The sequence below is a fragment of the Pan troglodytes genome, chromosome 22 (assembly GCF_028858775.2).
Source record: "Pan troglodytes isolate AG18354 chromosome 22, NHGRI_mPanTro3-v2.0_pri, whole genome shotgun sequence".
In the NCBI taxonomy this organism is placed as follows: Eukaryota; Metazoa; Chordata; class Mammalia; order Primates; family Hominidae; genus Pan; species Pan troglodytes.
This window is the reverse complement of record NC_072420.2, coordinates 28,975,816-29,047,904: the sequence shown is the minus strand read 5'-3', so window position 1 is coordinate 29,047,904 and position 72,089 is coordinate 28,975,816. Positions and strand designations below refer to the sequence as shown.

At 35.9% G+C, this 72,089-nt stretch overlaps 1 long non-coding RNA gene across 1 annotated transcript; it reads left to right on the top strand.

Annotated features, from left to right (window-relative positions):
- Positions 1-32,578: 32,578 nt before the first annotated feature.
- Positions 32,579-43,817, top strand: LOC134809266 (uncharacterized). Its single transcript, XR_010154576.1, has 3 exons — positions 32,579-32,685; positions 35,048-35,155; positions 43,655-43,817. It is a non-coding gene; the product is annotated as an uncharacterized LOC134809266 (long non-coding RNA).
- Positions 43,818-72,089: the final 28,272 nt, after the last annotated feature.

The following is a 72,089-nucleotide window of genomic DNA, read 5'->3' as shown; positions in this document are numbered from 1 at the left end:
ATTGATTCTATAGAAGCCAACATGTGGAAATAAAGTAATTTCATATAGTTAAGATCATGGGTTCAAGAGTTATAGTCTTGAGGCCTAATTCTGTCTTCGTCACTTACCAGCTGTGTGACTTTAGGTACTTTAACTTCCTTGTGTTCCATTGTTTTTCTTCTGTAAAATGATCTATTTCTTAGAGATAGATTTGATGATTAAATGAGATAATACAGGTACCTGGAGTATGACAAACCTCAACTCTATGATATCTGTTATTATTACATCAAAAGCTAACTGAAATTGTTAATATTTTCATTAGGTGAGATACCAAATTTTTAGCTTTGCCAACATAAGCATAATATATTCATGTGGATAGCAATTTATTTAATTTTTATTTAACCTTCATAATAACTCTAAGTCATAACAAATGTTATCCATTAGACTCCTAACATCTTAGTGCATCATACAATGACTTTATGTCAAGAATATTAGAAATTTTAATCACCGACAAGCTGTAGATATTCACTGAGCATTACATATAAGACACCATGTTTTAACAAGTTACTTTAATATTGGCTAGTTATTGAGCACATCCTTTTGTAAAAGCCATTAATAGTACAGAACATGTATTTTTTAAAAAATGTCTCTAAAAGTATTGAAGATTAGATTAGCCAATGAGGAGCAACTGGGACAAAATTGTAGGGGAAGCAGGTGTCCAGATATGTGAGCAGGCACGTAGAAATAAACCCACTTTTGTCCCAAAGGCATTGAACGGTCTAAGTAGATTTGGGCTTCATATTTGTGGCCTTGAAGAATCAAGGTCTTGAACCCATCAAGGTGGGAAATGTAGTAAAGACCCTCCCATCATTAAGCTGGGTCATTAAAGAGTTACATGCTTAGGGCATATATGAGCTTAGGAGACAAAGAAAGGTAGAAAACAGTCCCTGAAGTTTTGCATTCACATCCTGAGATTAGTGTTTTCAGTGTCCTCAAACTATGAACTTGAATTGAAGAATTCTCAGACTCTTAGTGTACCTAGAAACAAAGCCAAATCATTTTGAGGAGGGCAACCTCATCTAGTCCTTAAAGAGTCCCGTAAATATTCTTTTTGTAAAATGGGCATATCCTTCTAAGACAACTGAGTACACAATAAAACAAAATATCATGAGCAAGAAACAGCAGGAAAAAAAAAGAAACAGAAGAAATAGATCTGCATGTATTTCAAATGTAGTGATTACAGATAATAAAAATTCACTATTCTTACTCTTTTAAAGAAATAAAACACTAGCTTTAAAATCTGGAAGAAATGGGAAATATGAAATGAAGCATAGCAGATTTGGGGAAAAAATCAAATTGGGGGCTGGGCACAGTGGTTCACCACTATAATCCCAGCACTTTGGGAGGCCGAGGCAGATGAATCACGAGGTCAGGAGTTTGAGACCAGCCTGGCCAGCATGGTGAAACCCCATCTCTACTAAAAATACAAAAAATTAGCTGGGCATGGTGGCATGTACCTGTAGTCCCAGCTACTTGGGAGGCTGAGGCAGGAGAATTGCTTGAACCTGGCAGGCGGAGGTTGCAGTGAGCTGAGATTGTGCCACTGCACTCTAGCCCAGCCTGGGTGACAGAGCAAGACTCCATCTCAAAAAAGAAATTGAGTTTCTGGAAATAAAAAATCAAATAACTAACAGAAAAATCTCAATGGTTTGGTTGAACATCAGAATACTACAATTAAAGAGATAATTAGTAATCTAGGGCCTATATCCAGAATGGTGCACAAGGGGCCAAAAAAGGTGGAAAACATGAAAAAGTGGTTATGAGACATGGAGGTTCTGAACATGCTTCATTCAACATGTTTAATTGGTCTTTAAGAAGAGTAGAGAGAGGAGAAACAGTGGCAAAATGTGAAGAAGTAATAGTTAAGAATTTTCCAGAAGTGATTAAATATACTTGTTCACAGATTCAAAAAGCCCAGTGAACTCCGAGCAGGAAAAATAATAAGAAATCTACACTTGATACACCATAGTGCACATCAGTACATCAAATACCTGAAGGAAGAGCTTCATAACAGTCAGAGATAAAAGGGAAGGTTTCTTTCAAATGAGTGAGTACTAAGTTGCCGGCTTATTTGTCCACAGTTGATGTGTAACCCAAAGAAAACTTCCGTTCTATAATCTCATACTTTGCAAAATAAATTTCAAGGATAAAGATAAAGTTAAAAGAAGCTGAAGGAAAGAGAGAGAGAGAGATAACAACAACAAAAACTGAGTTTGTTAAGAGTATACCCTTGATTCAGGTAGAGGGACAGTGAGCTCAGACGTAAAGTATGGGAAGCAGGAAAAATGAAATGCAAAGAAAGTGGCAAATATGGCTAAACTGAAACCAGAGTTTCTCAAGATCAGTATGATTGACATTTTGAGCCAGGAACTCTCTGCTGTAGGGAGGTGATATAGTTTGGTTCTGTGTCCCCACCCAAATCTCATCTGGAACTGTAATCCCCATGTACCTAACAAGATACCTCGTGGGAGGTGATTGGATCTTGATGACAGTTTCCCCCATGCTGTTCTTGTGATAGTGAGTTCTCACGAGGGCTGATGGTTTTATAAATGGTAATTTCTCCTGCTCACTCTCTTTCTCTCCTGCTGCTGTGTAAGATATGCCTGCTTCCTCTTCCACCATGATTGTTAGTTTCCTGAGGCATCCCCATGCATAAGGAACTGTGAGTCAGTTAAACCTCTTTTCTTTATAAATTACGCAGTCTCCAGCAGTTCTTTTTAGCAGTGTGAAAACAGACTAATACAGGAGCTGTCCTGTTTATTGCAAGTCATTTAGCAGTATTCTTTTCCTCTCCCACTAGATTCCAGTATCACCTTTTACCCTTAGCTCCCAATTGTGGCAATCAATAATGTCACTGTGCTTTGCCAAATGTTCCTTGGGGTCAGTTTTGAGAATTCCTTATCTAAATTGAAGAATCACTAATCAAAACAGATATTCATTTATAAAACAATAATAAAATGTCATATAGTTAAAAAAGATTGAATTAAAATTTACAACAGTAATATAGAAATCAGGAGCAGGAAAGAGATCCAGTAGAAGAGGATAAAAAATAAAATAAAAATTACCCAAGGGAAAGGAAAAAAGGAGAGAAAGATAAACAGGACCAGCCGAAGATAGAGAAGTCAACAATTAGGGGCAGGGACTCAGGCCTAAATAAAGGAATATTAACATTAAAGGAAAACTTAATAAATGCTCCTGTTAAAGACAAAGATTTGCAGATTCGGCCAGCAAATTGAATAAAACTGTAACTTTGTCCTGCTAATGACAAACAAATCTAAAACCAAAGGAAGTAGATAGTTTGAAGGTAAAGAAAGAAAGAAAAGATACATCTTGAAAAAAAGGAAGCGAAGAAGGCTGGTGTAAATATTATTATCAGACAAAATAGTTTTGAAGCATCGTGGATTAATCAACATTTGTCTTCATTGTTTCAAATCTGTGATGCAATGGAAAGAGTTGGCCTTTTGTTGTCCTTTCCTGACGTGTTTGTACAGTCTGTTTTGTGCATGTAAAGCCAGGAAAGAAGCACAGCAGAGGAAGAACAGGATTTTACTTTAGCCAGGAGCAAAACTGATAACATTGATGGCCACAACACTTCCAGCAAGTCCAACACCAAAATGGACTGGCTTTCCTCTTAATGACAGAAATAAAAACATTTTGGAAAATATACATCAAAACTTATTGAATGAGAAAGCAGGACCCCTGCTTTGTATTGAAAACATTTCTTAATTAAAAAGTCACTTATAAAACTGTGTTAAGTAACTTTTAATGACTCTATAATTATGGTCTGTCTTTCTAACTCTCTCTCTTAGCTTTGCCTTTCTCTCTCTCACACACAATAATAAACAGGAACCAGCATATGGAGACATTTATTTCATACTCCATTCAGAAGAAATCTGAACCTGTTTAAAAAATTGTTTAGCATAACCCCACAGAATCATCTTAATTTTATTTATTTTGGCAAAGATGCTGTCACAGATGTTCATTATTAAAAAAAGAAAACACGTTAGTAGAAGAAGGCTCAAAGTGGAGTAGAGGAGCGACACGTGAAGCGAAGAATCCACATAAATTTTATAAGCAAGTTTATTTGTGACCTGGTCATGGGTTAGCAAGTGTATTTTAGCAACTTGTAGGAGTCTGGTTTCCTTTTAGAAGGCTGAGGTAAATTCACTTATCCCTAGTAGAAGCTGTTGAGATAATTGAGTAATCTTTAATGGAAGGGGGACAAAATTGCACCTAGGTAAAAAGGCCTTCAAAGAGATGTTCCAGAGGATCTGGGGAAGATAAAAAGCCCAGCCTGCTCTGTTATCACTTTCTCATACCAGTGTACCTCCAACACAGCCTAGGGAATTTGGACCTTGAGGTTACAGTCTCTCTTCACACGAAAATTCTGCATGACCTTGTCAACTCAGAGCAGTATGATAAACAGCCCAGAACTCCTAGGAATGACCATGTTTTAAAAATACTATAAATAGACTCTGGTTAATTATTAAGCTCTCAAGGCTGTCTAGTTAGTGAGCAATGAAACTAATAACCTGAAAACTCATTCCTATGCAGTTCCAAAGCCTCTGAAATTTGGATCAACTTCCTCCCTCATACTCATTATTAACAGTGCTTCTCGGTTTCCATCCTGTATTACTGAAAGTGCATGTTTCTTTACATGTCTTCATACTCTTTGCATTGCTAATAAGAGCTCTGTGTATACGGGCAGCTTCGAATTTGATGAAAGCATCAAAATTACTTCCTCACATATAAATATAATTTTAGTAAGGACCTACATTAAACATTTCATATAGACCCTTATGGTTTTAAAAATTTGTTTAGGATTGCTAAAATGTGCAGTTTCAGTTTTATATTATATTATATTATATTATATCTTTATTATTCTAGTTTTACCACCAAATATCTTTTTTGTTACAAACATTAGACTTTTAGTCCCTAAAGGAAGTTATTTCCACTGTTATGAGTGCCTTAGACCTTCATTCTCTTCAAACCTCAACTCCCCAAATCTCAACTCAATATTTTTTAAAAGCCTGTTTAAGAATAGCTTATATTATATTCAGATACACCAATCCAAGAATGATAATATGAAACAATGTCTTTGTTTTAGAGACCTGTTCCTCCATAGCAGGACTGGTGAATGCATTTGTTAGGCAGAACTTTTCACCGAATAATGTTCACAGTAACTGGATCAGGCAACCACTCTTACCATAGGCTACTTTCCAGGACATATTACACTTGTTATATGGAACCAGCCATGACAATGGTTTTTGTTTAGATGAATTCTGCTTTTGGGTCCAAAAATATGTTTAGGCTCACAAAAATATCCACTCTCTTCCTGATATGAATAGGTTCTGCACAAAGTTACCACACTTGTTTTATCTTTTCTCTAGTCAATATCCATATTTATCCTAGCTCTAAAATGATGTCCTCTCTCATAAAAGATGGTGAATTTTTCACTTATTTGTTCTGAGTTATCTTTCCAGGAATGGTGATTATTACTAAGCTAATTCTGCTGTTATCACATTATGTGAAAGGTCTGCTTATATCTTACATTAAAGAAACAATCTAAGTGTCATGTTAGGTGTTAAGCAGCCCTGATACCTTGCCTCTATTTGTCTCACCTTGACACATGCATTTCGTGTTGTCTAATATTCTTGCAGAATGAAACTACTTTTGTGTGTGTGTGTGTGTGTGTATATGTATATATTCAAGAATAAGGGGTAATCAGAAATATGACGATAGTATTTCAGAGTGGTAATCAGAAATATGAGAATAGTATTTCAGAGTGTTTGGCAGAGGCATTTTAGTGATCAACTTTTTATAGGTATGATGTATAAGACCCAGACAGAATAGAGATTTGTATTTGCATTACATTCTTTCTTGATATTCAGATTAATTCAACAAGTGTACATAGAGTCCTTCCTTTGTTTTATACCCTATTCTTGGAGGTAGAGGAAAAAAATCATCTTCCAAAGGTTGACTTTCTAGTGGGGAAGTTAACTGTGTTCCTTTGGTTTGATTTCACATATGTGGCTTTTAGACCTGAAGCTTTATGAAAATAGAAATTCCTGTCTTTATTTGCTTATGCATCTTGAATATCTACAAATGGCCCTTGAACATAGTATATATAGTTGTTCTTTGGTATTCATGGGGGATTGATCCAGCACCCCACAGATACCAAAATCTGTGAATGCTCAAGTCCTTTATATAAAATGGCATAGTATGGGTGTGGTGGTGCACACCTATAATCCCAACTACTCAGGAGGGTGAGGCGGGAGAATCACTTGAACCCAGGAGGCAGATGTTGGGGTGAACTGAGACCATGCCACTGCACTCCAGCCTGGGCAACAGAGCAAGACTCTGTCTCAAAAAATAAACAAACCAACAAATAAATAAATAATTTAAAAAGGCATAGTGTATTTACATATAACCTATGTATATTTTCTCATATGCTTTAAATCATCCCTAGATTACTTGTAATAACTAATACAACGTAAGTGCTATATAAGTAGTTGTTATGGGCCTATGAGTTTAGCCCCATTGAAGGTAGATTTAGCATTTATTTGAATTGCATAGATTTCTAAAGCACTTTAACATTCATTTTGGTTAACACTACTAAGTGATTATATGCTCTGGATGAAATATACCTTAAATGCATAGGTGAAATTATAACTTCATTATTGCTATTTAAAAATCAAAGCTAATAAAACAATGTATTTTTTTTTCACAGTGTAAGACCAAATGTAGACTTGAAAGTTAGTCACGAAATGCCATCAGCGGCACATCTGCATAGCGTGCTGAAAGGAGGAGGCAAAAGAGGCTCAAAACATGCCCTGAAATATGTCAGGGTGTCCACAGCACAATACTCTACTAAGTGAAAACATTCCAGAAAGTGATATTTCTGTCCCATATCCATAATAAGGATGGAACAAACATGCAAGACAAGGGGGATAATTTAAAGTTTTTAATTAAAAAAAAATTTCTTTTCCTTGCTGTCTTCTCCTCTGGGAAAAAAAGTTCAGTCCATTATGGGCAAAGTCAAAATCATAATAAGGAGCCACTATATGGTAAAAATATATGCATAATAAGTGCAGATTATTGTTTCAAGCATTTGAATTGTGTTTTTAATGTAGAGGCAATGGATTGAGAACAGTGTATGCTACAAAAATAAAATTCGAAACAGAAAAATACCTCCTCCTCATATATTTCTATGGGAAGTTTTACATAAAACCTTCAAAGATGCATTAGAAACGCTTATAGATTGGGAAGTAAAAATGACTCTTAATTGCTAAGTGAGCTACAACTCCATTGATAGTATATGAATAATCATTTTCTGGCTGTACACTTGCTTTCAACAATATCTCATGCAGTGGCCGGAATGACTGGAATTACTGCTCATCAATGAGTCATGTTTCAATTAGTTACACTCCAGAATGTTCTGAAATTGTGAAAAATATCTCTATGTACTGAGTATGATGAATTAACTCTATGACAAGTTTATGTGATTAATTTCCACTCCCATCTCTCTTCTTTTTCACACATGGAGTTAACACATTTTCCCCCTTTTTCTCAGTCTGATCTTGAGATGAAAAACATGGTTTATGTCTCTCTAAGACATTTGAAAGGTCATCCATTTGCCACACACTGAGAAGATTTGACAGCAAAAGACAGACACTATGAAACCCGTTGTTTTTTTCTAAACATCTTTAGCTTTACATTAATATTATTTAAAAAAAGGAATGCATTTTAAACATATTTACAGTGCGTGAGAAGGGTGGAACCAGTCACAATACTCCACTGACTAGACTTTCTTCCCCAGAAGACAGAGCCAGTAAATGTTTCACAAGGCTGTCAGTTTCAATGAAGTTTATAGGCACAGCCTGAATACTGACTTGAATAAGGTTACCAGACTTAACAAATAAAAACACAGGACACCTAATTAAATTGGGATTTAAGATTAATAATGAATAACTTTTCAGTAAAAAGTTCCAACTACTGACTGGTGTCCTGAGTATTGCATGAGACATACTGAAAAAGTATTGTTGTTTAACTCATATACAAATTTAACTAGATTTTTTTTTGTATTTTATCTGACAACTCTAGAACTGAAATACACAATGAAATAAGTAAGCTATTTTCAGCAATATTGATCAGAATGACCCTCTGGAAGAGGAAGAAAAATGCCGCATGTGAGAGGCTTCGATGTATGATTGGGCCAGTACTATGGCAAATTAATTGAGATAAAGCTAAGTTTTCCAGAAAAGGCTTACTTAGCTCAGTATGTATCATTTGCTACAGTGAAAGTCTGCATGCAACATTCCCCAATGAGTATATATTGTTTGCTAGTAAAAATTCATTTCATTCAACAAATATTTATTGAGTGTCTACTTTTGCCAAATCTTCTAAAAGCAGTCTGAGTTTCTTATGAAAAAAAGAAAAAAAAATACAAATTTAGAATTGAGATGTGTTCACGTCACCATAAACTGACAATGTGGCGATGTTCACACATATCTCTTCGTAACTAAACACATTGCCTTCTTTCCTCTTTATTTATTTCTGATTTTGATTTGCTCGTTACCCTGTGATTTAGCTTCCATCTGCATGAAAATGGATGACGTGATAATACTTCCCATATTTCACCATGGTTATTTTCACTATCAGAATTTCATTTTTTGTCATATATCTTAGATGATTTTGATCAGATGGTTGTATGTGTAAGGTCTTGCCACACAAATAAATTACAATTTTCTTAATTACTTTAGTAACTTGTGGTATCTGCTTTACTGAATGTAGAATAAACTTTGAGAAAGATTTTAATTTGCTTGAAATTTTACTCAGAAATATTCAGGGTAATTGACAAGTTAGTTAACATCAGCTTTATTTTTAAAAGAGAAAATGTAATCACGGATAGCCAAGAGAGATTTTCCTCATGTTATTACTTTAATTTTTGTATTCAGATGAAATCACACACCTTCCTTATAGTTGGCCTTGTAGACCAGCCTGGAACCTAGAAAGTAGACGAAAATTACATTTCATTCATTAAATAGGAATTGTCATTGATATATAATGATAACTCATTTTGATTGTTTTTAATTTTTATGACTTCAGCAATGACTTAAATGCCCAATGGAAACTTCAATTGTACCAACATGAAGAGTTGTCTAATAACCACAGCCATAACGTACTGCAACTGGAATAAGTAGTGTGGAAGCCTTTCATTCAGATCCCTTGTTGCATTTACAGTTGGCGACTTTCCTATAAAATTGGCAAATGCACATGGACTTCTCTTTTCCATTTGGTTCTTATCACCATACCTTTACTTATTTATTTTGTCATGCTTCTCATAAACTATTGGATTTTCTTTAAAAGGTAGTTCATTTTTTATTCTTTCTTGAAGCCTAATTTCATTATATGCATTGCCCTTTTACCCACATTATTCTTTAATGATAGGATCATCAGTAAACTTAGTGACTTTACATTTAATAAATCATTAATTAATGTCCTTTAAATTATTCTTTTGTGAAAGAGACCAGAGAGTCTCATATGCTGATTAAGACTGAGTAAAATAAAGAGTAACCTGAAACTTGAAACAATTTTGAGGAGCTTTTGACCCCAAACACCAACCCAAAAGGAGATAAATCCTTTGCTGTGGTTTTAAATAGTGTGGTGCCTAAACAACATGATAAATGTACTGACATTTACAGAGGCCCCAATTAGAGCCAAGATATCTTAATGCACTCTTTGGCATCTCAGAGCACACATACTCCATGTGAAGAACTTTTCGTTTTACACTGCGAATGTAGCCTACCATATGGGCCACAGCTCTTTCCTGTTTAGCACTTTCTTCCAGCATCTGTTGAGACATGCTCTTTTGTTTTGATCTCTTCTTTCTTAACTATACGTAGACTACGTATTTTTTTCAACAGTCTTTTATCTATTTTTTTCTCATTCTAATCTTCCAATATCCATCTGAAATAAAGCAGGAAAGGCATTTATGTCCATCTCACTATTTGTAGCAGTAGTTCTTACGTGTAACTAACCTACCTACAATATTTTCCCCCATAGCGCTGAATATATCTACTTACTCTTAAGTTTATTTTCAGGGAGAGTGGACTGGGGATATGAAAAAAAGGAGGTATATTCATTTTTTCTTAATGTTGATCTAGACAACATGTACTGCGGAGTGACTTTCACTTTGGGAAATACCACTTAAAGAAGTATAAAATTGAATCGCATAGTACAAATAACTTTCTGAGAATCACTAATATGTGTGGTGACTGTTTCGTTTCAAAGATATTCTCAAAAACAAAACCCAGAGATTCTTTCTGAATCGAGTGTTTAGAATTTGATGTGACAACCAATCATAGTGCATGGCAATCTTTATCGAACAGTTTAGGTGTTAAAATGCCGTGAATGGTGGCAAGTCAATTAGTTTGATAATGGATGTATTTAAATGTTTTTTGAAAGTTTTAACTGTTCTTAAATTGTTGAAAATCATACTGAATTCGAGTTAATTTTCCTTAAAACTGTCACTGATATGTTGAACTCATGTGGATTGGATATCTCTCTTTTAAATCCAAATGGGCAAGTGTTCATTTAAATTTAATACATTTTGACATGCTCATTGATGTATAAATTTACAAGACTTCTTTCATGATATTTTGTGATTTCTCAAAATTACCTGTGTAGGAATTCTTTTTAGTGTTTATTAAGTTGTAAAACTTATGATGGATTTGGAAGTAAAATGTAAAATCAAATTTGTAAAACAGATGTAATTAGCATTGTATAAATAATTCAGTCATGTTTGGTATATTTAAATTTGTTCTTTTAATTGAGTTGAATTTCATCACATCATATTAATTTCATATCCATTTTACCGTAATTACATACATGTCATATGATACATTTATTTTTGTGATATAAACAAAAATTAGTGCTTTAAAATAAGCATGCTTCCAGAAAAAAATAGGTTTAAGGGAGCTGATTACACACATATAGAATACCAAGTATAAAAAAGTAAGTTTAAGGGAGCTGATTCCACATATAGAATGCCAAGTATTTGAATACAATACTGGTTATTTTAGGTCACATATTTAAAGTATATTTAAAATATGTTATCTTCATTATAGTAATGTTATGTCTATAGAAGACATCGATTGACATTTTTTAAAAGTAGAATAAGAATTTAGGTATATTGCCCAGAAATTTAAACACAGATTTTTTTCTAGGTTTTAATTTTTTCTCTACCTTTTGCACTTGTCTTCTTTCCACACCTAAAATTAAAATCAATTCTTTTAGAAATTCATTTTTATTTTGTTTTATATTTGTTTTCCCAAATTATTTAATCTTTTTTCCATTGAAATGACAAATTTTCACAATTATATTTAATCTGTTCATGTGTAAATTAATGTATATGATTATGATAACAGCTTTGAAGAGAATGACAAATGTAGGAAAAACAATTGACTTGGGAGCTACCACTAAAATGAGGAGGGGAGCAGTCTGCAAGCAAACCAGCACAGGAAGTGTGATGGGGGAATAGAGAGGAGTGAGCAAATGGTTAAACAGAATTCCATTAAGAGAGTTCCTATTCAACTGAAAAAATGTGAAGGGAAAAATAAAAATGTAATTTTTCAAAAATAAATACTGGATACTTTTGATATTCCTTTTCAGATGTATATGGGCTATACTTAGCTGATATTTATTGTGTTTATCCTGTGAAGTGGTGGCGAAATATTTTATCTTATCTAAATCTCAAGAAAACAGAATACAATTCAAGAATGCCTGTTTGAAATCGAATAAAATATTAGCAAAAGTTGTAGTTGAATAATATTTATTCCCTAGAATGAGTACTCAAGTTATAGGTGGCGGCAATGTTTTCAGACCAGAATATTTCTTAATAACCCCCATAACTTCAAAACAAAGTTATTAAACTTAGAGTTACTAGATCGAAGATAAAACCTTTTCATGTATTATTATAATCATATATTGATGTCATAGATTATATCCAAAGTTTATTAGCATTATAAGAAAAAATTGATAATGATTTCAATTAATCTGAGCTAGTTAATAAAACTAAGTATTTTTTTGTAGAAAGTTGAAAACCTATAGAAAAGCATAGAAAACAAAATAGAAGGGGTTACCTATAATCCCACCATCTAGTTATAACAGTGATTACTATTTTGGTCTTAGCCTTTTTTCCTATATGTATATGTATGTATGCATGCATGTGTATATATGGATATATATAACTCTGTTTATGCATGTGTGTGCATCTGAATTTTTTAGTAGAACATACTTCTATGCAGATGGTTTTTTACATCACAGTTACCACTGTTTTGTGTGGCTTGAGAACATATCTCAATAATACATGATATTTTAAAGCTTCAGTTCTGAATTCTGACTGCCTGAGATGGAGTGCTGATTCATCTTTTGCTAGTTGTGTGGCCTTGACAAGGTAAAGGGTCTTTGAACCCTCAGATTCTTATTTGCCAATGTAAGAATAAAAGAAGAAGAAGAAGAATACCTAGCTTATAGATTTCAATGAGATGATGCATAAGAAATATTTGGTTTAGGAAATATTAAATTGCTCTTTTTAATGGCAACTTAGTGAGCCAAGATTATCACATGCTTTAGGTACACAAATACTTGCCTTTTCACATAAAATTCTTTATAAGTTAGAGGGCAAATATATACATGATGATACACTAATTCTCAAAAGACTGATCATTCCATTTTTTTCTAGTCATTTATATAAAGCAACTAAATCATGAAAGAATAAACTTTACAGTAAACAAAAACAAAAATAACAACCAACTCAATTAAGAAATGGTTTCTTTAGAAAATTAAACCATAAATTCTCTATTATTTATGTGGACTTGTATTTTTCTATGTTATATTTACTCTTTTTAAGGAATACCTGTCGCCTATTATGACAAAAGAGACTGTATCTTTAGTATTCATAATCTGAATTTCCAGAATGTGATCATGGTTTTCAACTGGTTGCTAAGCCTATGTTGATAGAGAATTTAACTGACTAACGAAGCATAAAACATTGTTGAAAATTGTAATTCCCAGTCTAACACAGTGGTTAATATTTTACTGACTTAACATGTTTTTCCTGTTCATGCTTACTGAGTCCTTTAAATCCTACAATTCAAAGAAATTAATTGACTGAAAGTGTAACTATTTGCAAGCATGTCACTTCTGGGAATTTTTGTGTCCACAATAAAATCTATGTTATTTTTTACACCAACTAATATTATTGGAAAAGATTGAGTCATGCAATTTCCCTTAATTTTTAAATGCCTCAATAATGTATTACAGAACCAGTAACTTCAGGTATTCCCGAAGACAATGTGGTGAAATCCCCAAGGTGGGTTACCGGCTGAGTTTTCAAATATCACAACAGACAATTATTTTAATTTCTTCTTATATTAGATCATAGCTGAGCATGTAACTTACAAGAACATCTTTCTTTTCCCATCTTCACATTCTTCTGACTTTCTTCAGTCCTGTGAGCCCATTGCCTCTTCTCAGTGTACCTATTCACAAGTGTTATATGGAATAAGAAAGATCTGGAAGTGATATTATAAAGCGTTGAAAACTTCAATAATCTAAACCATAATGATTCATGTTGAAGGATTCAAACTATTTTTTCCTTTGTGTAAAACATCTTTGGGCTGTAGGTATTCTCATGGAATTATCTGGAAGGCTAATGTGGGGATACCATGATCAAAGGCTCAAAAATCTCTAAGGCAGTAATGAGCAGGGATAAGAGCCTAATGATAAAGAAGTTTATTTTAAGCATGCATCTATCTTGGATTAATAACCTACTAATTTATATGCTTCTTGAAGGCTGAGATGTTTTATTTTTCTTTGTGTTATGAATATATTGTCTGGCCCATGATATCAACACAATTAATACTTGTTGAATAATTAAATGAGTAAAAATTAATGTTTGAATCTAACTTTTCCCTTGATAAGGAATGCTTTAAATATCCTGACAAATGGTTATTCAAATTAAATTTAAATTTAGTATCAGAATGGACATAAATCTGGGACCAATAGACACTGTGGACTACTAGAGGGTGTAGGGAGGGGGTGTGGGTTAAGAAATTATCTATCAGGTACTATGCTTACTATCATGGTGATGGATTCCATATTCCAAACTTCAGCATCACACAATGCTCCCATGTAACAAATATGCACATGTGGCCACTGTATCTAAAACAAAAGTTGAAAATGTAGAAAAAAAATTAGTGTTGGGAATCTTAACATTAAACAATGAGCCCATTTTGTCTTTGGGCACTGGACCCTATTCCCTTCACTATTATCTGGAAGGCCTTGGGAAGGAAATTTAAATGTCTAGAGCATCAGTTTCATTGTCTGTACATTTACTATCACATCATAAATATTTACTTCAAGACTACTATGAGAATTAAATTATTTAACATATATAAAACATTCTAGTATTGTTTTGGGCTCACAATTTGTGCTAAGTTCATTCAATGGCAAATGAATTATTTTTTCTTTTTAATTCAGTTGCTCAAAACAGTGTCTTCATATTTCTTTTTAATTTTTAATTTTTGTGGGCACATAATAGGCATATCTATTTATGGGGTATGTTAGAAGTTTTGGTACAGTCATGTAATAAGTAATAATTACATCAGGGTAAATTAGGTCTCTATCACTTCAGGCATTCATCCTTTGTGTTTCAAACAATCCAATTATACTCTTTTAGTTATTTAAAAATGTATAATTACATTATTTTTTACTATAGTCACTCTGTTGTGCTAGCAAATACTAGGCCTTATTCATTTTTCCTATTTTTTGTGTGTGTGCACATTAACCATCTCTGCTTCTCCCTACCCTCCTGCTAACCTTCCCAGCCTCTGGTAACCATCCTTCTACTCCCTATCTCCATGAGTTCAATTGTTTTAATTTTAGCTTCTGTAAATAAGTGAGAACATGTGAAGTTTGTTTTTCTGTGCCTGGCTTATTTCACTTAACATAATGACCTTCAATTCTATCCATGTTGTTGCAAATGATGGGATCTCATTCTCTTTATGGCTGAATAATACTCGACTGTGTATATGTACCACATTTTCTTTAACCATTCATCTGTTGATGGACACTTAGGTTGCTTCCAAATCTTGGCTCTTGTGAATGATGTTGCAATAAACATGAGTGCAGATGTCTCTTGGATATATTGATTTTCTTTCTTTTGGGTACACACCTAGCAGTGGGATAGGTTTTTGGTGGAGTGTTTAGGTTTTTTCAAATATAAGATCGCATCATCTGCAAACAGGGAAAATTTGACTTGTTCCTTTTCTATTTGGATGCCCTTTATTTCTTTCTCTTGTCTGACTACTCTAGCTAGAACTTGCAGTACTATGTTGAGTAACAATAGTGACATTGGGCATCCTTGTCTTGTTCCAGATCTTAGCTAAAGCTTTCAGTTTTTCCCCCATTCTATATGATACGAGTTATGAGTCTGTTGTGTATGGCATTTATTATGTGAGATATATTTCTTCCATACCCACTTTTTTGAGAGTTTATATCATAAAAATATGTAGAATTTTATCAAATACTTTTTCAGCATCAATTGAATGATCATATGGCTTTTGTCCTTCATTCTGTCAGTATGATGTATCACATAGGTTGATTTGTGTATATTCAACCATCTGTGCATCCCAGGGATTTATCCCACTTGGTCATGATGAATGACCTTTTTAATGTGTTGTTGAATTTGCCTTGCTAGTATTTTGTTGAGGATATTTGCATCAATATTCACCAGAGATATTGGCCTTTAATTTTCTTTTTTTGATGTGTCTTTTCTGGTATTGGTATCAGGATAATCCTGGCTTCATATAATGTGTTTGGAAGTATTCCTTCCTCCTCTATTTTTCAGAATAATTTAAGTAACGTTTCTTTATATTTGGACTCTGTCATTCTTGAACAATTGGTTTTTTTACTTGGATCTTTTGTTTGCCTTTATTGTTTAAGAAGTTATATATATGTATCTTTAAATTATCATTAAGAGGTGACTTAATCAAACAATTTAGGGAATGAGACCTATTTTCTTCCTGAAGAATTTTTGGTGCTATATTACCTACTGTACAAATCACCTTGTGATTTCTTTTCACATTACTCTTCACTTGGATCATTCTCTCATTTTCCAACTTCTTGTTTACCTAGATTATATGTATGTGTATGTATGTTTGTGTGTATATATATATATATATATATATATATATATATTCAAAAGATACTTGTGGACACTAGAGCTTTCCAGCCTAAAATATTTTCTTTTTAAATCTTTAAAAATTTAATCTAGAATTATAGATTAAATCTGTTTTTTGTTCTTCCTGACATGCAGTGGTACTAATGAAAAGTCTGATGCCAATCTGATTCTCTTTTCTCTGTGTTTTTTTTCTCTTGCAACATATTTTATTATTTTCTTTTGGTGTTTTGAATTCTGAAACTTCAGAATTATCTCTCTGGCTTTCATTTTTCCCATAATCCATGGTGTCCTTCAATTTAAATATTCTTCTTATAGACTTGTTTTCTATTATTTCTGTAATTATTTATACTCACCAGTTGTCTCTTTTCTTTCTTCTAGTTCTCCAGTAGGTATATGTTATACTTTCTTATCATTGGCATTTAATTTCCTAACATTTTCAATATCTTAGTGTTTTAAATTTTCTATTCTGGAATATTTCCTTGTCTTTATCATCCAAATTATTAATCAAGGACTACCCACTTTATTAAGTTTCCTTTTGATTCTTTTAAAATTAATGTTAGCACTCATACTTTTCATTTCCAATAATTATTTTATGTTCTTTTATTGTTCTTTTATACGTCAGCCTGTTTTTATTTTAGAGATGCAATATGTGCTAAATCTGAGTTTACTACCATGGATTAAACACATTATTCCAATTTTTTCATTATCTCTGTTGACATTTTATAACTGTTGAAGCTAATGTATCACTCATATCTGTGAATTAGCTTCTATGCTGATTGATCCCTTTGCTAGCAGGGTTTGCTTTGCAGTTTTGTAGGTCTGTTGCCCTAAAGGCTCCCCCCTGGGTGATCAGAGGCCTGATTGTGAGCCATTCCAGTTGTCAGGCAAGTTTCCCTTTAGATTATGAGGCTATAGAGCTTGCAGGCTAGAAATACCATAGGGTGGAGGACTTAGTTCAGGGGTGGTGTACTTTGATTAATTTTGTTTCAGGTAGAGCTGCTTTTCCTTTTCTGTCCTCAATAACTAGCTCCATTGAGGAGATTCAGAGCCATCCTCTTCTGTTTTCTCCTCCTCTCACTGACTACAGCTGCCACTGTAAGACATTCAGAAAAATCTTCTGCTCAGATTAAAGGTGAGCTCTTCAGCTGGAGAAGCATCTATGCTCAGCTGCCCTGCACATGCTGAGGAGGGGGTAGAGGCTGAATGACTTAGAAGCTTTGTAAATGAATCTTTACTTAAGTTCTATCACGGTCATCTCAAGCTCTTTCCTGATCTCTGTAACTAAAAACTCCACATTTAAAGCCATTATTTTATTTTATTTTATTTTTATCACTGAGAAAAGTTTCAATCACCTGCAACCCTCATCCATGCATATATTAAGATGTGGTTCCTTTGATCTAGGTTATCCTTTCGTACAACCCTACACCCTTAATATTTTCTAAAGTCAACATTTCTTACCTTCTCATGGCAGAAACTCTTTTCAACTTTTAGCACTTTCATGGATCTATTTACTTTTTTTGGTAATATGCCTTTGTACTCATTTTAATAGTATATTGAAAAATGATTGTTTTGTATGATATATTATAAAAGGAAAAGTAATATTTGATAATTATCATTTAGTTATGGACACAATTTGCAGATGTTGACGTCTGTGTATGAGACAGGTTTTTTTTTTGGCAGAAAGAGATGGTAACTGAAGAAAGTTTAATAAATGGTGATTACTTCCAAACGTTTGGACCAAGTACAGGGAAATCAATGTAAGATAGAGTAATCCCATTGGGCCTGGTAAAAAATGGGGAAGTATTATACCCCAAGGCCTTAAAAGGCATTAAAGTGATAAGAAAAAAGAATGGTTATTAGAAACAAACAGATAATGGATGAAAAGTTTGTCTTGTAGGAGCTGTGGCCTTTGGTAGGTGCATGAAATCAACCCAGAGGAAGGGAAAGGGGAAATAAATATTCATCCCACTCTTTTCCCTTCCTCTGACCTTCTGATGACTCCCATTAACTGAACCCCACTGGGAGTCAAAGGGCAAGATTGCTCACTGATGTCTTTTACACTGGTTATCCTGTAGGAACACAGGGCAGGGTAGAGGAAGATGGAGAGCTGATCAGGAGGGTCAAATGGGAAGTATCAAGCAGAACTCACCTTCTGTACTCACTCTTGTATTTTGTCCAGATGGAGTGTTATGTGCCAAACATACATTCCCAGCAGCTGTGTTGCTAGCAATGCAATGATCTGTTCATCTGAAGCTTAAAACAGAAGGTAGCACCAGTGTTCTCAGATAAGGTCGGAAAGTGAGGAAAAGGGGAAGTGAAAAATAATTACAATAACATTTTCCCACTGTGGTCCTATTTCTGATGCTAGTTATGAGGCCTAAATTTGATAATTATAGCTTCCTTTCTCCACTACTCAGTCTGTGTTATTTTATCTCTGCCAGCAGCTCAGATGAATGGAACTCTTTACTTGCTGGAGTGATCCTGAATGATCTGGGTCCATGGTGGTCCCTATCTTTACTGTATTTCTATAGCTGACCAAGACCCTTAGGCAAGAAGGTACTGAGAAGTACCCCAGTACATCCCCTGGGCTCCATGCATAGGCCTTTTTGTCCCAATTGTGTAGCAGAAACCCAGGTTCATCTTGGGAATTGGAATCAGTCACTTCAGTCAATGAGTAACCTCCTTCTCTTTTTGTGGGTTCAATCATATGGGGAGCCCTGAATAGCCAAGATGAAGTCTCAGCTTGAAAATAAACAGACTATGACCGTGTTCTCTGGTGGAAGTATTTCTTTCTTAAGGACTATGACTCCAAACCCATTTAACCAAAGGTTTTGGGGACTGGAAGTAAATATTTTTTTTAATGAGTTATTTTGGTGATAGTAGAATGGCCCTCAGACTCATATTTTGGTTCCTTTTCCTATAAATTCTGGTAATGGGAGTGATGGCTCCATATAATAAGAGCTAGTTTAAGTCATATAACATCCTGTAGGACAAAATTTCAGCCAGATTGCTCTCCATTTCATGAGTTAATTTAGTTCTTAGTTGGCCATAACATTGTTATATCAAGCCAGAACCTTTTGGGTTTTGGAGCATGTGGTAAGACCAGTAATATTTATGGCTATGAACCCATTGTTGTTTCCTTCACTTTAGAATAAGTCTCCTTTTTGGGGATATTATTTGAGTTGGTGATGGACAAACTTCATAATGGAGACCCTTTTGGGGACAGAGCAGAGCAAAGTAGAGAGTGCGTGTGTAAGGGAAAATGGAACGTATTCTAGCACACAAGGAAACTTTACTGGTTGGAAGGAGAAAGAAAAACAAGGAGGAAGAAGAGGAGGAAGAAATATATTGGATTAAGGTTGATTAGAAAATGCCATTTTGTTAGGGGAAAGAGCAGATAGGTTAGCAGTAAGACAAAATTCTTTTGACTTTTTTTTTAACAATGAGAAAAAAAGACAATATGGGTTCCAGTTAAGAAGCAAATGTTAATGGAAAAAAATAATAATAGATCAACTCTCCTGAACTTCTAAGAAAACATGATAGTAACATGAGAGCAATATGGTCGTTGCCCTAAAAGTAATTCTGTCAAATTGTTGTTATCCAAGATAGTAGTCCAAGAAATTTCCTTCAATTATTGAAAGAACTTCCATTCAGTCAACTGAGTACCTATCATGTGCCATATACTGCCCAATGCTCCTGGTATACAGGAATGAAATGCCCTTGTCCTCAAGGAGCCAACAGTCTGGTAGGTAAACAGACATGCAAACCAACATACATAATACGAAGTGTTTATTCCTTTGTCCAAGTTGTGGTATGACCAAAGAGGGAAAAGTTAGCTCAACATGCTGGGATGGGAAGGGAGAAAGGTCATGTGGTGAGATCAGGACAAGTTGTATATAATATTTGACTATTGGGGAAAAAATGTATTATATAAACAATAAAGGGAGAAAAAAATTACAAACCAAGATAAAAGCAACTGGAGTCAAGGGAGATATGAAATATTTAGGCCAGCAGTTCAGTATGACCAACATAGATAATGAGAGAAAGAAAAAAGTAAGGGGAACAGGCTGTGGAGGAGGGAGGAGGCAGGAGGCTCATATAAATTGTCCTTGTTCTTTCCTTCACCATTATGTACAAATGACTGGGATCTGAATGTTCTTAAAATCATTATCTATGACAATCAGAAAAGCCGGGTATATATCTTCCCTCTCATTACATGTTATAATGAAAATAACATTCTAGATCTTGCAATGGTTATTATCTTTATACTCAGGGACCTGTTGTTGAAAATAATTTGTGTTGTAAGGCCCCTAAAAATTATTCGATGAGTCATTTGATTTGCTAAAAGCTCAATCATATTATATTCTTAAAAACATAAATTTGTCTGTTATATTAATCACTGATAAAAGTTATTCCATTGTTTTTCAAATTGATTACAAATATTTCAAATATATAGCAAATATGAAATTACCTAATATTAGACTGGGTTATTATTTGTTAATAATAGCATCAATCTAAAATAACATGTAGAATACCTAAAAGATTTGAGGCAGAGAAAATCTGGAAGATGGTATGAGAGTTTGAATCTGTTTCTAGATTTCTTTGTCAAAGTCTCTAAGAATGTAAGTATTGCTATGAAATTATGAGGGCATTTATATATTAGGAATGTTTAATGTAATTCATTTTTTACCATGATTTAAAATTTTTATTTCATGTAAGATTTAAAAAAGCAAAGCCAAAATGCTTTTGTGACTAGAATGTTATTGACTATGTGAAAAATAACTAAGCAGTTAATATTAAAAAGGTACTTGAAGTTCTTAGAATTTACATTTATCTCTGGCATATTGAACCTACTCAATATGACTTACATATTTTGAATGTCAGCTTTGATTAATGCATTACTAAGTTTAGTGATGCTTCCTGGCTTCTATTTATAAAATCGCAATATATGGCAAAGATGAACACAACAATTTATACAAAGCACTTTATGAAGTTTCGAAGAATTCCATTATATTGTTTCAAAACTTCCACGAACTACTATCTATCTTCTATGTCAAATACTTTGGATCACTGAAAACAAAACTAAAACGTGTCATTTTTGGAGAGACATGTGAAGACCGTTCATAGTTTTTTCATGTTTTCATTACAAGAGTGTGAGCAGAGTCCCCAGGGCCTGAGGCTGGGACATTTGGCCATGCTTACATTCTCCAAGAGAGCTTGAGAACAAACAGTTCAAGTGCAGACATGACATATTCCTAAACTTTATTTGGCAAGGTTGCAGAAATGTTTTTAGCAACTGCCATATTATTTAGTTTTTATTTTTTTCTAACACCACTGTTGGCAAAATATGCCTACATAACTGTTCCTTTTTTCCTGTTGTAATGTCTTACATGTGAAAATATATTTTGTACAGACACAGAGCATGTTTTAATCTATAAGGAAAAACTGTAAACATGACCCTAGACTAACAGTTGTGGATTGAGTTTTCTTTTCTTCTGCCTGACATTCTAGTGCCTGAATTAACAGAGTTCAAAACATTTTAATATACAGCATTTGTGTATATATTTACACACACATACATACACACACTGTCTCTCTCTCTCACACATACACAGACAAGAATTCACATATTTGCATGCATAGTTAATGCACTTCACTTTGAAATGTCTGCACAAAATCAAAAGAGGGAACAAAGCTTAACTATGAAATTATGAACATCAGGGGTAATTCTCAGGAAATATAATGTTTTTCTAAGCCAGTTGTCCACTCAACACCTTCCAAATTTAGATATTCTATGTAAGCAGTTTATGTTTTCCTTTTCCTTGTAAAGTCTGCTGTTTGCTTCCTTTAGTGATTTTAAAGACAGAGCCAATGTGACATTAGCTTCTTTTTAGGAGGCTCTCTTCAGCCATTCCTTTTCACTTTGTACCATGCATGCCACTTGATCTGGATTTTTTTTTTCTGGAAGAAGTTGAAGTATTTATTCTTTTTAAAAAAGTAAAAATAAGAGTTTTCTCCAAAAATATTTGATCATAAGTTGTACCCTGGGAAAATCACTATATAACCGTTTAGGACATCCTCATCTAGTATATGAGCAACATAATGTTGGTAGAGGATTGATTCTCTATCCGTAAAGTGTTGTCTAAGAATACTTGTATATTCCACTAATACGCAAAATTATAACCTCCCAAATTATATTAAATATTAAATAAAATCTGTGAATTGTATTCTTTTTCTGATTAAAATTTCAAGCTTTAGATCTACTTTTCTACTTAAAAATATTATGACATATTATCAGTTTAATGAAACCTCAAATAACCAACATTAAATAACCATACACATTAGCTGACACAAAAGTGATTTTTAGAAGTACATGTGGGAGAGTTACATATAACAACAAATTAACACGTTTCTATTTAAAATTCTTTTAACATCTGGACACTACAGCAATGTCAAGGTAAAACTTCGATATATTTCAGTATCTTTAACAGTGCTGTAATATAATGGAGTATGAGTAGTTTCAATGCTACTAATAGGAATTTAATATAATGATAGCCATGATTGGTGAAGAAAAGAGACCTAAGAAATGACATTTCAGTATTTCTTCTGGGACCACTAGAGTATTGACTCACAGTTCTGCCCATTTGCTGCCAGTGTGGAATTTGTGAATTCAATATCAGCTTTATAAATGCTTTCAGCAGAGAGACTAGTAGAGATGGGTGTGTGTGTGTGTGTGTGTGTGTGTGTGTGTGATACAACCTCTTTGTAGGTGCTCTACATTAAAGCAAGAGAACACTATAAGGAGAGCTACTCTCTCTGACTCCCATGTTGCTGCCTTCTGGCTGAGTTGGACGGCTGGTGGCAATGAAGAGCATCTGGATGTGCTTCAGTGACTTCTGGAATATTCAGCCTCAGTCCTCTCAGTGTCACAGTTCCAAGAATGAAGCAAGGACTTTGAAGGATGTCTGGCAGGCCTTTGGATAAGTTATGTAATACAATACGGGTTTTTTTTTTTTTTGTCTTTCAAGCAAAAATGTTTAATGAGATTTTTGTCAATTATTTGTTATCTGTGCAAACTTGAGCTTTTGCCCCACTCCTGGCTGCTGGTTTGGTCCTATGAATTGTCCTAATCATGCCATGGTGCATTGAGCGTTCATTTACATTCAGCATCTGGACCTACTCTATAAACCTTTGTCTCTCTCAGGGGCTAGAGAAATCTGTTTGCTCCTACCCCAGCACCTAGGGAAACACTTCACTTAATTGGGTATGTGCTGGAGTCTGGCTCCGTCAGCGATCATCTGGGCATTTATTTTTAAGGGTCAACTTTTAAAACAACCACAAATATTACATAAGTGTGGAATTTATGATAACTGAAAAGTAATACTGCTGTTAAAGAGTGATTGGATAATCATGTATGTCGTGCTCATACATTTTACATATTTCACATACTATAATTAAGAGACTGGACAAAGCCATTTTTTATTCTTTCTTTTTTTTTTTTTTTCTTTTTTGAGACAGGGTTTCATTCTATTGCCCAGGCTGGAGTACAGTGGTGTGATCATAGCTCACTGCAGCCTCAACCTCTTGGGCTGGGGAGGTAGTGATCTGGTAGTGACCTCCTCCTTCCTGGTTACCTGGGACTAAAGGCGCACACCACCACGCCCAGCTAATTTTTACAGAGACGGGGCTTCCCTGTATTGATCAGGCTGGTCTCGAATTCCTGGGATTAAGCCATCTACCCATCTCAGCCTCCCAAAGTGCTGAGATTACAGGCATGAGCCACTATGCCTGGCCCATTTTCTATAGCAATCAATCCAACATTGGAAGAATGCTATTTCTTGCATGAAACCATCCTGATTATCTATATCTATAATCTAGACAGAGAAATTTTTTTCGTATCTTGAAATTTTTGATATTGAAATATTAAATTTTATAAATAATAGTTAATATGTCTAAATATGACTTTAAATGTACAAATAGGAAAAATAATAACTAACAACATATAAAACTTACTATGGTTTATATGTATGTACTACTTACTTAAAAATCTACTAGTTACTATATTTTTTTGAGTCAATTTTACTTATACTAATTTGTTTAATCTTCACAACAACCATATGACAATAGGCATCATTGTTATCTACACTTTACTATTGAATATTTGAGGCACAGAAAGATTATGTCAACTTCTCAAATTGCACAATTAATGAGCTATAGAGCAGCAGTTCCAACCCAGGTTGTTTAGTACCAGTGTTGATGTTTTTAATGACTGTGCTACAATGTCTCACCACAGAGTGAGGGCTAACATAAAACAGAAAATTCAATACTTGTAAAAAATAAATAAAATAGATAAAGTCATTAATATTGGTTCTGTCCAAGTTTGACCTTTGAATAATTTGAGCTATATCACTCTCTCTCTCACACACAGAGATGTAATGTGGTTCTTAATTACGCAAACAACCTTAAGCATTGCTAAATATATAGGAAAATAAATTTAGAAAGTAAGACATACTTTGAAATATAAAGTACTTGATATTTGAAAAAGGTGACTGACAATGTTATAAAAGGTAAAAGTAAATAATATTTTTTTTACTTATTGGTTAATTAATGACTAAAACAATCTAATTCCTACGTGCATACTACTGTAGTTAGTTGAGTATGGTCGTTTTTGACTTTCAAAGTTGTTCAAACATAGTGGCAAGTGTCCAAAATGTTCATAATCTTTTAAACTTGATTCACATGTTGCTTCTTACAGAAGAATACATGTTTCTTAAGAGGTCCGAAGTAAGTTGGTATTCTTTAATGTGTCAAGTTTAATTTTCTGCATCAAACATAGCTTGAAAATTTTAAAAGCACCTCATATTAGAAATTAAGACCTAAACACCAGAAGATATTACATTCAATACTCTGGTGTTTCATTTATTTGTAATAGACACCAGGCCATTTTTACGTCTTCAGAGTATATCATCTTAGCCCAATGTTCCTTTTTAAAGAAGAAACTTCCCCTTTGTTATTGCAAGGATAAGCAGTTTCTGAGATAAGTTCTTGGCTGACACACATCTAGGAATAATAGAGGTACATTTCTGGAAACAAATACAGTATTCAGATTTTATGCTATTTTATGTTCTTCCCTTCAGGGCGGCAAGGTCTCCCAGGCCCTGGGTGGGTCTAGAAGTCCAGTCTAGAAGTCAGGGACTAGAGTAAAAAACCTTAGAAGTTTACCTTGTGGCTGAGCTGGCACTCACACCACAAGACACAGCCCTTCCCACTCTTCCTTCCCCTTTTCAAAGACAGAGGAACCTTACCCCATAGACACCACCACTCCAGGCCACAGAGAGTACTGACAAACTACCACCTATGTTCCCTTAAGGATCAAGGTTTTAAAAATCAGCTTGTGGTGAATGCTGCCAGGCCTGGGACTCACCCTAGATGGCAGTGGACTCCCTTCTGGCCTAGGGCAGGTCCATAAGTGTCATCCAAGAATCAAGTCCTGGAATCAGGGAACCCAAGTGGCTGCTTGGTGCCCTACACCCCTGTGACCACCCTGGCACCTAAGGTGCAAGACAAAGTTCCCTTTACTTTTCCCTCTGCTTTTTGCAAGCAGAAGGAGTTTTGCCCCATGGCCACCACAGCTGTAATGTGCTGTAATGTGGATTTATATACCTTTGATTTTTGATGCTATTGACCTTTGGATGGGGTTTTTGGGTGGGCGTCCTTTTTCTTGATATTGATGTTATTGTTTCTGTTTGTTAGTTGTCTTTCTAACAGTCAGGACTCTCTTCTGCAGGTCTGCTGGAGGTTGCTGGAGGTCCACTCCAGACCTTGTTTGTTTGGGTATCACCAGCGGAGGCTGCAGAACAGCAAAGATTGCTGCCTGCTCCTTCCTCTGGAAGCTTCATCCCAGAGGGGCTCCCACCTGATGACAGCAGGAGGTCTCCTGTATGAGGTGTCTGTCTACCCCTGTTGGGAGGTGTCTCCTAGTCAGGAGGCATGGCGATCAGGGACCCACTTGAGGAGGCAGTCTGTCCCTTAGCAGAGCTCAAGCGCTGTGCTAGGAGATCTGCTGTTGTCTTCAGAGCTGACAGGCAGGAACGTTTAAGTCTGCTGAAGCTGCGCCCACAGCCACCCCTTCCCCCAGGTGCTCTGTCCTAGGGAGATGGGAGTCTTATCTATATGCCCCTGACTGGGGCTGCTCCCTTTCTTTCAGAGGTGCCCTGCCCAGGGAGGGGAAATCTAGAAAGGCACTCTGCCTACAGCAGCTTTGCCAAGCTGTGGTGGGCTCCACCCAGTTCAAATTTCCCAGTGGCTTTGTTTACACCGTGAGGGGAAAACCACCTACTCAAGCCTCAGTAGTGGTGGACACCCCTCCCCTTGCTAAGCTCAATTGTCCCAGGTTGACTTCAGACTGCTGTGCTGGCAGCGAGAGTTTCAAGCTAGTGGATCTTACCTTGCTGGGGTCTGTGGGAGTGGGACCTGCTGAGTGAGACCACTTGGCTACCTGACTTCAGCTCCCTTTCCAAGGGAGTGAATGGCTCTGTCTCACTGGAGTTCCATACACCACTGGGGTATGAAACAAAAAAAAAAAAAAAAAAAAAAAAAAAAAAAAAAAAACTCCTGCAACTAGCTCCATGTCTGCCCAAACAGCAGCCCAGTTTTGCACTTGAAACCTAGGGCCGTGGTGATGAGGCACACGAGGGAATCTCCTGGTCTGTGGGTTGCAAAAACTGTGGGAAAAGTGTGATATCTGGGCCAGATAGCACAGTCCCTCACAGATTCCCTTGGCTAGGGGAGGGAGTTCCCCAGTCCCTTGCACTTACTAGGTGAAGCGACACCACACCCTGCTTCTGCTCGCCTTCTGTGGGCTGCACCCACTGTCTAACCATTCCTAATAAGATGAACCGGATACCTCAGTTGGAAATGCAGAAATCACCCATCTTCTGTGTTGATCTCACTGGGAACTGCAGACAGGAGCTATTCTTACTCGGCCATCTTGCCAGATCCCAACACAATTTTTAAGTTGCGAAACATTTTCAAGCAAATCTACAAACATTATTTCTGACACCTTCTCATACAAAAGCCTCATTCATTCATGATTTCAACGAACCAATCAACACATTTATTTGTCATTTATTATATGCCAAGTGTCAGACAGTCTGGAGATTCTGGTGAATAAAATTGCTAAGCTTTCTGCCCTCATACAAAATTCTTTTGAGGGATACAAACAACTAACTGTACAATTACAATACAGTCCATTAGGAATTGTGCTTTGTAACATGGGAACGTACACACAGAGTCTAGACTGCCTGAGAGGAACTGGGGATAGAATTAGCCTGTGAAGGAGGCTCTGGGAACAAGGATAGTTTTCCAGACACTTTGAAGAATAGAGAAAGAAGGCATATTTGAAAATTCAAAGAGCAAGCCCCGTAATGCAATGGTGAGAATTAGGGTTTTGGATTTAGACTTGTCTGAGTTCGAATCTAAGCCTCATCATTTCGTAACTGATGTGGTATTGTGTGACATGACAAACATGGCAAAGCTTCCTTTTCTTTTCAAATGATCAATTTGTGAAAAAGAAAAGAAAATTCATTCTATCTGGAACATCTTTAGCAGGGATTGAAGGTGATTTGTTCCATAATGCATTAGGGACAGTATCTGTTATATACCAAGATCTTGATGAGTTGTGGCTAAGCTGGAGAGAGCTGGTATGAAGAACCCAGAGAGGGCCGACTGGAGGGCTCGGCTGACAGTGGTCTTGTGGGTCATGTCCGGAATTTGGATGTCATCTTAAGAGTCATGTGAAGAATCTGAAGGGCTTTAAGCCACGATGTTACACAATCAGATTACTATTTTGGAAAAATTTGATATTCAGATGTAGTCACATGGCAACATAAAAATGAAAAATATTTTATTTTGTAAGAAATTATGAAGATAAAACTGAATAAAAACAAATAGGTAAATGTCAGCAAAAAGAATTAATACTGTTTAGAAATTTATACATTATGTATTATTTTCCTATAAATAGAAAAGGCTTGACAGCCAAATTGTATCTTTAGAGACCCACACATGTTAGAGGATGTCTTTGGACCACCAAACTATTACATAACTTGTTTATAATTCTAAGAAAAGCATATTACCATTCCAGTTGTTGACATATCCACATATGCAGAAAAATAAAAATCACATACCCAGAAGATGGTTAGAAATCTTGCTTGCAGTATTGTAACATTTGCAATTTTTACATATTAATACTTAGTTATTTTCTTACTTATATTCTTGAACCAAGGTTTATGTGAAAAAAACTTTATTTCTACTGTCACATCTTATTTATTTTATTTTTATGTGTTGTCTTACCACATAATATAAAAGTATATATTCCCTGTTGGATTATTTGTTCTTTTCTATTTCACTGTGTAGGATACATATTAAATATTGTTGATATTGCACTTCAGATGTGTCCACATCATAGTTCTCTGGGTTGAAATTAGTACATATTGTTTTCCTTCCATAATATATAACTTCCAGTGTTTTTCAAAAGTATGGTTCAAGGATCAATCATGTACAAAAAAGCTAGGGAAGTGGAGTCCCTATTGTAAATGTAGATTCATTATTAACCCCACAGGTTTACTGAATCAGCATATTTTGGGGATGGAGTCCTGAGACCTGCATTTAGAAATTACGTAAGAATCCACTCAAACTAATTTAGTGGATTCTCATCAGCTCTCTAAAGCTTGTTTAGTGGATTCTTATGCAAATTCAGGTTAGCAAACTACTTCAGAATATGTGTGCAGCTCTTTTCTATTAAATAGACCTGGACTATCTCATAGTTGTTATGTCTGTAAGTCTTACTTAACTGGTAAAACAATAACCATGATAGAGTATCTTGGTTTCTAATAAGTTAATCAGAAATACAATCTCATAAATCATTGGTGGATAAGCTGATAATATATAGACTGATGAAATAATGTTTGCAAGGACAGAGAGATGAAAATTTGAACATTATCAACTTGAAAAGCATCCTCAGATGGTACTATGGACTAAATGTTTATGTTCTCCCTAAATTCATATGCTGAAACCCTAATCCATAATGTGATAATATTTTGAAGTGAGTCTTTTCGGAGTGATTAAGTTATGAGGGTACAGCCCTCATAAATGGCATTAGTGCCTTCATAAGAAGAGAGAGGAGAAAGATATTCTGTTTGTCTACTACATGAGGATATAGCAAGAAGGTGGCTGTCTGCAAACCAAGAAGACAGTACTCACCAGAAACCAAATGTGGCAGCACCTGGATCTTCAGAAGTGTGAGAATAAGTCTATAATTTAAGCCACTCAGTCTATGGTATTTTGGTATAGCAGTCCAAACTGGCTAAGACAGATGAAATGCATGTGGCCTCATCTAACTTATTTGTGTGCATGTGTGTTATTTTATTTAAATAAATTACATGTAGTATTTTCATATTGCCCAAAGCTAGAAGGGATAGCTAATTTGTAAGAATATTTAAAAGGATATCCATAGGCTGAAATAAAATTGACTATATGAAAATTAAACTTCAAATGTGAAATCCTATACTATTTTGAAGACATTAGCTATATAAATCCAGGATGTGTAAAGAGGTGGACTAAGGACAGTTTATTTGCAAAAGACAGGTAGATGGCTTTTGATCGATTTCAAACTGCATATAAATTAATAATATGAAGTAGTTACCAGGCATAGAGAAATTGTTTTAACTTTAATTATAAGTTTGTGCAGCAGTAGGGATAAAAATTATCATAATGCCATCAACATTACATAATTCTAATTGTTGCATATTCTCTTCCAAACCCTGGCAACACAAGTAAATAAGTCAAATAGTTTAATCATAATGTATACATCATTGTTTAAATGTAGCTATGTCTATTTAATATCATATAATTAATGTGATTTTAAGCTTCATTTTTTCTAATGTAATGCTCTAGGTAAGGAAAATCATAACAGACTCTTGGGCCATGAATGACCCTAGCATAAAGAAACTTCTGGAGATGAGCTATGAAATGGCATGGAGTTTGGAAAGAAAGGAAATAGACAACATCCTGACAGGGCAAAAAAGGTTAGGTAATCGTGAAAGCTGTTTCCATTAATATCTACTTGAATGATCATTTTGTGAAAGAGAAATTACCAAGTCTTTCAAATTTTTTCTTTTCCCTGTTTCTAGAAAGCATAATAAGGATCAATTGGTTTCAATTCAACAAATTCTCATTGGTCCTCTATTAAATTCCAAGCATTGGGCTTGGTGTTTAGGGCTACATACAGGAGAACACAGATCTGTCTGACTTCATAAATATTACAGACTGGTAGAAAAACAAACTTAAACTCTTTGTCAACTCCTTTTAAAACTTCTAAGGTGAATTTCCAAATATTTCCGTTTTATAATAGTATCTTAATGTATGATTAATGTCTGTTATTTTATATATTTGTCATACATATTTCTGTTTATATAATAAAATACATGTTAGTAAAAATGACTCTTGAGAAATGTTCACATACATTTATGGAAAAGATATGTTTTAGAGACAAAGGGAATTTAGCACACAATTACTACAATTGGCATTAATATTAAGATGTGATAATAGTTCCAAAGGGGTTAGTAAAATTAAAACGTTAGTGCACTGATTGATACGTAGGAAAATTGAATTGGGCAATCTAGCCACTAATGACAAAACATGTTTGCACTAAGGATGATTCAGCAAAGAATTTACTCCTGCTTAGTAACAGTTGCAATTTTATCTTTTGAGATATAAATGTGCATATTTGCTTTATAACTGTTGTATGACTCAGAGTTTAGAGTTATCTTTTATCCTTAGCTTTATAAGCAGTGTATCGAATAGCAACATATGTAAGACTTGCGTTTTACATTGTATACATTTTACTTTGCATTACATTTCAGTATGATATCATTACAACAAAACAGAGGTTCAAAAATATAGCATGATCCTATATTAAATACAGACTTCTGGCAGTTTTAAAAATATTAAAGAAGTATAGTTTATTGTTTTAAGAAGTCCTCAAAATGTATTACCTAGTAAATCCTCTTAACTATGTTCTGTCACATCTTCTATTTAAGAAAATTGTTCTTTCAGTTTGTAATCACTCTATACAATATGTTCATTTTATGAAGCTTTGATTAGAAATGTAAGAATTTTATATATTATAATTTAATTGCATTATTCTCATAAAACATTACAAGATTGACATTTCATTATCTCACAATTTGTTTTATAAAATTTTAATCTTTGATCTTTAAATTGATATGCTGAGGGGATTAAATAACGTTAACAAACTTGTCATGGATATGAAATTCACTTAGATAAGACAATAAAATATTGTTTTTTTAAATCAACAAAGTAAAATTCTTAGAAAAATAAGCTTTGCTCTTTAAATATATTTCTGAATTGTATTCCTGTCTGATAACTTTATTTACTAGAGTTGTGGATCTGTAAATGCATGATAAAATGCCAGCTAGTTAGCTTAAATTGCCACTATAAAAATGAAGAAGGGATACATGAAGCTACTTTTAAAAAGTCTTTATAATCATATTAAAGTATACAGCATTTGCTGGATAACATTCTTCTCATGGTTCTTAAATTCACTACCAACAAAAAAAAGTAACAGCCAAAAGTAATTAACCCAAGAAACACAATGTAAAATTATGTAGAGAGTATGAAAAATCACCAGTATTTTACCTTCATTGATACTTACTCTATACTTTGCACTGTATACAAGCATTACCTCATTTAATCCTCACAAGAGCCATTTGAGGTAGCAACCATTATTACCTTCATGTAACTGAGGAATCTTAGGTTAAGTATTTAGCTGAATGTCAAGCAGTTAGAAAGTGTTATTAACAGATAGGTCCTTTAGCCCCTAGAGAATAAATTCTCTATGTTACTTTCACATGCTTCATAGCCCTCGGGCTACTGGGCACGAAGAGGCAGCATTCAAGGCATTCACCATTCAATAAGCCTTTAATGAAGTCTTCTTTGCATTTATACCAAACTAGGAGATATCCCTGTTTCTAGTTCTCCTCCCTCCCTCTGTCACCTCATCTAATAAAGATCATCAAGATAGGTTGAAAGGGGAGTTCGTAGTCATCTCTTCTAATCAGGAGATCCCTGAAAGCCGAACATTTAAATGTTCTCTTCTTGAAATAAAAATACCATAGTTTTAGTTAGGAATGTGCTATGTTGAAAATAACAGAAAAACTGACCTCTGTGGCTTAAACAAGTAAGGATTTATTTTCCTTCCGTAGCTGGAGGAAGGGAGGTGCAGCTTTGGCTCAGCTCTTAACAGTGCAACATCTAGTGCCTCTATAGTTCTCTTGGACACAGATGGCTGCTTTCGAAGAAGAAATAAGTGGAAAGTGATGGTGAGTTCTATGATGTCATCTTTCATTAGAAACAAATAGCTTTCCTAGAACAACTTCACATTTCCTTTGAGGTTTCATTGATCAGAACTGGGTACTCTCGCCATGTGTAAGCTGCTAGAAAGGATGGAAAACTAGGGGTGGAGTGCAGCTTTAGGCTTATACCAGTGTCTCTCCATGGAAGCACTTTTGATGTTTTGAATGAATAATTCTTCAGTATGTTAGATTGTCTCATGTCATGTTCACCAAGCTAGTTCCTCTTCCCAATAATTTTGAAACCAAAAATACATCCACAGTATTCAAACCACTCCCTAGGGGTGTAGAATTGTCCCATTTGTGACTCACTAGATTACATAAATTGTCTACTATCACTTAGGTCTGGGCACTTTGCTAGCACAAATAAAATAAAGATTTGTAACAAAAGAAAAAGAAAAAAATATATACATAGGGGAGGCAACATTCCCTGCCTCATCTACCAGACTGTGTAGATTTCTTATTCAAGTAATGAAATGTAAAATTTTAGTGTTTTAAAGCATTTCATACCATTTAAATATTTAACATTATACATAATAGATTCCCCTCTTTTCCTCTCCCCTTCCTTCTTCCTTCCTTCCTTCCCTCCCTTTTTTTCTCTTTCCTTTTCTCTTTCTCTTTTATTCTTTTCTTTCTCTTCCTCTTCTCCCCTCCGTCTTGATTTTTTTCTTTCTCCTAACAAAGCAGGCTTATTACTATTCACACTTGGGGAAAAACAGTCCAAAACGGTTTACTTCTGACCTTTTATTCCTGTTTTCTGGAAGCAAATAGAAATTATAAATTATTCTTGGTGTTCGTAGAACTTTCCTGTGTTTTTCATGATGATCTATTATCATGAAATGAGCACTTAGTGTTAAACTCTGCAATCTATCCTCAAATATGTTTCAGAATTCTTTCTTTTTCCTTCCTCCCTCTCTTTCCCTCTCTGAACATTGGGTCCTAAAAATACTGGGTGAAGCAGGACATAGACATCCACAAGGGAGTTGGGGAGAGGTGTAGTGGCTCAAGGTGAGGTTTCAGAGTGAGAGGACAGCCTGTAACGGGTGGGTTGCCCTGGACCAGGTGGCGGAGCTGAGGAAGGGCCTGGCGAATTTCAGGCTGGCTGGACGTCACAGCCCAACTCAGTGCAGGGTGTCACAGCACACAGTAGAATGAGAAATTGTGTCTCACAGAGGGTCAGCTTAGCTGGGGGAGCCAGAGTGCTAAGGTGAAGGGAAGGGACATGTAAATGAAGCGAGCAGCAAGTGAATACAAAGTCGGACCTATGCTAGGAGAAGCCTGACCTGTGGTGTCAGAACACGAGACCCCCATTTAAATTTAAACTTCAGATAAACAATGAAACTATACTGATGCTTTTAAAGAAATAATAGTTATACATATAAGCAGTATAACTTTTCTTGGGACACACTGATACTACAAAATAATTCGTTGTTGCTCTGAAATTCAAATTTAACTGAGCATCCTGTATGTTACCTGGCAAGTGTTCTACAAGGGGATAAGGGACTTCATGTGGCAGGCAGCCCAGGCTTCCAGGGTTGGGTAAGCAGTAAACCTGGATGGATCAGGGGTCATGGCAGAGGCAGGAGTTTGGTTATATAGAGGGCATCTTATCAAATAGGTAAATATGTAAGCACAATGAGATCTGGGTTTCTCATCGTTGGAGAAGGAGTTTGCATTTATTGAAAGAAATAAAGAAAACCAGAATAGGCCCTGTGAGGTTAGATTGGAATTGGTTATTGATATGAACTCACAGTTTTCAGGATTTATAGCTAGATCTAGAAATAAATATAGAGGTAAAACTCTGTGTCTGTATATGTGTGTGTGTCTGTATGTGCATGTGTGTATGTGTTTGTGTGTGTATACATATATTCACGAGGCTTCCTTCCACTTGGAAGGACTGGAGTAGCAATACTTCAAAAGCAATAAGCACACACTGTACACCCAGATCTTGGCTTCTCCAGGGGCTCTTGAGAAATGACTGATTCCAGTGTTGGAGCACGGCAAATATTAGGTGAACCTGGTATATCTTGTTGAGCCAGGAATGTTGGAAACATGGCAAAAGAAAAAGAAAGCACCTTGAAAGAACTGCTACTGGCCCAAAAAAGGTTCGTTTGAAGATTAAAATAAAAATTTTGTTAAATAATTATAACCCACCTAATAAAAATTGGAAACTATGAACCAGTATAGGTATAAATAAATGATATGGTTTGACTCTGTGTCCCCACCCAAATTTCATCTTGTAGCGCCCGTAATTCCCACGTGTTGTGGGAAGGACCCAGTGGGAGATGACTGAATCATGGGTCTCATGAGATCTGATGTTTTTTAAAAACAGGAGTTTCTATGCTCCAGCTCTCTTTGCCTGCTGCCATCCACGTAAGATGTGACTTGCTCCTCTTTGCCTTCTGCCATAATTGTGAGCCCCCCTCAGCCATGTGGAATGGTGAGTACAATCAACCTCCTTCTTTTGTAAATTGCCCAGTCTCAGGTATGTCTTTATCAGCAGCATGTAAATGAACTAATACAATAAGTAAATGAATAAGTTAAAATTTTGATGAGGAACAGGGTGTTTCCTTCCCACAAAATACTAATTGCAAAGGGATAGAGAATACAATGGAGAGGCCTGGCAGACATCACTTTAGTCAAGTGATAAAGGTAATATGAAGTTGGTAAGAAGACAAATCAAACTTGGGCACAATGTGATAGAATGAAAGGACACCTCATCACTTCTGTCTTATGCCTACCAAAGATGCTAACCTGAATCTAATATCAAGAAAACAGCAGGTAAACCCACATTGAGATAAATTCTACAAAAGCTAATGCTTGTAATATTCAAAAGTTCAAGGTCATGAAAGTCAGCAAAACTGAGCAGCTGTGTCAGAGTGAAGGGGACTAAAGGAAATATGGCAGCAAAACACAACATGTCATTCTGATTTGGACTTTTCGGTACACTGGATATTATGAGGATAATTGGTAAAAGTTGAACAGGGTCTGAGAATGAGATTGTAGTAAGGTATCAACATTAGTGTCCTGATATTGATGGTTATATTATGAGTATGTATTCTCCCTCCCTCTCTTTCTCCCTTCCTCCCTTTCCCTTTTCTTTCTTCCTTTCCTTTCCTCTTCCTTCCTTCCCCCCTTCCTTTCTTTCTTTTTTTCTTTCTTTCTCTTTCTTTCTTTCTTCTTTCTTTCTCCTTCCTTCCTTCCTTTTTTCTCTTTCTTTCTTTTTCTTTCTTTCCTTCCTTCCTTCTTTCTTGTTCTTTCTTTCCTTCTTTCTCTCATTTCCTCTCTTCCTTTATTTCTCTTTTATTTGTTTGTAAAATCCCTTTTTCTGTAGAACACACACACAAATTTTCACAAATATCTGAGTGTAATGAAACATCAGGTTGGCAACTATTTTTAAATAATTCAGAAAAAAGTGATTTCTACCATACTTGCAAGTTTTCTGTAGGTTTGAGATTCTTGTTCACCTAAATGTTTTAGGTGCTGACTGCTATAATTGCTATTAAATGCTTGAATACAGGTACAATTTGATTAACTGGAATGCGTGAGGTATGGTATTTTCATTAATTGAACTTAATGGTTAACCAAGAGAGAAATAGAAATTCCCTTTTCTTCAATCTTTGTCTGGCACATTTCCAGATATATTAATATGTGTCACTGCCTTAGAAAGTTGAGTAGAATGCTCTTGCAATAAAGGTACTTGACAATCCATCCGCCTTATGGCATGTCATCTATCAATGTCATTTATAAAGTCATTCAGAGGTGCTACTCAGGTGAAACAGACGGTGATAAATCTGTGATCATTCAAAAGATATGGCTTCTAAAACTGCTTTCATGGGTAAATCCTTGATACTGGCTAAGGCAAGCAGGAAATCTGGTTATAGTTCAATGATTCAGAAAGTGTGGTTTTCTTATCAAAAGTGGTGTCGAAATTCTCCTCCCATCTCAATTTGATAAAAACTTCTGGCAATATAGACATTAGGTCTTCCTCTAATTCCTGAAATGGAAAGTGCTATGTGCCTTATGTTATTGGGGTTCTGTGCCTCAGGGTCTTCATTGTAAAATGAAATATTGATAGTATTTATTTCACAGAGCTCTTATTCAGGCCATGAGAATAAAGTACTTGGATTGAAAGAGCTTAGTAAAAAGTGGCACAATTAGACAAATAAGATTAGTTGATAGAAATCACTACAAGTACCTCCACTTACAGTTTTTATCCCACTGAGGATGTCAGAATCTTAACTTTAAGTTAGTCAAGAGTTTAAGAGTCAAGATATCAAATAGTCTGATATCTGAAAAGGGTCTGTTTATAAAACTTGAAGAAAACAACAGAAGGTTTTTTTTTGGATATGAATGAACATGCTCCACAAAATAACCAAATTTACTTTACTGAAATTCAGAATAAGAAATGAATGCTGATTATATTGAATAAGGCAAGACAATATGTAACAGGTTTTTAAGTTAATTTCTTCCTTCTCTGTTTTGGTGAAAGCACTGCATTTGCATGATTTGATTTTTATGTAACAAAGCCTATATTCATTATGTTGCAAAGGAGCAATTCACTCTGCCGACACCCTGACATTTGTCTCTGTTAGCCTGGGGAAGCATCAGGCCCTCTCTTTGCATGGGTTGCCCCTGAGCTCAACAGTTCTTGTTAATCTGGAGGATCTGTGATCCTACAAGTCCTTACACTGTTTGGCATGGGCTTTTGCTATCATCTGACAATAGGAAGAGTGTCTTCCCCATTAAGGGCAAGCACAGGTTTACATATATTGATCCTTATTATTAATTGTTCAGAATATTAAGGGAAATTTCATGGGTGAGATTGAACAGGGTAGGGAAGTATTTTCAGTTTCTGCTCTGTAATATGGACATTCAAGTCATTATTACTGCTGAGTTGCTAGCATTTTTCAAGCTGTCTTTTAGCCCAGAACAAGTCATAGTTTTAATATTTAAGTCACAAAGATCAGCCCATATAAAGAGAGAGTTTTAAGATTAAAAAATAATACTCTTCCTATCTCTGCGGTGCTTCCCTGAAATTTTTGCTCATCACTCAGCCTCTTTCATTGTTGTAGTCATCATTCAGGGATCACTGGGTGAATGAATAAGTTTTATGCCATCCCTTTCCACCCCTGATACTTCCCAAAAGGAAACATCGTTAGGTACTTATGCCAGTGTTTATACATAGAATTAGAAAAGCAAAAGTTCTTTGTATAATTTATAGTCATCATTTCATATTTAATAGCGTACAATCTTTTTTCAAATTGAAGTTTTAAAATAACTTAATTTGTTTCAGCTTGAATTAATTTCATTGGGATTATTACAATGCCATATCTGCAAAATTTAAATGTTGAAAGATGGAATTAGAGAAAAGAATAATAAGATTTTGTTTCAAAGTTCGTAGGAATGCTACTGATAAATCATAAATAAAAAAAATTAAACAAACCAATATAAAATTTTTCTGTCATGACTGCATTGAATGTGTGGTAATGGAAAGTTGATAAGCAGAGGCTGAATTGGAAAGTGGTTTATTTTAGATATAACAAAAGCCTGGAAGTAGAGTGTTCAAGGCTAACATGGCAAATGATAGATGTGAAATACCCCTGTTTTATTCAGTTTCTCAATCAGCCATCCTTAGCACGTGGCCTTTAACCTCAGGCTTCTCTACTTCAGCCTGTCATGTCTGTGTTCCAAGGGGAGAGAGAAGGACAAAAGCTTAAAGGCTAAGTGTGTAACTGTCAACTGAGGCAAACTTTCTCACCAACTTGAAGGGAAGTCACGCTCAAAGACTTCTTAAATCCTGTTGGCAAGAAGCATGGTATATGATTACTCCAGTGGCGTTGAATTTTGCAAAGCTAAGTATTTTAAACTGGGCATATTTCTAACTCCCAGAAAAGTAGAATTCTCTGATTAAAAGAAAGAGGAATAGACATCTGTCAGGACACTAGTAGTGTTGGCCACGAATGTCTGAATTTAGATAGATCCTAATAAAAATAACAATCATCAGGTTTCAGAATCTTTCTTCAAATTTGATTAGTGAAATATGTATCCCTTCCTACTACTTACTGAGTGAGAGAAATTTTCCATAGATAAGATAAAGTGTGACTTCATACATTATCATGTTTACTTGGTAATCAGAGTTGCTTGTTTATAATACTTATAATAATTCATTTCCTGATAAATGGAGAAGAAAATACATCCAAAATGACCTCTGTTGTTTCTTTTACATTCTTCTATAATTTAAATATTCTGTGTTTCTGGGATTAATAGATAGAAGGAGAAATTTATGTATTAACAATTATTTAATGGTAACTCAAGTATTTGCCTTTACATTATATATACTATTATTTAGATTTGGAAGGACAGCAAAATTTGAATTTTATTTGTTACTTTATGTGGTACCAACAATACAAATTTAAATATATTTTAAAATAGATTTTAAAACTAATGTGATTCATTAGAAATACATGAAGTGTTGACTTTATAAGTGTTGGATCAATTAATATTTTTGTGCGACTTACCTTTACTATTGACAGCTTTTGTTCTGATTTACGAAGCAAAACAAAATAGCAAATTTGGGGTACATTGGAGCACTTATGTTGAGTTACTCCAGACAAATTATTAAATAAAGTTAGTTACTCATGTATGCATTAATCAAATAATGTATCTCTTTTAAAATTAATTATAAAATTAATGAACTGTTTTCTATTGTCTCATTTAAATGTTTGTTCTAACTGACATTAAGCTAAGTCCTAACAAATAGAATATAGTCTAGTTTTCAGCAATAATCAATTGTTTGTGTGTGTTAGTGTGTTTTGAGTAGAGGAGGTGATATAGCAATTGGTAGTTTGGTAAAAGAAAAGATAGAAAAAGAAGCAGCTCTAAAGTAAAAATTTAAAGCTATGATGCTATCAAAGTTGCACATATTAACTATAAGAAAAAGCCATTTAAATTTGCATTGTGTGTGTGTGTGTTGGGGGGAATGAAGTCAAGAGAAAATATTAAATTACAAAAATAGGGGAAATATAAAAAACTTACAATGCTCAAAGGTAAAGAAAAAACAGAGTTTAAAGGAAATAAAGGTAGTAAGTATATTTTTGAAAAAAAAATCCTAGTTAATGATAATCGCTGTCCCTGAGATATAATACCCAAGAAAAAATAGAAAATTAGGACTGAAAGATATAACAGATGAAAGTTTCCCTTACATGAAGGAAGGACTAATTTTTGTTTAGGTCAAAGAGAAACACAATCTTCCAGAAAGTATGCATAAAACCTGACTTGTATTGGACATATCTTGGCAAGTTATCAACATTCCAGGATTAAAAAAAAAAATCTTCAGGAACCCAGGCGAAAAAGCAAGACCGACTTCAAGAATGAAATAAAAAAAAATTCTAGCTATATGCAGAACCAAAAGAAAATGGGTAATTGTTTACAGTGTTCTGAATGAGCTAAGAACATCACATGAGCCAAATTGATGTCATTTAAGCATGAAGTCAACATTTTCAGTATTCTAAGAATAGCAGCTAGCACCCACTGAATAGTTGCTCTGGGTTAAGTCCTTTTCTTTGGCCTTTACAGGTATTATTGCACTCAATTCTCATAATAATCTCACGAGAGAAGGTACAGTTGTTATGAACAGGTAACTCAATAGACCTCTCTGTGTCACCTAGCATTTCTCTGCTTAAACACTGGGAATTGGGGCCTGTGGTCAAGCAGAGTCTAAATTTGCAGAAATGGAAAAATACAGAACTTGCAAACAGGTTGTGATGGTTAATACTGAGGGTCAACTTGATTGGATTGAAAGATACAAAGTATTGATCCTGAGTGTGTCTGTGAAGGTGTTGCCAAAAGAGATTAGCATTTGAGTCAGTGGGCTGGGGAAGGCAGATCCACCCTTAATCTAGTGGGCACAATCTCATCAGCTGCCAATGGTAAAGCAGGCAGAAAAACGTGAAAAGGGGAGACTGGCCTAGCCTCCCAGCCTACATCTTTCTCCTGTACTCGATGCTTCTTGCCCTTGAACATTGGACTCCAAGCTTTTCAGTTTTGGAACTTGTACTGGCTCCCCTTGCATGGTCTCCACTCCTGCCACCCTGCCTTCTCTTCCCCAGCCTGCAACAATGGCCTCAGAAGGAGTTCCCTATGATCAGTTGACAGAGGAAGAGAAGACTATGGCCAGGTTCACAGATGGTTCTGCATGACATGCAGGCACCACCTGAAAGTGGACAGCTGCAGCACTACAGCCCCTTTCTAGGACATCCCTAAAGGACAACAGTGAAGGAAAATTTTCCCAGTGGGCAGAACTTCGAGCAGTGCACCTGGGTGTGCACTTTGCATGGAAGGAGAAATGACCAGATGTGTGATTATATACTGATTAATTGGTTGTAGCCAATGGTTTGGCTGGATAGTCAGGGACTTGGAAGAAGCATGATTGGAAAATTGGTGACAAAGAAATTTGGGGAAGAGGAATGAGGATGGACCTCTCTGAGTGGTCAAAAACCATGAAGATATTTGTATCCCATGTGAGTGCTCACCAACGGGTGACCTCAGTAGAGGAGGATTTTAATAATCAATTGGATAGGATGACCTGTTCTGTGGACACCACCCAGCCTCTTTCCCCAGCCACCCCTGTCATTGCCCAATGGGCCCATAAACAAAGTGGCCATGGTGGCAAGGATGGATGTTATGCATGGGCTCAGCAACATGGACTTCCACTCACCAAGGCTGACCTGGCTGTGGTCACTGCTGAGTGCCCAATTTGCCAGCAGCAGAGACCAACACTGAGCCCTCGATATGACACCATTCCTTGGGGTGATCAGCCAGCTACCTGGTGACAGGTTGATTATGTTGGACCTCTTCCATCATGGAAAGGGCAGAGGTTTGTCCTCACTAGAATAGACACTTACTCTGGATATGGCTTTGCCTATCCTGTATGCAATGCTTCTGCCAAGGCTACCATCTGTGGACTCATGGAATGCCTTATCCACCATCATGGTATTCCACACAGCATTGCCTCTGACTAAGACACTCACTTTATGGCTAAAGAAGTATGGCAGTGGGCCCATGCTCATGGAATTCACTGGTCTTACCTTGTTCCCCATCATCCTGAAGCAGCATTGAGAGAATGGTGGAATGGCCTTTTGAAATCACAATTACAATTCCAACTAGTGACAATACTTTGCAGGGCTGGGCAAAGTTCTCCTGAAGACTGAGTTTGCTCTGAATCAGTGTCCAATATATGGTGTTGTTTCTCCTATATCCAGGTTTCATGGGTCCAGCAATCGGGGGGGGGGGGGGGACGTGGAAGCAGCACCACTCACCATCACCCCTAGTGATTCACTAGCAAAATTTTTGCTTCCTGTTCCTGCGACATTACGTTCTGCTGGCCTAGAGGTCTTAGTTCCGGAGGGAGGAACGCTGCCACCAGGAGACACAACAACAATTCCATTAATTTGGAAGTTAAGATTGCCACCTGGACACTTTGGGCTCTTGCTACCTTTAAGTCAACAGGCTAAGAAGGGAGTTACAGCGTTGGCTGGGTTGATTGACCCGGACTATCAAGATAAATCAGTCTACTACTGCATAATGGAAATCAGGAAGAGTTTGCATAGAATGCAAGAGATCCATTAGGGTGTCTCTTAGTATTACCATGCCCTGTGATTAAAGTCAGTGGGAAACTACAACAGTCCATTCCAGGCAGGACTACAAATGGCCCAGACCCCTCAGGAGTGAAGGTTTGGGTCACTCCTCCAGGAAAAAAACCATGACCTGCTGAAGTGCTTTCTGATGGCAAAGGGAATACAGAATGGATAGTAGAAGAAGGTAGTCATCAATACGAGCTCCAACCATGTTACCAGCTGTGGAAACAAGGACTGTAATTTTCATGAGAATTTCATTCTTCTTTTGTTAAAAACATGTTTGTCTATGTATACACTTGTACTAAGAAAATATTTTTATTTTATTTTATTTTATCATGTGACATAAGGTTTATTGACTTCATATCAGCATTTAAATATTGTTAACTTTTTGTATTAGTATTTGGGTTGGGGATTGGTGCATTTCCAGTTGTATGAAGGATAGTTGTATTATATCAGGCAGAATTACGACCTTATTATTATCTTTATTTGGAGATTATGATCTCAGGAGATGTGTATGGGTTCAAGTTGAGAAGAGGTGAAGTTGCGATGGTTAATACTGAATGTAAACTTGATTGGATTGAAGGATACAAATTATTGATCTTGGGTGTGTCTGTGAGGGTGTTGCCAAAAGAGAATAACATTTGAGTCAGTGGGCTGGGGAAGGCAGATCCACCCTTAATCTGGTGGGCAATTTAATCAGCTGACAGCAAATATAAAGCAGGCAGAACAATGTGAAAAGGAGAGACTGGCCTAGCCTCCCATCCCACATCTTTCTCCTGTGCTGGATGCTTCCTGACCTTGAACACTCGACTCCAAGCTCTTCAGTTTTGGGACTCAGACTGGCTCTCCTTGCTCTTCAGCTTACAGACAGTCTATTGTGGGACCTTGTGAACATGTAAGTTAATATTTAATAAAGTCCCATATATATATAATGTTCTATTATATATGTTTATTTATTCTATTAGTTCTGTCCCTCTAGAGAACACTGACTAATACACAGGTCAATGGAAAAGATGAGTGGGGCCAATCCTACATCTGCCCTTTGGATATTGGAGTCAAGTAGTCTAGCATATGGGTACACACCATTGTATATTGGCCATTGGTTCAGTGCATAAAGCATCTCCTGGACCAGAATGTCCAGCTCCACGAGAGAGGCACAATCAAGGCCTGGCTTAAAGACAGTTCTCATCTCAGGTCAAGAGGGACACAGCTGGTGGTGTTTAGTAGATAAATTGATAGAAGTGGAGCCAAGGCATTTATAACTATAAGACAAGCACTTGTCATTACTGGGTTCCCTGCAGATGGAAAACAGAACAAGCCATGGAGGCCCCAGGGATCAGGCAGGGCCAAGAGTATCTGATGGCGGAAGGGGGAGCACATCAACAAGACCTTACAAGGCAACTTGCATGGATGCTCTGAAGCAACTTTGAGGTCTCCTTGATGAGGAAAGTTGGCTCAACCTGCTGTAGAGGAGAGTCATTTGTTTGAAGTTTATTCATATTTTATGGCCTCTTTTCAGGTGTCTGACCCTCTTTCCACACACACAAAAAAATCTTATTTACTTACTTTATTGATATTCCTCTGCAGTTGGAATACATTTATTCTCACCATCTTGGCTCCCAAAATCTGTGAATCTGATACCATTTCCTATTCTGATAGTATAATGCCACTCATACACGTTATATCCTTATTTCAGCATAATGTTTGATGGGATCTTTTCTGGTATCTTTTTTCACAATCTCTAACACTAAAACTTAGTGTGTCTTGCAATTTTTTACAAACATATTTTTCATTTATATCAAGAGGACTTTAATTTTTGTGATAGTATAGATTAATTTCATCAGTTCCCCCGCTACTCCGGGTACCATTTAGAACTATTCCTAGACTAAAGTCTGCACTGAACTACAATAAATGTTTAGTCTAGTTTTAGTAGTTATTCCTTTTAAGGACAAATCCCATCATGTACTGGAGTTCACACAAAATGTTTTGAGTTCTGTAGATATCTTCCTGCTAAGAATTTTAAATTCCAAGGTATAATTTGGGGAGATAATTAATTACACCAACATTGTGTCCTATTGGAGGAAAGACCATTTGCCATTTTTCCCTATGCATGTTCTACCTATGCTCACCTAATTCTTAGCAACTTCCTCTTGCTAGCTCCATTCCCAACCCAAGGAAAAAAGATTAACCTGCTTATTCAAATTCATAGATATTGATTGCACACAATTACTAAAGGACATTGCCATTGCATGCACAATCACTGGTTATATCTTCAAAATGAGGAGTCGAGGTCTGGAACTTCTCATTGTCATTTTTTTTTTTTTTTTGTATTGTGTTGTAGAATTGGTAAGCAATGTCAGGAAGTCCTCTTAAATTTTGGTGGCCTTTCTCTGTCTTTCATGCTGTGTCTGAATGGGTAAAAAAAAAACCCCTCCAGCTATATGTTTTTCTCTCACGCAGGTATACCTGAGCCTTCTGCTCTCAATATCTAAAATGTGACATCTTAACATGAGAGAGGTGTTTAGGAGGTCCCTTTCTGACTTAAAGCCTAAGTCAGAGGCTTCAATTTACTTTTTCACCAGCAGAATTAGTTGCAGAATCTTGCAACCAACAAAATGACCTTTATTCCTGTTCTGTTTTGTTCATTCGTTGCCTTACTTAGTAACCAATTGGGAGAGATTCTTGACAGTGACATAGGATTTAAGCTTTCCTAGCCTCCTGACTGCAAAATGATCATAATACCATCAAACGCTATCCCTGACTTCTAAAATTGCTTCAAACATTTGATGAGAAGTTCTGTAGTTATATATAAGTCAAATTTCTACGTTAGCTTTTGCTACCTGAGGACAGAGAGCGTGAATTTTATTTCTTATCCCAGGCAGCAGGTATAGTGCTTGTACACAGAAGGTATTTTTCCAGTGAGTCAGAACATAATCCCAAGTATATAATTTTGAAATCATATTTCTCAGATATTTGAAGTTTCTTATAAGGAAGTATTTAATTTATAATACCCCAAAAGGGATTATGCTAATTTTAAAGATGAGGAAATTGAGACCCCAAGAGATTAAAGGGTATGTTTAAGTTTCCATGAAGAGGAAGTGGCAGAGTTGAGATTCCAGTGGAGATATGCCCAGCTCTAAAGCCAGCTCTTGGCAGAGCATCGCTGTTTCTAAGCTAGCCCGAGGGTACAGGGAGTTTTCAAATTCTCATCCTTAGTCAGCCAACATTATCTCATGCGACTCCATATCAGTTCTCCTGGTTCTGGGCAGCCACTTGGACATTCTTGATGATGAAATATTTTGGTCTGTTGGCTGTTATGCAACCATAGTCAACTAAAAAATATCCTTATGAGAAAGTGTCTTCTCCATTATGCTGTTTATTTACAAAAGTCTTAGAGTAAGATGAGAGGGAAAAGGGGAGACAGGAAATCAAGAAGTTCAGTGAAGGCAAAGCAGGAACATTTGAGAGAAAGAAATGAAATTCCAGCATTTTATTAATATTTAAAAATTATTACATTGTATTCTATTGGTAAGAAATCTCTATATTCTCAGGCTGGTCACTTCTGTATGGCAGAAGTCAAAGGTTGAGTCTCCACCTTCAGCAATTGCCTCCGGCTTGTGTAAAGTTTTCTCTCTACAAGTATTCATGATTGAAGGCTGACTAGAGAATGCGCCAGGAGGAAAATAAAAGCCAGTTCTATCCTGTGCCTTTAGTTATGTACAGTCTAAATTGCACATTAGACTTGGCTACCTTGAGATAATCCTCTCTATAGTTACGATGAGCTAATGGAGTGTAGAGGATTGGCTTTTATTGTTAAATAAATATTGCTAATTTTGGTCACATTTCCTTAGTCTAACCATTCTCTGAATCATTGTAAATAAGCAGAAAAGCAAGGGACGAGTAGCAAACCTTTTGTTATTGTGTATTTATTTCTTTGTTGACTGTTATATGATTGAGTATATTTGTTTTAGTTCTACAAAAACAATGGAAGCAGTTTATTAGAATGCAAGCAATAAATAGGGGAAAAACATAATCCAGGATGTTAAAAAATAGAAATACAAACAACACATCAGGAAAAAATTGTATAAAAATATATATGTCATAATTTTTTAAATGGTTGCTAAAATTATGTCTACAGATTTAGCTCCAAGCACTCTGGCAGCAAAAGAAGAAATGAGAAAATATATTACTTAAAAAATTTGTATCTTCTAGGAGAAGCATACAACTTCTTTTAGTTGTTATTAGAGCGGCAACCATACCTAAGCCCTATTGTTTGTGTACATGGGTTCTTAATGTTTTCTCAATGAATGCTTTTGATGTGCAGGCTGCAGCCAGTTGAACTCGTGCTTTCTAGGGCTTTAGTCCCCTCTTCTATGAAGATTGCTCCAGACCAAATGTGCACCCCTCTAGTTACTGTGGAACACAACACATGAGCAATGGCCACCAGGTTTCATTTGAGATCACGTGCCATTGAAACTCTTTAGTGATACGAGAACCAAGACTGCTTTTTGTCTTCTTGCTTCCTATTTCTGTCCTATTTCTTCTGGAATTCTAGATAATTATGAGCTACGATTTGCCCTATCCTTCTAGATTACAATGTGATGAATTCCTGCTGATTAATTTATATCTCAAATGCATGGCATTGTGAATTCATACTATTTCTGTTCCTTTGAAGGAACACCCAATATTTGAAATCACTCTAGAGCCAGAAAAGATAGCAAAATAAAACAATCTGGTCCTGGAATATAGTAACTTTTCCCAGGGAACAGTAAGAGGGAAATATGCACCAAAGCAAAATTCTATTTTTTTTACTTTCATTATTATATACCTGAAGAAGATATTCTTATTTACAGGTGGGTAATTAACTTATAGCAATTCTAGGACATCAGGAAGCTCATCCTGCAAATTCCCTCGATTCAAAAATAATTTGAGTCAGTAGCTGAGGTTTCAATTCTTTCATTTAATTGGTTGAATCTCATTGGCTTTTTTTCCCAATCACTAACACGTTAGTGTAAATATGTTGAACAGATTCTCTCAAGCCAGAGAATTTGTTCAGAAAATCTCTCTTATATAATGAAGGACACATGACAAATTAAATAGATTTGGATGGGAAGAAGTTGGAAAAAGTGCGTTTAGAATTGATTTAATGCATAACAGCTGAACCCTTAGCTATAGGACAGCTCAGCCAGGGTTCTGATTAGTATCTGATTCAATGTCAGATGCATGAATGATGTAAACTTCTGTACTTACTTCATATCTCTTGAAAGGCCTGACTTGTAGAAAGATTTGGAAATTTTGAATCATCCCAAAGCATTTCTAAATGCTCATATACAAAACTATTATTTTTTGTATTTTTAAATTGCATAGAAGTCAAATGAAAAAATAAATGATAGAGAATATTACCTTAAACGTGCTATATTATTGACCTTCTTACATGAAAAGTCATTTTCTAAAAAAATACGATACAAATCTTTTCTTTAAAACAACAGGAAACTTTAAATTATTTAAATAATCATACTTACTCTAAAATAACTAAGTGACTTACTCAAGCTTTCTTGTTAGGGATGTCTAACAACTCTAGTGAGTTACATATAGTAAGCTGTCTTTTATGAAGTCAAAATAAGAAAGATATTTGTATAATTCTTCTTTGTTTTCTTTATAACAACCTATATTATAAAAAACTTTCTCTTTCTCTTTTTCTTTTTTTTTTCTGAGACAGAGTTTTGCTCTTGTTGCCTAGACTGGAGTGCAATGGTGTGATCATGGCTTACTGCAACCTCCGCCTCTCAGGTTCAAGAGATTCTCCTGCCTCAGCCTCCCGAGTAGCTGGGATTACAGGCGCCTGCCACCATGCCCAGCTAATTTTTGTATTCTTAGTAGAGATGGGGTTTCACCATGTTGGCCAGGCTGGTCTTGAACTCTTGACCTCGTGATCTGCCCGCCTCAGCCTCCCAAAGTGCTGGGATTATAGGCGTGAGCCAGTGAGCCGGGCTGCAAAACCTTTATCTTTAACAGCACATAGATGGCTATTGACAGGTCATAAACAAACAAAAAATAAACATTTCACCTAAAGATTTGATCATCTGTAGGAGGCCTATGTAGTATAGTCATAGAACATTATGACATTATATGAGCATTATAAATATAAATTAAACACAGTCTTTAATATGATTAATATTGTCATCTGGCTTTTGTTAATAATTTTGATAACCACTGAATGGAAACAAAATGAGATTTCAAAAGTGCAAATAATGTGCAATTTTTAGAGAAGGTAAAAAACACAATTTCTTTTTTCCTTTAGTAGGCCTACAGCCAAGCCATTGAGAGACAAGTCCATGGGAGACAAATTAGCTCATGCAGCTGAGATGTCCTGGAGATTTTCCACAGCACCACTTGGCCAGTGCCTAGACAAGGTAATTTACCGTATCTCTAAATGTCCTACTCCCAAGAGCACATTCATCTTGCCTCCCCTTGAAGCAGATCCCTTGAAGAGTTTCATGTTTATGAACATGGAGTAGTATCGTTTGGCCAGCAAAATTAGGAAATGAATTGTGTTTTCAGTAAACTCATCTATTACCTTACTTCAGAGTGATTAAACTCATAGTGCTTGATGAAAATAACCAACTTAAAATGAGGAATGAGCATAAAATATGGTTATGCCCTCAGAGTTCTACCTGTGACAAGAAATGATAATCAAATCAGCTGGGCATTATCAAGCAAAATGATGGTAAGTAAAATAGATATAAGTTTAGAATCATCATAAAATAATGAAAGAGAATACTTTCATTTAGGTTTGTTTTGATACCAACAGGAATCTTTTTTCAAAGTCTGAATCTCATTAGAAAAGGCATGAAAATACACTGAAAGGCATTTATACATTTAAAAAGATGTTAGAGGGCTTGAGGAACTTATAGACAAACATTATTATTTTGAAAAGAAAATTGGCCAAAACCTTTTGAAATGCTAACCTCAAAGAGAGAAATGAGTAATGTTAGTTAAGAGTTTTGATTCTAATCAACCTAAATGCCCATCAATGATAGACTAAATAAAAAAAAAAGTGCTACATATATATACCATGGAATACTATGTAGCCATAAAAGTAATGAGATGGTGTCCTTTGCAGGGACATAAATGGAGCTGGAGGTCATTATCATTAGCAAACTAATGCAGGAACAGAAAACCAAATACCACATGTTCTCATTTATAAGTGGGAGCTAAATCCTAAGAACACATGGACACGTAGATGGGAGCAACACACACTGGGTCCTATCAGAAGGTGGAGGGTATGAGGAGGGAGAGAGGATCAAGAAAAATAACTGTTGGTACTAGGCTTAGTACCAACAGTTGAAATAATCTGTTCAACAAACCCCCGTGACACAAGTTTACATACATAACAAGTTTACGTATATAACCAACCTGCACATGTACCCATGAACTTGAATTAAAGTTAAAAAGGAATTTTGATTCTTAAGAAAGTGGGAGAAAAGTTAACTAGATTAAAATATTGATGAAATACTTTGAAAAGATATTATATAAATATGTATTGTTTTTCTGTGTCTAAACTTCTTAAAACTAGAAATAGTTTAATATTAGAAATTTCCTAAAATATTAATGATACACCACAACACTCTGTTGAGTATTTTTTTTCCAATTTATACCCAGTTTAAAGAAATCACGGTTTCTACTTTGTACTTAGAAAACTACCTCTTTTTATCTAATCCATTATATGTAGTCAAACTAAGTGTGTCAAATGCACATTTATAGAAATGTTCACTTTGTGGGCAAAATAAAGTATGGGAATGGTGTGTTTTTCTCCTGACACAGATCACTACTTCTTCATGATAGACACAATCATTTCTTGTGTCTTATTTATCTGCCTTTCTTTCACCTGCATGATTTTTTTTATTTCTGATAAAATTACATTTTTTAATTATTGAAATGTTTATCAACATATCTGTTCTGATCCAGAGCAAAGATATGGATGCTCATAAGTTTCTTATAGCAGAGAAATTACAACGGTTTGTGGGGAGGGGGTTACTAATAGCAGCTTCTGGAACAACCGCAAAGGCATTATAGGAGGTGGGGAAAACCACGGTTAAGGCAGGCTCTAGATCTTTTATTTATGTATGATTCTAGAGGTTCTGATCCATTGGGCAGAAAAGCAATGAAATAAAAACATTAAGAGAGAGATACAGAGGTGGGTGTGTGGTGGGTGTGAGGAGGAGAACCAGATGGATGATGGTTCAGGCACAAATTTGAAAATGTATTTGAATTTCAAATCCAAATACATTCCCCTAATATGAAGAAAAATCTATTTACATTAAAAAAAATCTGTAAGAATATGCAACACATCTATTTCTTTCCTTCCAAATCAAGTAGTACCTAAAGGACCCAGCAAATAAGGAACAATGCGTCTATTTTTAGAGAAGTATATTTTCCGAGTTTGTTCCTTGCCAATCCAGTATTCCATACTTTTCACTCTGACTTAAGGTATCTGCAACCACATTCTTGTCATCCAGACGATGGCGTGGTGATATTTTCTCAAAGCCTTGGTTTAATTACTTGATTAGTTGTTACTTACTCACACATTGGGCTTTTCTCACATTTTCTTTTGTTTCAGAAAATATATTTTAATGTAAAACATACCAGGCTATTCTTTGGTATGACACCTGACGGGAAGCTTGGATCAGGTTGAGTATGGCACAAAGTCTCATGCATCATTCCTGTGCCTAAGTGACAATCTCAGTTGAGACCTTCAGGTTTTCCCACCTTATCTATCTCAACGACTGGGTTCCTTTCCACTTTTGCCGTTCCTCATCCCTCCACTGACTGCCATATTGATTTTTCAAAATGTAAATGTAATTATGTCACTCATCTTCCAAAAGTTCTTAAGTAATTGCTTATAACCCACAATATGATAGAAAAACTGAGAGTGGTGTAGAGGATCCTTTAGGCCTGGGGCCTGCCTACCTGCTCAGCATTATCTGTTCCACCCTCATTAACCCCCTCTGCACTGGCTATACTGAGAAGTTTGGTATCCCCCAAAGTTATCATGACATGCTGCCCTTTTGGCTGGCCAGCTTTTGCTACCTGCTGCGAGAGAACAGCTGCGAGAGAACAGCAAGTCCAAATGTTATCTATCCTATTGAATGAGAAATATCATTAAACACATCTTTTTCCCTTCTGTGGCATCTTGTGTGTAATTCAGAACACCAGTCATTGTTGTCTTGAAATTCTTCTAATCCATCACTTTCACATAGGAGTCTTTCAATAATTCCTTGCTGAAATAAAGAATAAATGAAAAATAAACAGGTGCTTAGCAAATATTAAGAACATCAGAAGTTTTGTTGTTATCTTGTACCAAGTTGCTGGAAATGTTTGAGATCACATATAATATAATCAATATCTGCATATGGCTGGAAATTTCACTACCAGATTGTCATCCTACAACGAAACATTTTTTGAAAAAGATTGTCTATGTCAGATACACCTTAGTTTGAAAGCATTTTAAACTTAATTAATGTAACTTCTATATTATATTCATGAGAAAAATCAAGTCCAGGAAGGTGAAAGCAATTCACTGTAACACAGCTGAAATTAAAGGTGGGGCAGAACTAAACCAAGGTATACAGATATTCAGGCAATCATCATAATAAAAAATGAGGTCTTTATTATGAAAACAAATAGATGAAAAAATTACAAACGGGTTCTTATTTTTATTCACCTAACTTATATAGTCATTAAATGTCTATTGTCGCTATGTTCAGGACACCATGCTACTATGAATGTTACGGTGTTATGGATACAAAACAAATAGCACATAGATTCTTCACTTAAAAAATTCATGTTTCACCTCTCGTCTCCTTTCTCTCTCCCTTCCACTATCCTTCCTCTCTACCTAAGAACACTTCATAGTGTCCTAAGTTGGACCTTCAGCTAAATTATTTAAGTAAATTTAATGGTGGAAAAAATAAATAAGCACAGCACAGAGAATCCTTATAGTCAGGCTGTGGATCAGATTCTATCTCTAAGCTCTGAGGCCTTAATAAGTCAATTTATTTTTATGAGCTTTGGTTTATAACTCTGAGGGGTCATAGTGATCTCTGCTTGTCTCTGCCACAGGCTACTTTGAAAAGAAATGATGGAAATGCTTCATTTCCAAGCATTGGCTTTGGCGTCAAAGAAGCTGGTTTTGAATCTCTGCTCTGTTACTTATTAGCTGTATGAGTGTCTCTTCATGTTGAAAATGGGTTATATTTTCCACCTTATCATTGTTAGGATTACCAATATCGTAAGTAAGGATAAAGGTTGATGTTTAGGACAGTCTCAATTAATATAAATCTTACTCATTTTAGGAATGTTTGGGAGAACTTTATCAGTCCTAAAGTTCTGTAGACACCTTAGAAATTATTTCTCCCCAGACACATACTATCTAAAGCCTGCCATTGACGAGATGGCTGGCCGAGTTGCATTAGTCTGGATATTGGTGGTCTTATGATTTCCTTCCAGAATCCACATCTTAACTACAAAGATCAGCAATAATGCTGGGTGCACATAAATGGCCTAGGAGCCTGAGGCTATGTGAAATGAGGACTACTCTGGAGTAAATTGTCATGTTCAAAAAGTAAATAATGAGTCAGACCATGCCTAATTCCACAGGAAAGAGATTAGTTGCAGCAAAAAACATGTGGAGTTAATTTAGTTAGAAAAGAAAAAATTAACATCTTGAATTCCACACAAAGACTCGTACTCCTTGGAGTTTGTGGGATTATTTACAGAGCCCCACTGTAACCCTGCATAAACATAGTAGGTAGGTTATAAAGCAGCAAATCAAGGATGACTATTGTTCTATTGTTACAGTGAAGGTTTCTGTTTTATATACATTATAAACCTTATTCCACATATGTAGCCTTTACTGATATGGGACCTAGGGACTTTTGAGGGAATTGAAACAAGAAGTGAGATTTACATAATGCTCTCTCGAGTTCCATTTTGGCTAAATTTTAAGACATGATTTAAAAATAATGTATACTTGGAACGAGTCAGAAGAGAGCGCTTGTTTCTACAATGTGGACGTCAGCTGTAGCTTGCATAATATAAATCTTTTATTAATTCAATGTCCCAAATGACTGCTAAATTTTGTCATTCAGAACTTGAAGTTGCTTTCAAGTTTGCTTTTTGGGATAGTTCCTGCAATTACTATGAATTTTCATAGTTGTATAGATCCTTGGCTTCATCACTTTTACTTTCTTTTGTATTTGATGCAGGAAGAATAGAATTTGCTTCTGGCTGATTTCATCTGTAGACTTGTCCCTAAGCCTCTGTTTTATTCTGCCATGTTCTTGGACTTTTCTTTCTCTCCAGCCTTAGATAAAAGGCATCTTTTCCCAAGTGCCATTTTCAGTGTTGTTGTTGTTGTTGTTTTAAAGAACTTTCTGCAAATGGTTGTCAAAGGATCTTCTATGACACAACACTGGAACAGATAAAAGAAGCAGTACTTTAGAAATAACCACATCATCACCATTATTCACTAATCTAGCTCATCTAGAAAAAGAATTACATAGGACCGGGCGCGGTGGCTCACGCCTGTAATGCCAGCACTTTGAGAGGCTGAGGCGGGCGGATCATCTGAGATCGGGAGTTCAAGACCAGCCTGATCAACATGGAGAAACCCCATCTCTACTAAAAATACAAAATTAGCTGGGCATGGTGGCGCATACCTGTAATCCCAGCTACTCGGGAGGCTGAGGCAGGAGAATCGCTTGAACCCGGGGAGGCAGAGGTTGCAGTGAACTGAGATTGCGCCATTGCACTCCAGCCTGGCAACAAGAGCAAAACTCTGTCTCAAAATAGAAAAAAAAGAAAAAAAAAAAAAAAAAAAGAAAAAGCAAAAGAGTTACATAAAGAGATTGTCTAATTTATTATATTTCCCAGGGTTTTCTCCATAGCTGAAGACGCTTGCATTTTCTTATAATAAATCCAAGGTAGTAAAATCCTCCTTTACTTGAATTATTTTGTTGTTCTTCAATAATACATTTGGCATTCGTAAAATGCTTTTTTTTGCAAACACTTTGAAATTAATTTTTTTTTTTTTTGAGACAGAGTCTCACTCTGTTGCCCAGACTGGAGTACAGTGGTGCAATCTCAGCTCACTGCAAGCTCCGCCTCCCGGGTTCACGCCATTCTCCTGCCTCAGCCTCCTGAGTAGCTGGGACTACAGGCACCTGCCACCACACCCGGCTAATTTTTTGTATTTTTAGTAGAGATGGGGTTTCACGATGTTAGCCAGGATGGTCTCGATCTCCTGACTGCGTGATCTGCCCACTTCAGCCTCCCAAAATGCTGGGATTACAGGCATGAGCCACCGCGCCCGGCCTGAAATTAACTTTGTTTTAATCAAGTAATGTATTTTTTAAGGCTTTAAAACTTTAGATGCATATTATTTTTTCTTAAATTCCTGAAGTTTAAAATGGAAAGATTTTACAAAAGTGTATTAGAATTTCATTATATAATGGTATATGTTTACATAAATATTATTTGCAGCCATATACACACACACTATATACATGTACACATATACATTAATTAACGATTTAAATTCTCACAATCCAAAATAAATGGTTCTAGATTCATAATTATGTCAGTCACAATAATCTTTATGTTTTCTGTTTTCTCCAAATTCTCAAATAATACTTTAAAAATTACTACTTTTTTTTTTTTTTTAAGACAGAGTCTCACTCTGTCACCCAGGCTGGAGTGCAGTGGTGCGATCTCAGCTCACTGCAACCTTAGCCTCCTGGGTTCAAGCGAGTCTCCTGCTTCAGCCTCCTGAGTAGCTGTGATTACAGGCTCGTGCCACCACGCCTGGCTAATTTTTTTTTAATTTTTATTTTTAGTAGAGACGGGGTTTCACCATGTTAGCCAGGATGGTCTTGATCCCCTGATCTCATGATCTGCCTGCCTTAGCCTTCAAAAGTGATGGGATTACAGGCGTGAGCCACAGCACTTGGCCAAAAATTTCTACTTTTTTATTAGTGCTATGTAACAGGCAATACATCATGTGCTTTCCACATATTCATTCATTCATTCTTCACAATAATTCTCAGTCATAACAACTATTATTCCTATTAATACCAAGTTGAGAGACAAAGTAACTCAAGTTCCTACAGCTTTTGAGAGGCAGAGAGGAATTATATTCTGTCCTTTATCTTAACCACTACATTGACCATTTTGTTTATCACATTAACTTTTATTATAATCAAAGGGATGTAATGAAAAACACCTTTGGAAACTCAAATACAATACAATTGTAGTAAGCCCATAGAGTATACATCAGTAATACAGAAGGAATAAAGGACAGTAAAATATAGCTATTTTTAATTCTAAGCAAATGATGGAAAAACACTATTTCATGAAATAGAAACATTGGGTTGAGATTAATAATTTGAAATATGGAAAGCTTATTGGTATATTTTCAAATAGCAGTTAAGATCTAGGCAGAAAAATAAAACCACTTTAGGTTTTTCAAACTGAGGTTATTTGATACAGGAATTGGGGAAAAGACTTGAGAACGGAGCCACCCAGAAATCAGCAACAACAAGGAAGCTGTTAACATCACACCTGAAGGTCAGTGAGAGCAGGTGTTGTTACCATTGGAATCCAGAAATCATGGCTGCCTCCCAGCTGCTTGTAAATAGGAGTGATGGGCTGGAGAAAAGAGCTAGAGGCACAGAGGAAGCAGCTACAACCAGAGACATCACAGGAAGAAGAGAGAAAGGGAAATGCCCTATCTCCTGCCTCTAGAATTCCAATCATTGCATCCAGCCTTCTATTTCAGATCCAACCTGGAAACCTGACGCCAAGGGCTTCATAAACAATGTAAGTTCCTGAAAAATGCAGTAAAGCTAAAGATGGGCACAATGTAGATCTGAGAGAAGGCAGTTCAGTTATCCTCCCTCCTCCACAGTTCACCAAAATTTAACGGGGTGAATTTGGATAATCGTCAAACTACTGTGAAACTGCTTCTTTATGTAGAAAATAAAAATATTAGATGCTACTCCTGCCTCATAGGAATATTGAGTGAAGCAAATGAGATGATTGGTATGAATGCTTTGTCTATGTGGCAAGGCTTAATAAAAATATAAACTTTTACCATGTTGGTATTTAATAAAGTACAACAGTTCTTGTTCTATTGATTAAAGAACTCTAGCAACAATTGCAACTGGCGAGAGCTTTTATTGATCACTTTATAACAATTTTTAAAGGTATAATTGTCTTTTTTTAACTTTTATTTTAAGTTCAGGGCTACATGTGTAGTTTTGTTACATAAGGCAACTTGTGTCATGAGGGTTTGTTGTACAGGTTATTTATCACCCAGGTATTAAGCCTAGTACCCATTAGTTATTTTTCTTGATCCTCTCTCTCCTCCCATCCTCCACCCTCCAATAAGCCCAGTGTGTGTTGCTCCCCACTATGTGTCCATGTGTTTTCATTACTTAGCTCCCACTTATAAGTGAGAACATGTGGTATTTAGTTTTCTGTTCCTGTGAGTTTCTGAGACTACTGACCTCCAGCTCCATCCATACCCCTTTAAAGACATGATCTCATTCATTTTTGTGGTTGTGTAGTATTCCATGGTGTATATGTATAAATCAATAAGTTGTAGATTTTAAAATAACTTCATGAGCTTATATACCTACAAAAAATATGATTATTTTTATTTTCAATTTTTGTGAGTACATAGTAGGTGTATGTATTTATAGGATGAATTAAATATTTTGATGAAAAACATGAAAAACACAAAATGTTTTAATATAGACATGCAATATGAAATAAGCACATCATGGAGAATGGTGGTGTATCCATCCCCTCAATCATTAATCTTTTGAGTTGCAAGCAATACAATCACACTCTTTAAGTTATATTAAAATCTACAATTATTATTGACTGTAGACACCCTATTGTGCTATCAAATAATAGGTCTTATTCATTCTTTCTACCTGTTTTCTTTGTACCCATTAACCATCCCAAACTTTTCCCCAACCCCTCACTACACTTCCCAGCATCTAGAAAGCATCCATCTACGCTCTATGTCCATGAGTTCAATTGTTTTGATTTTAAGGAATTTGATTTTAAGGAAGGACATGCAATGTTTGGCTTTTTGTGCTTGGCTTATTTCACTTAATGACTTCCAGTTCTATCCATGTTGTTGCAAATGAATGGATCTCATCCTTTTTTAATAATTGAATAGCATTCCGTTGTGTATGTGTACCACATTTTGTTTATCCATTTGTCTCTTGATGGTCACTTAGATTGCTTCCAAATATTAGCTATTGTAAAGAGCGCTACAACAAACATAGAAGTGCAAACATCTCTTCAACGTACTGATTTTCTTTATTTTGCTTATATACCCAACAGTGGGATTACTAGATTATACGGTAGCTCAGTTTTTAATTTTTGAGGAATCTCCAAGCTGTTCTCCATAGTAGTTGTACTAATTTACATTGCCACCAACAGTGTACAAGGGTTTCTTTTTCTCCACGTCCTAGCCAGCATTTGTTATTGTCTGTCTTTTGCATATAAGTCATTTTAACTGGGGTGAGATGATATCTTATTGCAATTTTGATTGGCATTTCTCTGATGATCAGTGATGTTGGGCACCTTTTCGTATGCCTGTTTTCCATTTGTATGTCTTCTTTTGAGAAATGTCTATTCAAAATCTTTTGCCCATTTTTGATTAGGTTATTAGATTTTTTCCTATGGAATTGTTTGAGCTATTTATATATTCCAGTTATTAATCTCTTGTTCAGATGGGTGGTCTGCAAATCTTTTCTTCCATTCTGTGAGTTGTCTCTACACTTTGTTGATTGTATCCTTTGCTGCACACTACAGCACTACTGTATATTCTCACAAGCAATATATGGTTGTTTTAGTTTCTCCATATTCCTGCTTTTAAAGCTTTTTAAGCTTAAGCTTTTTAACTTGACGTAATCTCATTTGTTCATATATGCTTTGGTTGCTTGTGCTTCTGGAGTATTGCTCAAGAAATCTTTGATCAGACCAATAACCTGGAAATTTCCCCGATGTTTTGTTGTAGTAGTTTCATAGTTTGAGGTTTTAGATTTAATTGTTTAATCCATTTTGATTTGCTTTCTGTATATGGTGAGAGATAGGAATTAACTTAGCCAAAGAAGTGAACGATTTGTATAATGGAAACTATAAGACACTGAAGGAAGAAAACACAAAGAAAACACTGAAAAATGGGAAAATAGTCTATGCTCATGGATTGGAAGAATCAATATTGTTAAAATGTCCAAAAATGTTCCAAATAAATCTACAAATTCAATGCAATCCTTATCAAAATACCAATGTTTCATTGGTATTTTGTTTCATTCTTTTGCATGTGTATATCCAGTTTTCCTGGCACCATTTGTTGAGGAAGAGACTGCCTTTTCCCCAGTGTATGTTCTTGGCACCTTTGACCAAGAACCGCATTGGCTATTCTGGGTATTTTGTGGTTCTATATAAATTTTAGGATTTTTTTTCTATTTCTGTGAAGAATGTCATGGATATTTTGATAAGGATTGCATTGAATTTGTAGATTGCTTTGGAACATTGTTGGACATTTTAACAATATTGATTCTTCCAATCCATGAACATAGACTATTTTCCAAATTTTTTCAGTGTTTTCTTCAATTTCTTTCTTCAGTGTCTTACAGTTTCCATTAAACAAATCGTTAACTTCTTTGGCTAAGTTAATTCCTAGGTATTTAATTTTCTGTGTGGCTACAGTAAATGGGATTACTTTTTAAATTTCCATTTCACATTGTTCACTTTGGTATATAGAAATGCAACTAATTTTTGTATGTTGATTGTGTATCCTTTGACTTTACTCAATTTGTTTATCAGTTCTAATAGTTTTCTTTTAGAGCCTTAAGGTTTTTCCAAATATAAGATCATATCGTCTGCAAACAAAGGTAATTTGATTTCTTCCTTTCCAGTTTGGATTCCCATTATATCTTGATCTTGTCTGATTGCATTGGCTAGGACTTTCAGTACTATGTTGAATAACAGTGGAAACAGTGTGAATCCCTATTGTGTTCCAGATCTTAGCAGAAAGGCTTTCTGTAATTATCTTTATTTAATGCTAGAACTAAAGGATATATAGATATATATGTTTCTATATTTATATAAACACATAAAAGTTTGAGATCTAACATGAGGTTATAGTTTTATTGAATATAATATACTGATTTAATATTTGTATTTTGGAGGAAATTAGACTACTTTTAAATAACATGAATTTTGATGTCTCTACATGATTAAGTTAGACTATCTGATAACTTACATTAATAATTTTAGAAACACTTTCTGGAAAATTTGTACTGGCAGTATGCAGGCAATATAAAATGCATTAAAAGTTGTATTCTGTAAGTTAATGATGTCAATTTAAGCTGTATGGTGAACTTGAAATGCATTTTTGCATAAAAAATCACAAAACATTCTAGTAATAGAAATTTTATCCACAATGAATTACAAATACTGTTTGAACCTAGTGTAAAATCCAATGTCATTAAGTAACTTGTCTTTTAAACATAAATATGTTTAAACACACAAAAAGACTACTCAACCAAAGAAACAGACGGTAACTAAGATTAGCATTTTGAGGAACTGTGAAACTGTTTCCCAGAGTGACTGCATTACTGTATATTCTCACAAGCAATATATGGTTGTTTCAGCTTCTCCACATTCCTGCTAACACTTGTGATTGATTGTCTCATGTTTATTATAGCCACCCCACTTGGTCATGGTATATAAATATTTTTATGTATTGCTAGATTCAGTTTGCTAGGATTTTTTTGAGGATTTTTGCATCTATATTGGCAAAAGTTATTTTCTCTAGTTTTCTTCTAATGTCTTCATCTGGTTTTAATATCAGTGTAATATTTGATACATAGAATAAATTGGGAAGTCAGTTTATATATTATTTACATATTTTGAATTATATATAATTTGAAAATATTTTATCCCATTCAGTTTGTAGTTGTTCTTTTCATTTTCTTTTTTTAAATAAATAATTATTTTTAAAAAAATTTTAGCTTTAGGGGATACGTGTACAGGTTTGTTATATGAATATATTGTGTAATGGTGAAGTTTGGGCTTCTAGAGTACCCACCATCAAAATAGTGAACACTGTGCCAATAGGTAGTTTTTTAACCCTCATTCCGTCTCCCATTCTGCCCCATTTTAGAGTCCCCAATGTGTATTTTTTTCATCTTTATGTCCATTTGTACCCATTGTTCAGATCCAAATTCTAAGAGTATGTAATATTTAAATTTATATTTTTGAGTTATTTCACTTAGGATGATGGCTTCCAGTTCCACCTATGTTGCTACAAATTACATGATTTTATTCTTTTTAATGGCTGTATATTATTCCATAGTGTGTGTACATTCCATGGTGTGAGACATTTTCTTTATCCAACCAACCATTGAGAGACATTTAGGTTGATTTCAAGACTTTGCTATTGAGTATAGCACTGCAATAAACATACTAATATAGGTGTCTTTTTGATATAATGATTTATTTCACTTTGGGTAGAACCCAATAGTAGGATTGCTGGGTTGACTAGTAGTTCTATTTTTAATTCTTTGAAAAGTCTCCATACTGTTTTCCATTGAGGTTTTACTAATTTACATTCCCATAACTGTGTATAAGCATTACCTTTTCTCTGCATGCATGCCAATATCTGTTTTTTTTTAACTTGTAATAATAGCCATTCTTACTGCTGTAAGATGGTATCTTACTATGGTTTTAATTTGCATTTATCTGATGATTAGTAATGTTGATTATATTTTCATATGTTTTTTGAATGCCTGTATGTCTTCTTTTGAGAAATGTCTGTTCATTTCCTTCATCCGTTTTTTAATGGGATTATTTGTTTTTTTCTTGTTGAGTTGGTATTGAGTTGTTGGATATTAGTCATTCATTAGAGGCATAATTCGCAAATTTTTTCTCGTATTCTGTAGGGTGCTCATTTATTTATAATTAGTACTTTTGTTGTGCAGAATCCTTTTAGTTTAATTAAATCTCTTTTGTTTATTTTTCTTGCATTTGCTTTTGAAGGCTTAGTTATAAATTCTTTGCCTAAGGCAATGTCCAGAGAAGTTTTTTCTAGATTTTCTTCTAGGATTTTTATAGTTTCTGATCTTCCATTAAAGTATTTAATCCACCTTGAATTAACTTTTGTATATGGTGAGAGATAGGGGTCTAGTTTCATTCTTCTGCATATAGCTAACCAATTTTTCTAACACCATTTATCGAATAGGGTGTTCTTCCTACATTGTTTATTTTTGTCATCTCTGTTGAAGATCAGTTGGTTGTAGGTATGTGGCATTATTTCTGGATTTTCTATTCTGTTCCATTTGTCTATGTGTCTATTTTTGTTTCAGTACCCTGCTGTTTTGGTTACTATATCTTTGTAGTATAACTTGAAGTCAGGTAATGTGATGTTGTTGGCTTAGTTTATTTCTGCTCAGGATTGCTTAAGCTATTTGGGCTCTTTTTTTTTTTTTTTGGTTCTCTATGATTTTTAGGATTGTTTTTTCTAATTCTGTAAAAAATGACATTGGTAATTTAAAAGGAATAAAATTGAATCTGTATATTGCTTTGGGCAGTAAGATGATTGTAATGATATTAATTCTTCCAACCCAAGAACATGGGATGTTTTCACATTTGTTTGTTCCAAGTATGGTTACTTTCATCAGTGTTTTGCTGTTTGCTTTGTAGAACTCTTTCATCTCCTTGGTGAAATATATTTCTAGGTAATTTTTTTGTGGCTAATGTAAATGTGATTGTATTCTGGATTTTGCTCTCAGCCTGAACATTATTGGTGTATATAAATACTACTGATTTTATAGATTGATTTTGTGTCCTGAAACTTTACCAGTCATTTATCAATTCTAGGAGTCTTTTGAAGGAATCTTTGGGGTTTTCTAGCTATAAGATAATGTCATCAGCAAACAGAGATAACTTGACTCCTTCTTTTCCAATTTGAATACCTTTTATTTTTTTCTCTTCCATAATTACGCTGGCTAGGATTTCCAATATCATGTTGAATAAGAGTGGTGTGAATGTACCTGCTTCTTTTGTCCCAGGTATTTATTTGGAATGTTTTCAACTTTTCCATATTCAGAATGATCTTGGCTGTGGTTTTTGTTATACATGGCCCTTATTATTTCAAGGTAAGCTCCACTGATTTGTATGTGGTGAGTGTTTATATCTAAAGAGAAGTTGGATTTTATTGAATCCTTTTTCTGCATCTATTGAGATGATTATGTGGTTTTTGTTTTAAATTCTGTTTATGTGGTGAATCACATTTATTGATTTGTGTATGTTGAACTATCCTTGCATCTCTAGAAAAAAACCCACTTGATTGTGATGTATTACTTTTTCATGTAATGTTGGATTTGGTTTGTGACATAGTTTAGTTCTGAGTCCCCACCCAAATCTCATCTTGAATTGTACTCCCATAAGTCTCATGTGTTGTGGGAGGGACCTGGTGACAGATAATTTGAATCATGGGAGAAGTTTCCCTTCTATTATTCTCATGGTAGTGAATAAGTCTCACGAGAGGTGATGGTTTTATCAGGGGTTTCTGCTTTTGCGTCCTTCTCATTTTCTCCTGCTGCTGCCATGTAAGAAGTTCCTTTCACCTCCCACCATGATTCTAAGGACTCCCCATGTGGGACTCTAAAGTCCAGTTAAACCTCTTTTTCTTCTCAGTCTTGGGCATGTTGTTATCAGCAGCATGAAAATGGACTAATACAGTAAATTGGTAGCAGTAGAGTGGAGCGTTGCTGAAAATATACCTGAAAATGCGGAAGTGACTTTGGAACTGGGTAAGAGGCAGAGGTTGGAACAGTTTGGAGGGCTCAAAAGAAGATAGGAAGATGTGGGAAAGTGTAAAACTTCCTAGAGACTTGTTAAATGGCTTTGACTAAAAGCCTGATAGTGATATGAACAATAAGGTCCAGGCTGAGGTGGTCTCAGATGGAGATGAGAAAATTATTGAGAATTGGAGCAAAGGTGACTCCTGTTATTTTTTAGTAAAGAGTCTGGTGTCATTTTGCCCCTGCCCTAGAGATTTGTGAAACTTTGAACTTGGGAGAGATGATTTAGGGTATCTGATGGAAGAAATTTCTAAGAAGCAAAGCATTCAAGAGGTGACCTGGGTGCTATTAAAGGCATTTGATTTTAAAAGGGATGCAGAACATAAAAGTTCAGAAAATTTGCAGCCTGACAATGTGATAGAAAAGAAAATTCCATTTTCCGAGGAGAAATTCAAGCCAGCTGCAGATATTTGCATAAGCAATGAGGAGCCTGATGTTAATCCCCAAGCCACAATGGAGAAAATATCTCCAGGGCATGTCAGAGACATTTGTTGCAGCCTCTCCCATCACAGACCCAGAGGTCTAGGAAGAAAAAATGGTTTCGTGGGCAGGGCCCAGGGTCCCTGTGCTGTGTGCACTCTAGGGGCTTAGTGCCCTGTGTCCCAGCTGCTCCAGGCATGGCTGAAAGGGGCCAATGTAGAGCTCAGGCTGTGGCTTCAGAAGGTGGAAGCCCCAAGGCTTGGCAGCTTCCACATGGTGTTGAGCCTGCAGGTGCAACGAAGTCAAGAATTGGGGTTTGAGAACCTCTGTCTAGATTTTGGAAGATGTATGGAAATATCTGGATGCCCAGGCAGAAGCTTGCTGCAGGAGTGGGGCTCTCATAGAAAACCTCTGCTAGGGCAGTGCAGAAGAGAAATTTTGAGTTGCAGCCCCCACACAGAGTTCCTACTAGGGCACCACCTAGTGGAACTGTGAAAAGAGGACCACCATCCTCCAGACCCCAGAATGATAGATCCACCTGAACGGTGCACCTGGAAAAGCCACAGACACTCAACTCCAGCCCATGAAAACAGCTGGGAGGGAGGCTGTACCCTGCAAAGCCACAGAGGCAGAGCTGCCCAAGACCATGGGAGCCCACCTCTTGCATCAGCATTACCTGGATGTGAGACCTGGAGTCAAAGGAGATCATTCTGGAGCGTTAAAATTTGACTGCCTCGCTGGATTTTGGACTGGCATGGGCCCCGTAGCACATTTGTTTTGGCCAATTTCTCCCATTTGGAATGGCTGTATTTACCCAATACCTGTACCACCATTGTTTCTAGAAAGTAATTAGCTTGCTTTTGATTTTACAGGCTCATAGGCTGAAAAGACTTGCCTTGTCTCAGATGAGACATTGGACTGTGAAATTTTGGGTTAATGCTGAAATGAGTTAAGGCTTTGGGGGACTGTTGGAAAGGCAGGGATTGGTTTTGAAATGTGAGGACACGAGATTTGGAGGGGTCGGGGTAAAACGATATGGTTTGGCTTTGTGTCCCCACCCAAATCTCATGTTGAATTGTACTCCTATAATTCCCACATGTTGTGGGAGGGATCCCTTGGGAGATAATCTGAATCATGGAAGCAGTTTCCTCAATACTGTTCTCACGGTAGTGAATAAGTCTCACGAGATCTGATGGTTTTATCAGGGGTTTCTGCTTACCATGTTTCTCATTTTCTCTTACCATCGCCATGTAAGAAGTGCCTTTCACCTCCCACCATGATCTGTTGTATCATGATTCTGAGGCATCCCCAGCCATGTGGAACTGCAAGCCCAATTAAACCTCTCTTTCTTCCCAGTCTCAGGTATGTCTTTATCAGCAGCATGAAAACGTACGAATTCAGTTTGCTAGAATTTTGTTGAGAATATTTGCATGTATGTTCATCAGGGATATTGGCTTATTGTTATCTTTTCTGTTGTGTTCTTGAGTGATTTTGTTATCCGGTGATACTGGTTTCATAGAATGCATTAAGGAGGAGTCTTTCTCCTCAATTTTTTGGAATACTTTCAGAAATATTGGTACCAGCTCCTCTTTGACATCTGGTAAAACTCAGCTATGAATCCATCTGGTCCTAGGCTTTTCTGTTGAGAGATTTTATATAACTGATGGAATTTAATTAATCATTATTAGTTTGTTCAGGATATTTATTTATTTCTGATTCATTCTTGATGGTTGATTTCCAGAAATTTATCCATTTACTCCAGGTTTTTGGTTTTGTGTATATAGAGATGGAGAGATGTTCATTGTAGTCTCTGATGAGCTTTTTTATTTCTGTGGTATCAGTTTATCAGTTGTAGTATTACCCTTATCATTTCTTATTGTGCTTATTTGAATCTTCTTTCTTTTTATCTTGGTTAATCTAGCTTGTGGCCTATCAATTTTTTTCATTCTATGGAAGAACCAAGTTTTCATTTTCTTGATTCTTTGTATCATTTTTCTGGTCTCAATCTTATTTACTTCTTCTCTGATCTTTGTTATTCCTTTTCTGTGTTAGCTTTGGATTTGGTTTGTTCTTGTTGTTCTGTTTCCTTGAGGTACAATATCATGTTGTCAATTTGAAATCTTTCTATCTTTTTAAAATAGGCAATTAACACTATAAACTTTCTTCTTAGTACTGTTTTGGCTGTATCCCAGAGGTTTTGGTCTGTTGTATCTCTGTTTTCATTTAAATTTTTAAAAAATTTCTGTCATAATTTAGTTGTTTACTCAAAAGCCAATGAGGAGCAAGTGTTTTAGTTTTCATGTATTTGTGTAGTTTTGAGAATTCCTCTTGGTATTGATTTCTTTTTCTGTGTTTTTTTTTTTTTTTTTTTTTTTTGAGTCAGAATCTCACCCTGTCGCCTAGGCTGGAGTGCAGTGGTGCGATGTTGGCTCACTACAGCCTCTGCCTCCCAGGTTCAAGCAATTCTCCTGCCTCAGCCTCCCAAGTAGCTGGGACTACAGGTGCGCACTGCCACGTCTGGCTAATTGGTATTGATTTCTAATTGCACTGTGGTCTGAGATGATACTTGATAAGATTTTGATTTTTTTTGAATTTATTGAGACTTGCTTTATGGCCAGGCATACAATGAATTTTGTAGAATGTTCCATGCACAGATGGGAAAAATGTATATTCTGTTTTTGTTGGGTTGAGTATTCTGCAAATGAATATTAGGTCCATATGGTCTAGAGTACAGTGTAAGTCCAGAGGTTTTTGTTGTTTTTGTTTTTGTTGATTTACTGTCTCTGTGATCTATCTAGTGCTGTCAGTGAAATGTTGAAATTCTCCAGTATTATTGTATTGCCATCTGTCTCTTTTCTTAGATGTAATAGTATTTGTATTATGAATCCGTGTGCTCCAGGGTTGGGTGCTTATCTATTTAAGATGGTTGAATCTGCTTGTTGTTTTCAATGTTTTATTATTATATAATGCCCTTCTCTCCTAGAAATGCCTACACATCATAGGTTTGGTCACTTTACATAATCCCATATTTCTCAAAGTCTTTGTTTATTTAATTAAATTCAATTTACTTTTGTCTGACTGGGTTAATTCAAAAGACTGGTCTTTAAGCTCTTCAGTTCTTTCTTCTGCTTGTTCTAATCTGTTGTTAAAGTTTTCAATTGTATGCTGAAATTTCTTCACTGAATTCTTCATTTCTAGAGGTTCTTTTTTTTTTTTTTTTAACCTATATCTATCTCATCTTTCATATCCTAAATTGCCTTTTTGGTTTATTTCTGTTGGTTTTCAACTTTCTCTTGGATTTCACTGAGCTTCCTTACAATTCACATTTTGAATTCTTTATCTGCCATTTTAGAAGTTTCATTTTGGTTAGAATCCATTGCCATAGAGCTAGCATAGTTCCCTGGGGGTGTTGAAATACTCTGTCTTTTTGTATTGTCAAGAGTTTTTGTGCTGATTTCTTCTCATCTGAAGAAGCTGTCACTTCTTATTTTTGGAATTGCTATCATTTAATTGGGACTTAAAAAAAAATGTTTCTCCCTTGAGGGGCTGACTGTAATGTATGTTGTATGTGATCATTTGGCTTTGTTTCTGGGTGCTTTCAGGGGACCAAGGCTCTGTGTGGGTTCATTTGTTATAGATAGCTTTTGCCTCATGGCTTCCTCAAATTCTACTTGTTGTAGCTATGTACTAGGTGGATGAGCTGACTCACTATCTTCTGTGGGGCTGGGAATGCAGGTGTCTCAGGAAGCTTCTTTTGTACCCTGGTACTGTGGCCTTCTGTCAGCAAGGTTTTTATTTGGTATTGCAGTTTGGTCTCCAGTCCAGTAGGTGGTGATTTAAGAGCAAGGGTTAGCTTGCCGTCGGGAACACTGATGATGAGTGGAAGCACCCACCCTGACAGGATAGCAGAGGAAGTTCTTGGTGGGAGGCACTGAGGTCTGGGGTGAGAGAGAAGGGGCTGTCTCAGCTCTTTGTCCTGAGCAGGCAGAAACATGATTTAGTTCACTATCAGGCCCCTGTTGGTGAATAGGGCTCATGAACTTCAGTTTAGATATACCCTGTCCTTTCTCTCTGGGCCTCAATGCATTTGAGGTCTGTGGGAAATGCCCCTCTTGTGGCTACCTCTGACATGGACTCAGGGCAGAACATCTTCCCCCCAATCCAAAAAAAAGGAGCTCTGAAGCTGCCCTCAATGGCAGGAATGCTGCCACTTGGTGTAGGGAGCAGGAGATTATCCTACACTTCCTGACACCCAGGACCACAAGCACACTTTCAACCTGGGTGCAGCAGCCATGAATAGCACTGGAAAGGCTGTCTCTAAGCGCACTTGTGCCAGCCCCCAGCAGGAAAGGCCTCAGCTGTGTCTGCAGCAGTGTGAGGGAGTAAGAGGTGGTACCCTCTCCATGTCTGCTCCCAGCCACTAGTGCTGCTTGTCTGCTGGTGATATGGTTTGCTTCTGTGTCCCCACCCAAATATCACCTTGAATTGTAATAACCCCACGTGTTGTGGGAGGGACCTGGCTGGAGGTAATTGAATCATGGAAGTGGGTTTTTCCCATGCTGTTCTTGTGATAGTGAATAAGTCTTATGAGATCTGATGGTTTTATAAAGGGGAGTTCCCCTGCACATGTTCTCCTGCCTACCTCCATGTAAGACGTGACTTTGTTCCTCATTCACCTTCTGCCATGATTGTGGGGCATCCCCAGCCATGTGGAACTGTGAGTCAAATTAAACCAGTTTCCTTTATAAATCACCCAGTCTCAGGCATGTCTTTATTAGCAGTGTGAGAACAAACTAGTACAGCTGGGACAGAACAATGCTTCCCCTCTTGGGAGAACTGCACTATGCTGTGTTTCCTTTATCCCAAGGGGGATTTGGTGAGGCATGCTCCCCTCCCCTAGGGGCTGTCCATCCTAAGGGCTAGATCTCCAGGGAATCACTGGTCCCCCATGACTGCCAAAGCCAGAGCAGATTCTGGAGAACATTTGTGGGGCGTCTGGGGATAAGGCAACCCTGAGATTCCCCAGGTAGTTGTCCTTGATGGAGGCACAACCAGTACAGTGCCTGCTGCCTCAATTTGGGTATGATGGAGTGCTAGTGCACTTGCAGGAGCTGGTCACGTGGCGCTCTGCCCCCAGGAAGCTCGCAAATTGTCAAGGACAGTAGTCCTTGAGTCCTGGGCTCAAGAGGGCAGAGAGGCTCTGCCTCAACAATTCAGTGGTCGGCAGTTTGTTGCAGGGGAGAGGAGAGAAAAGAATACCCACCCCTATCCTTAGCATGGGACTCCAGGTTCCTTGGAGTCCAATCTCTGCCAGATTCTTGCTGTCTTCCCTTTCTGCACTCCAGCTTCTTCCCATGGGTTGTCTGACAGGTTTCAGCACTCTTTCCTCAGCTTTCCACTCCTGGAATGACCATTCACTTATAATTTTGATCTTTCTGAGGGAAGCTTGCATCTTTTGTCTCTAGTTGGCCATCATTTCCCTGCTTCCAGTACCACATTGTCTTGATTACTGTAGATTTGCAGTAAGATTTGAAATTAAAAAGTAGAAGCCCTCCAACTTTGTTCTCCTTTTTCAAGATTGTTTTGGCTACCTGTCGGTCACACGGTGACAGACGCTGTGGTGGAGTTATCTGGATCTCCTGCAACAGAGCACATGGAGCAGTGAAAAATGGACCACTGTTCATTTTCTTTAATATTTATTTATTTATTTTTTATTATACTTTAAGTTTTAGGGTACATGTGCACAATGCATGTTCTTGATGATATTCTTTCGCAACTCAAAAGTTCAATTTTCATAAAGTTCAAATTATAATTTTTTCTTTTTTTTACGTCAAATCATGAAGATGTATGCCTATGTTTCCTTTCAAGAATTTTATAGCTTTTATATTTAGATTTCATCCACTTGAAATATAAGGAAGCTGACCAAATTCATTCTTTTGCATGTGGATACCTTTTGCTGAAATGTCCGTTATTCTCCCCATTGAATTGTGTTGGCATCCTTGTTTGAAATAAATTGACTGCAAATTGTAAGGGTTTACATCTGGACTCTTAATTAGATTATATTAATGTATTTGTCTATTCTTACGCCACTACAGCACTGTCTTGATTACTGTAGCTTTGAAATGAGTCTTGAAATGAAAAAGTGAAACTCCTTTAACTTTGTTCTCCTTTTTCAAGATTGTTTTGGCTACCTTTAAATTTTCATGTGAATTTTAGGATTAGCCTGTCAATTTCTGCAAAAAAGCCATGTTACTTTGATCAACATTTTGCTGAATCTGTAGGTCAATTTGAAATGTATTGCCATTCTTCACAATATTGTCTTCTGATCCATGAACATGAGTGTTTCTAATTAGATGTTTCTCAGTTTTCATCAACAGTGTTCAGTAGTTTTTACAATATTTATTTTGCACTTCTTTTTTACATTTATTGCTAAGTATTTTATTCTTTTTGATGGTATGGAAAATAAAATCATTTCTGTCATTTCATTTTAGATTGCCCATTTCTAGTGTGTAGAAATACAGTTGATTTTTCTGTATTCATTTTGAATTTTTTTAATGAAATTCATTCCTAAAGATTTTATTATTTTTATGTTATTCTAAATGGGATTATCTTCTTAATTTTGTTACTTATTCATCAATAGAAATAAAATTTATTTTGTTTATTGCTTTATAATCTGCAAGCTTGTTGAGTTCATTTCTTAGTTCTGATAGATTTTTGGTGGCTTCCTAAATATGCATTTTTTTTAAGGAAGAGTTATGGAAGCAGAGACTGCCGGTACACATCAATGCCTATTTTCTCTTCTCTACTTGGTTCCATGTCTAAACTGAATTTCTCAACTGAATTTCTTGTGTGGCCATAAGTCTGGGTTCTAGCCAACGGGTTGTGGATTAAAGTGGTACACACTGCTTTCAGGTAGGATCTAAATTTTTCTGGGCCATCCCATGGTGCTCCACATCCCTTTACTGCAGACAATGATGAGGATGTAGTAAAGAATTCTGATGTCTGAGAAAATGGTAGATAATACAAACATTAAGGAGCCAGAATTTAAACTCTAATGGAGTAGACCTTTTCACTCCACTATAGACTAAATGTTGTCACTTACCCCCACCCCCATCAAATTTATATGTTAAAGCCCTAACCCCCATAGGGACTGTATTTGGAAATAGGTCTTTAGGTGGTAATTAAGATTAGGGTGAGGCCCTAATGTGATAGAATTGGTGGCCTTATAAGAAAAAGAAGAAAAATAAACAATCTGACAATGCATCTTAAAGATCTAGAAAATCAAGAGCAAAACCCAAAAGTAGTAGAAGAAAATAAATAATAAAGATCAGAGCAGAAAGAAATAAAATTGAAATGAAAAAAAGAACAAAAAAGATCAATGGAACAAAAAGTTGCTTTCCTGAAACCCTAAGCAAAATTGACAAACCTTTAGTCAGATTAACTGAAAAAAAGATAAGTTTCAAATGAAATCAGAAATGTAAAAGGAGACACAACAACTCATACTGCAGGAATTCAATGGATCATTAATGGCTACTCTGAGCAAATATATACCAATGGATTGAAAAATATAGAAGAAATAAACAAATTCCTAGACACATGCAACCTACCAAGATTGAACCAAAAGGAAATCCAAAACCTGAACAGACCAATAACAAGTAATGAGATTGAAGCTCTAATAAAAGGTCCCCCAGTAAAGAAAAGCCCGGTACCTGATGGCTTCACTGCTGAATTCTACCAAACATTTAAGGAAGAACTAATACCAATGTTACACAAATTATTCTGAGAAATAGAGGAGGAAATGCTTCCAAACTCATTCCATGAGGCCCAGATTACCCTGATACGAAATCCAGACAGAGACACATCAAAAAAAGAAAACTACAGACCAATACATCCGATGAATACTGATGCAAAAATACTCAACAAAATACTCGCAAACCAAATGCAACCATACTTTAGAAAGACCATTCACTATCAATGGGGATAGGAGAAACATACCTCATCATAATTAAAGCCATATTCTACGGACTCACAGCTAGTATCATAAAGAATAGGGAATAACTGAAAGCCTATCCTCTAGATCTGGAACTCTATAGTAAAAAATCTAGTAATTCAATGAAAAAATGGGCACAATATTTTCATAGGAATTTCTCAAAGAAGACATACAAAGGCAAAGATAGATATGAAAAGGTGCTCAACATCACTGATCATCAAAGAAATGCAAATCAAAACTGCAAATTACATATAATCTCACCCCAGTTAAAATGGCCTATCTTCAGAAGACAGACAATAACAAATGCTGGTGAGAATGTGGAGAAAAAGGAATCCTTGTACACTGTTGGTAGTCATGTAAATTTGTACAGGCACC